General features: G+C 42.2%; 2 protein-coding genes across 2 annotated transcripts; both read left to right on the top strand.

The window, feature by feature from the left end:
• Positions 1 to 20,991: 20,991 nt before the first annotated feature.
• LOC308302963 (uncharacterized protein) lies at positions 20,992 to 23,406 on the top strand (the record flags this gene model as incomplete). Its single annotated transcript, XM_080747282.1, has 5 exons — positions 20,992 to 21,215; positions 21,532 to 21,666; positions 22,471 to 22,548; positions 22,641 to 22,842; positions 23,203 to 23,406. The coding sequence occupies exons 1-5, from the start codon at positions 21,043 to 21,045 to the stop codon at positions 23,404 to 23,406; spliced, it is 792 nt and encodes a 263-aa protein (XP_080603408.1). The 5' UTR covers positions 20,992 to 21,042.
• A 7,200-nt stretch (positions 23,407 to 30,606) lies between these two features.
• On the top strand, positions 30,607 to 50,302 carry LOC308302853 (uncharacterized protein; the record flags this gene model as incomplete). Its single annotated transcript, XM_080747171.1, has 4 exons — positions 30,607 to 31,223; positions 43,556 to 43,672; positions 44,700 to 45,394; positions 50,198 to 50,302. The coding sequence occupies exons 1-4, from the start codon at positions 31,085 to 31,087 to the stop codon at positions 50,300 to 50,302; spliced, it is 1,056 nt and encodes a 351-aa protein (XP_080603297.1). The 5' UTR covers positions 30,607 to 31,084.
• Positions 50,303 to 72,089: the final 21,787 nt, after the last annotated feature.

Here is a 72,089-nt window from a genome sequence, read left to right as displayed (position 1 = left end):
CAATAACCATGTCATAAATGTTACAATAAGTGTACAGTTCCTTAATTACTAATCATGTGTAAATGTTAATTACTAATTATGTTTAAATGTTACAACTAATAAGACGCCTCAGGGCAACATGCAACCTCGTCCTTTGGGGGCGAGGTTGCGCCAATACTTGGCCATCTGGCCAGTGATGTATATAGGACCAGTTACCCGTATATGATAGATAGTGCACAATAGTTAACAGTGTGATGTCAGGACATGCTCTCCATATATAGGCATAAAACGGACAAGGACGTCCTGTAATTAATTTGCAAGTGTGACTCGTGATGACATCAGCGATCCCCATATATGGACATGAAAGGGACATCAAGCCAGAGCATGATGTCAGAGCTGCAAACCCATTCTGTTAAGAGTGGTTCCCCTGACACCACAGTGACATCAGAGCATGATGTCAGAGTGACAAACCCATATACCCCAGACAAACCCATAGAACCACAGACAAACCCATAGAACCACTGTGTCAGGCGTGACATACAGACAGAGATACGCGGTCATAGTAAACTTGTGACCTACAGTCGCAATAAACAGTTTCTTGCCCATCATGAGAAAAGATTTATGCATGTCATAAATGTTACAATAAACAAACAGTTTCTTACTCATCATGCGAAAAGCTCCTGGATGGAGATGAGGTGCTGGCAGGTTGATTTAAGGTCCTGATTGGGTCCACAGGCAGAGGCAGAGATGGGCTAAGAGATGGAGCCTGTTGCTGCTCTGAAAGAATTGCCTGAAAAACAAGGAATAACTATGTGGGTAAACAGGGCGGTAGTAATACAGTAATAGAGACTTAGAAACTTAGAATTGAGTTATAGCCCTCTAGGAATTTAGTTGATTAACCATTTACCTTCACTTCATCTGTAGAAAACCACTTCACATAAAGCATGCATGGCCCGTTAACATGGTCTTCAATTTGTCCAATGAGTGTACTAAGTAGAGGCGTCCTCGTTAATACAGGCTGGAGGGAAAACACTTCACTGGCCACATCCACTGAGCCTGCAAAGGCAACTAGGTCCTGTGGGATGAAAGCAGATAATATATTTATATGTAGCACATTCTGCGGGTACCAACTCGCAAACAACATTTCTCTGCTTGTACCAGTAAAAGTCAATGACAAATAAAACGTTGATTATAAATGTAAAATAATCATGGATGGATTGGCAAAACAGATCCTCGTCCGGATTAGATTACACAAAATACCTGGAATGGTTGAGAGGGCAGGAATCTCCTAGTTTTGCAGGTCCCATCCGGGTATTTAATCCTGTAAGAGACTCCACCTTCAGGCTCGGTCATGGACTGTATTTTCAGCCTTCTCTCTTCTATGGCCTGGAACAGAATAAAGGATACAAGAACAAAGCCTTGAACAACATAGCCAACAGGGACAAAACTCAATTAAGTGCCAATCTGCAGTGTAACCATTAACCAAGAATATCTCTGTCTGAAGTAGCCAAAAACAACCAGTTAATGACAAAGTCAGAGACAGTAGATATGAAGTTTTAAACCTCTAGGGCAGAAGTTTGTTTTACACTCACTGTATGCACAGTACAAAAAAAGAAAAGAAAAAAAGAAACAAGAAATAATCACATTTTCAACTCACATCTCTTCTCTGTTGCTCCACAAGCAACTGCTCTCTTTGCTCCCTCTCCTATGCATGATTTAGACATGGGCATTATATTTTATAACACAATTAAAACATTTTTCATCATGTCATCATAGTTAAATAGTACCTCAACTCTTGTGTGATATACATTAGACATATTTAATAGTACTAACCCTCTCTCTGTCTATCTGGAGAGACTGTTGATACTCCTCATCTTGCTGCCATCTCAGCTCTCTCCAAGCTTCCAAATCCTGTTCAAAATAATATTTTTAATGTGTTTACATGAGTTTACATCAGCATTTTTAATATGAATGAGCATGAATGAACTTTTACCCTCTGTCTCCTCCTCCTGTCCTCTGCTGCACCTCCTGCCTCCTCTCCCGCAGGAAGCTCCTCAGTCTCTCCCCCTCCGTGTGACTCTCCTGTGGTGTCAGGGGTTCGAGAAGGAGGTGATTGGTCAACACTCACAGATTTTGCCCTAAAATCATGCAAATCCTACACAGTATGTCTACACTCATGTCATCAACATGGATCTGTCACATTTAGTGCCACCATCAGGCTGATTTTTTTTAACACATTTTAGGACAATTTCTACATCTTAACAGTTTTAATGTATGATGTGTGATGTGTGTGTGTGCGTGTGTGTGTGTGTGTGTGTGTGTGTGTGTGTGTGTGTGTTCACAACATGTTGCCTATCTGTGTGTGCGTGCGTGCGTGCGTGCGTGCGTGCGTGCGTGCGCGCGCGCGTGTGTGTGTGTGTGTGTGTGTGTGTGTTCACAACATGTTGCCTATCTGTGTGTGTGCGTGCGTGCGTGTGTGTGTGTGAGTGTGAGTGTGTGTGTGTGTGTGTGTGTGTGTGTGTTCACAACATGTTGCCTATCTGTGTGCGTGCGTGCGTGTGTGTGTGCGTGCGTGCGTGCGTGCGTGCGTGCGTGTGTGTGTGTGTGTGTGTGTGTGTGTGTACAGTACCAGGTGTTGAGGTGCTGGGCTGTGCTGTGGTGCTGGGCTGAGCTGCGTAGCTGGACTGTGCTGTGGTGCTGGGCTGAGCTGTACTGGGCTGTGGCGGGGGAGGAAATATAAACAAGATTACCAGTAAGACTCCCTAATCGGGAGATAAGTGTCCGTCAGGTCACAGTATACACAAACTTGTGACGTGACGTGACGTGACGTGACGTGACGTGACGTGACGTGACGTGAAAGACAAACTGACGGACGGACGGTCTGACAGACAGCCAGTGGAGGTTATGATAGTAAATGCGACCTAACGGTCGCAACAACATTCTTTAAATTATTATTTTATAGTATAAACAATATACACCATTGACTCATTTAGCCTATAGTCAACCACATGACTCATTGACTTTTTCAAAGGCCTATGGTGGCGAGAACAATGCAGGCCTATGACACTCGTTAAAGAGATCAAAAAGCCTATGGATGATTTGTCAGCAGATTCAAACAATCAGCAGATAAACAGTAAAAGTAGTAAAATAGTCATTTTGCAGAACTGCAAGCATATTGAAAATATATAAAAAGAAAAATATAATGATATACTGTTAGTCTGTACCTTTCTTTTTAGGTATACTGCAGATCTTCTGAACTCTGCGGTCGTTCTGATGACTGCTGGAGTGACAGCAGTCAGATTCACAGAATGGATACTTCTGTTTCTGTCCACTCTGCAGATTTCAAACGGCATGTCTCCCAATGCCGGAAAGTTCAGCCTCAACAAGGCAGCGAATGCTGGTTCGTCCAAGGACGAAGGCATTCTTACTGTTTGAATTGCCCCTGTTGAAGACAAAAACAAATCCATTATGTTAAAATAATGCCTGTAAAACGCCAATGCCAAATGGTTCATTTGGTTCATTTTATGCTCTTAAGAGTTATTACATTGTAATTGCACATTGTAATTGTATTGTTTTTAAAGTAACCCCAAGAGTCTACTACTCATTTTAAAATTCAGCAAATCACATTTGACTTTTAGAATATTTCTGTGTATGAGAACAAAACGGATCTTACTCCTTGGCATTAAACTGGGCAAATAAACATCAGACAGAATCACAGATCCTCGTGGAGTAAGGCCAGCCTTAAGGTTATCTGGGGGGCCGGACGAGGGGCTCTTTGCCTTCGCGCTCTCTGTCTGATGACCCCAGGTGGCTGTGCTTGAAACATCCTGAGTCTGGATGGGGAGAGTAAAAATGCAGTGTTGTAAAAAGTACTCACATTTTATACTTAAGTAAAAGTATCAATACATCAATATAGAAAAAGTCCAGAATTCAAAATGTACTTGAGTAAAAGTATGAAAGCATTGGCATAAAAATGTACTTAAAGTGCCAATGGTATAGTACAAAATGTTTGAAAATAGCAGATCTACAAGCTCACAACGCATCGCATCGCGACGCGTTGTGAGCTTGTAGATCGGCTATTTTCAAATAGCCAAGGGATAAAATAAGGCTAAAGTGGTTAATATATGTTTTTTATATATTATCATGTATAACAGCAAAGTAACTAGTAGCTAAGGTTTTCAAAAAATGTAGCGAAGTAAAAGTACAATATTTGGATCCGATATGTAGTGGAGTAGAAGTAAAAGTATTAGAAATTGGAAATACTCAAGTAAAGTACAAATACCTCAAAATTGTACTTAAGTACAGTACTTAAGTAAAAGTACTTAGTTACTTTACACCATTGTAAAAATGGCAACTTGAACTTTCTCTAAATATTTAAACCCAATATAATGTAAACTTACAACAATCAAATCAATCAAACATGTAACAAAAAAGTGTATAAAACCAATATTTATATAAATTATGTATTTTGAAAGCATGGTGTGACCCCTTTAATAAAAAAAAACGAATGTGGAAACTCTGTGGTCAAAAAATGTGATTCTGTTCACTTTTCCTTTTCGGGAATTGAACCTCCGCCACAAGGCAAAAAGCCTTGCAGTCCACTGGCCTCACCACTACACCAGCCTGCCACTGGCCCACAACAGAGAAAAAGCAATGACACAGCAAACTTATTTGGGCGGAGCCAAGTAAATTGTGGCGGTAAAGTTATAGCGTGATTATACCATCATATCATGGGATTGGCTAATGGCTATGATGCAGTTACCAGGCAGTTTCCATGGCCTCTGTCTTTCAATGTAATATGAGATACATAAATATCAAATAGCCAAGAACTACAGTATAGGCTTAATATATCAGCAGGTCTTTGACACTTGGCTTACTTATCACATAAAAAGTGTGAAATCCCCATAAAGAAAAAACAGGAACAGGAGACATGGTCAAATAACAGGAGACTTCTTTCAAAAAATGAGTTTTGGCAGATATGGTGGGGAAGAGTCACAGCCCCATGCAGCCTTGAAGTGTCAAGCATCTAATCTCTCTCTCTCTCTCTCTCATTCAATAGGGATAATCTTTGGAGTAATGTTAAGATATTGGACCCTAGTGTGTGATGCCCGGTTTCGAAGTCTGGGTAGGGAGGTCCGAATCACTTCCATTACACTAGTCTACACTTTAAAATGTCATAGCCGTGCCTTTGATATTAGACTACTATTTAGTCTTGGGCACACCACTATGACTGTCATTCAATGTTATATGAGTTATGAAGTATTTATTTGGTTGAGTATACCTTCAACTTTCTTGGAGTAAGTTGTACCAGTGAACTGTAACCTACTGTCATGAAACTGCTCCTTTTCCTATGCAAACTTTTAATAGTCTTCAATCAATCAATTTCGCGGGCTTTAGAGAACAAAGGACTCTCGCATTCCACTGGGCCGTCATCCTCTCTCAATCACACTTATGTGTTACGGGCTTATTACGGGGATTAAACCATTTTTATATCCCAACCCATTATCACCTACCTGTCAACCATTGAGTTGTTTTCTTGGTGCTGTTCTTCTTCAGGCATATTGTTGAAAATATTAATAAATCTGCTTGCAAGATTGTTCAGGCTTGAAGAAGACCGACTTTCCATTTTTCGCCGGAGAAGAACCAACCGCGGGAAATGTATTTGGGTGGAGCTAAGTAAGTTGGGCGTAAATGTTATAGTGTGATTATAGCATATATATCATGGGATTGGTTGTGATGCAGTTACTAGGCAGTTTCTATGCCCATGGCAACCTGTCACTTTTGCATACAGGTTGCACTTGCAAGATGACTTTTCCTCCATCCTCCACGCCCCCACCCCACTTTTTCTACCATTGTATTTGATGTTATGCCAACCCTAAATTATAAAAGTAACTAGTTACTAGTTACTTTACTTTAAAAAATATATATATAATAAAAACGAAGCATTCTGGAAAAAGTCATAAATGACCTTATACAGAGAAAAGACAATTCCCTGTTATTGTAGCAATCATGATTATGAAATGTAGTGGAACAGTAATGCTAGATATGTTTAGAAATGTTGACAGGCATATATTCATTGTAGCCTTCTTCAAACCAAGTTGTGCACTTGTTGTAGTGCTGTGTAACACTGACTAGTTCTCTGAAGGCAACTAAAAGGTTGAGATGAAGCATCACTGATCAAGCATGTATCACCTGTCAACCAATAACCCGGACACCTTTCTTCCAATCTGATTAAAATAAACCTCAAGGTTTTGGATTAAGTGTTTACATTTGGTGAGATCAATCTGATCTTTTTTTTGATAGGCCTACGGTGGTAAAAAGATCTAGACCACCCCTCTGCATCTGATTAGAATTTAAATCTGGTTGGTTTTGATCTGATTTCGTTGGTGTATACATGGAGAATTTTAATCAGATTTATTTTAAATGTTGTTTTAACCCGATTAAAATTGTCCATGTAAACAGAGCTATTGATGGGTTCCCAGATTGCATAAAGTGTGGTTCCTGTGGAATTAAGCCTTGGCTTTCTAGGATCTCCTTTTCGTAGAACTTGTACCAGTTATCTGTTCTGTCATTAAACTGTACTTTTTTCTAATTCAAACTTCTAATACATATATCAATCAATCATTTATAGGAAGATTGATGACCTTTGTCCCAGTCCCTTTAAACATGCTGTTTTTTCAGTTACAGTCGAAACGTTGGTTAATTAAATACATATAGGCCTGTGGCTGAAGAGCTGTGCAGCCTCCTTCTTTTCAAATATTTAAGTGATTAACCTTGCATCATTATACATAAAACCTCATCATTATTCACAGACGTCGGTAGGCTATTAAATAGCCTACTTCATGGTCATGGTATCATTTAGGCTCATGACTCACAAACCACATGTAGGCTACTGGGTCTGCCCATAAAATGTCTAAACCATAGGAGGGAGCAAAGAACAGTTGGTACTCGAGCAACACAGAATGATATGAGTTGAACATTTTTGTTGGAAATCTCTGGCCTTTCCAAATAGTAAGGGAAAGTTAGCCAAGTGCTGGACCAATCTGGGAACTAAATCTTTACCAATAGCTTTCTTTGGAGTAGGTTTTGAATTCATGAAAACTATTCAAGAACATGTGGGTAAGCACACATCATGACGCACAGGATAACAAGATGCAATCTGACAAGGAACACTCAAACATAGGGTTTAAAACATAGGGACTAACAGGACACAGGTGAACTCGAATGACATGATTGGTTGAGCCTTAGCCAATTAGGCATATTTTATGGCCAAGGAGTCATTTTCACTGATAACTAATGGTTGGAATGGATTCAGCAGCCCAAAAATAGGCCTTGTAACATTCACACAATATACAAATGCAGAATATCATGACATCATCACTATCAGACTCATAGGACATTGACTCACCTAGCCTATAGTTAACCAACTGACTCATTGACTTTTTCAAAGGTCAAATTAAACAGAAATTAATTTTCATTTTAAAACCTTTTTACCTTTTTTTTACAGATTGGTGTAAAAAAAAAAAAGTAGACCAATCACTGCCGTACTCACACTGCCACATAGAGCGAATCACAAAGCAAAGCTCCTTATAGGCAATGTTGGCACATAAACCTCTTGTTAGGACATCACTGGTGGTCTGCAGGTACTACTACTAGGTAGAGTCGTGGTTATCAGAATGTTTAGCAGCCTTCCTTTAGAATAGTAAATAGCTTCTTCAGACATATTGTTTAGTAAAGCATTACATATTCTTTCTAGATTGTGACAGAATGGGCAAAGACCAAAAAGAAAAACATATTTTTTTCCAGACAGGCACTTTTATTCTGGGGGTCCCTGGCACAAAACAGTTTCAATTGCTATTGTTTATTTGTAGAATCGGATTCCACAGGTCTTAATTAAGTATTCAATCAATCAACCTTTCTTTTTATGTATATTGCAGATCTTCGGAACTCTGCGGTCATTCTGATGACTGCTGGAGTCACAGCCGTAAGATTCACAGGATGGATACGTCTGTTTCTATCCACTCTGCAAATTTCAAATGGCATATCTCCCAACAGTGGAAAGTTCAGCCTCAATAATGCAGTGAATCCCTGTTGAAGACAAAAACAAATCCATTCTGTTAAACTAATGCGGGCATGCACTACTAGCACATTAAATTCAATACTATATCAGTGGTTTTCAAACAGTGGTCCCTGAGGGAGTTCCAGGAGGTCAACCCCCCCCCGTTTCCAGATTAATGGCCCTGGTTATCTGTCACATTTTAAATAATGTTGTGTACCTCCTGTCCGGTGAGTGTGTTCTCCATGGCAGAGGCACAGTGCAGCTGCATGGTGGGCAGGTTTGGCAGGGAGTCAGACAGAGTGAGAGTAGACAGACGCAGCGGACCCAGGGAGATACGACCCGTCTGCTTCAGATAGCGCACCAGTGTACTGCAGAGGACCACAATTACACCAGTAAGACTCCCTAATCGGGAGATAAGCGACCGTAGGTGGCTTATCTCCACAAATAGGGCAAAAATTTGTTTTTCCCAAATCTTCCTGATCCATGTTGATGACATGAGTGTAGACATGCTGTGTAGTGATATTCGTGATTTTAGGGCAAAAACTGTAGGAGCAGTGTCCAAAAATGTGTTTTAAAAATCGGCCTGAAGGTGGCGCTAGAATAGGGCCATGTGAGAAATGAGGGGTGGGGTCTCCGCGTTGCCTTGGCGGACGAATAGGTACCGGCCCCGGCTCTCCCGGACGCTCCAAGCCCGAGTTACGGCATTTTATGTGCGCTGCAGTGGCAGGGGGTCCTCCACTGGGGGCGCCACCACTTTTGCATCCGTTCTGGAGCACCAGGAGTCGGTGGTCCCCGGGAATTCCCCGTGAGCAGCCCCGTTGGGGTGGTCATTTGGTCATTTTTGCACATTTGGTCATTTTTTACATCTGGGGGTCCCCCAGGGACCTGGGGGTCCCTGGGGCTCCGGGGGTCCTTGGAGGTTGTAGTTTGGCAGGCAAGGAGTGTGTGTGTAAAATCTGGCATGGATCGGGTCAACGGGTGCGGAGATATAAGCAGGGAAAAAGTGTGACGTGTGACGTGTGAGCACATTTGGACGGCTCCGGGGGTCCTTGGAGGTTGTAGTTTGGCAGTCAAGGAGTGTGTGTGCAAAATTTGGCATGGATGGGAGCAACGGTTGTGGAGATATGAGCAGGGCAAAAGTGTGACGGACTCACTGACTGACTGACTGACTGACTGACGCACAGACAGCCCGTGGAGGTTTTGGTAGTAAATGCGACCTACGGTCGCAATTAAACAAGACTACAGTCTACAGGCAGGAAAAGCAACATGGCCAGGGAAGCTGGCCATTTGTGGAACTGGAAAAAAGGGATTGGAACCATTTGGTTACCATTTGGTAATTTGAGACGATATTAGATTCACTCTGATGTGTGTTCTGCTCTTGCTGGTGATTGGCTGTCGTCATGGCACTGACAGAGCAGCGAATGAGCTGGACCGCGATGGCCGTCTGATGCTCTGACGGATCTGGACTCAACACTGATGGCAGCAACTGCTTTTGATCTGACATGCACAAACATATGGTTAAAGAAACACTTAAAGGGGAAGACCACCCATTTACAATATTGAACTATGTCATTAATATACCTTAGAGGAGTTGTGAGGAAATAATAAAAAAGTTCCCCCTCTTCTGTGTTGCCTAAAACTGGAGGATTGATTTTGGGGTTTGTATTGTAAAGTACAATGTGTGATGTCATCAAGTTGTACATTACAATACAAACCCCAAAGTCAATCTTCCAGTTCTAGGCAACACAGAAGAGGGGGAATTTTTATTTCTATTTCCTCACAATTCCTCTAAGTTATATTAATGACATAGTTCAATATTGAAAATGGGTGGTCTTCCCCTGTAATGACGCAATCTATACTATAATTTTGCGAATGTCTGAGTGAGTGAGTGAGTGAGTGAGTGAGTGAGTGAGTGTCTGTCTGTCTGTCTGTCTGTCTGTCTGTCTGAAACAGCGTTTCTCCTCAGTGGCTGGAGCAATTGATCTGAAATCGCATCACCATTAGCATATGAACACACCTAACATAACTGTGAAGCCCGTTTGTCACTTTCACAAATCATATACTGTATATTAGCATTTTTATGGTGTATCTACTATCTATTCTGCATCTAGCATGAGGCACATCTATTCTGCATCTAGCATGAGGCAACATGTTTAACCAGCTCTCTCTGTGTGTGTGTGTGTGTGTGTGTGTGTGTGTGTGTGTGTGTGTGTGTGTGTGTGTGTGTGTGTGTGTGTGTGTGTGTGTGTGTGTGCAGGCAGGCGGGTGTGTGCGCAGGCGGGTGGGCGGGTGGGCGGGCGGGCTGGGGGGGGGGGGTAGCCATTAAACGAAACGGGTATTTCTTACATTGATGCTCCTACATATTATCATGCAAGCACCAGTTAAAGTTACTTTCCATCCCTCATATACTGTATGCACAGTGCACATCCCATAACCCACACACTGCACATCATTTTGGAGCTCATATCTTTGAACGGGTAAGACAAAAAGGGGATTCCAAAAACACATAGTAACTGGGAACTACAACTAAAGCCCAAGTGACATAACATTTTTGAATAAGTGTTTGGTTGTAGTGAAGTGGTGGTTTGACACACAACTTCAAATCAGGAGCAAAGTTATATACCAGTAAGACATGACGGACAAACTGACTGACTGACAAAGGGACTGACAATGGTAACTTGCGAGGTACACCGTACCCAGCTTGTCTTTGGTGGTGGAGGAGTTGAGCAGGCCGTAGTCATCTCCGGATCTCCGCGCCGCCGGTAGTCATTGGTGAAGCTAGCGTCATATCCAGGATAGTACTTACACTGGTCATCACAGCCTTCTCTCCTGAGAAGAAAGAGACAAATGCACTGGCTTAAATAAATAACTAGAAAAAGTGTTTATCAGAGGACAGGTCTCCACCAGTCATAAAGCTCAGACTTTCTACTCAGCTCAAGGAATATGAATCCCACTATTTCAGCAGGATTCAGTATCTTATAGCAGGATTATAACCCACTTGACGTCAAAATCTGACGGGGCAAATAGGGGCATGAGGGACAAAAATGTCCAGGTAACGAACAACATTATAATGGAAAACCATATTTAGAACCACATCACGTAAAAATCTCAGGGGGCGAAAACGTACTCTCCAGTCTCCACCCTCACTTCCTGGTGGAGACAATAAAGACGTACAATAGAATTATACATAAACATTTCCAAACTGCGTCCCTATCCTGAGCAAAAACAAAACAAGTAAATGAAGACTGTCCTGTGTCCTGTTTCTCTACACTGTGACAATCAATAAAGGTAAGAAAAGCCAGCCAAAAAGAAAACTAACAGGTCAATTTGGTTACACTTGAACAGTCTCAGAGTTAAGAATAGAAAATATAGAATACATACATGAATAGAAAGATCACACTCTACACAGCGGAAATATCATCAGATTACTTCACCAAAGTCTCATAAGCTCTATGTGTTTGTACCTTGTACTGGTAGTGTAGCACTGGTAGGACAAGTCATCTGCTGCTGCTTGTAGTAGGGTAGTAGAGGGCCCGGAGGGTAAGCAGCAGTAAAGTGATTCCCTACAGCAGGCCCTTGTGCAGGAGGGTGGCTGGCATTGGAGGAACATGACCTTGTCCATGCATTGCAAGCTCCTGCATTGATTGAGACAACTTGGGGGGATCGCTGGAAGATGAGGGGTGTTTGAAGCCGATGGGGTGTGCGCAGGTTCAGGTGCCTGTGGGGTCGAAGACGACAATGTGGTCTGGCTAACGCTAGGGGATTCCCCTTCAGGTCTCATCCCTTGCTGAGCATCTTTGGTGACCTGCAGGTAATATCCAGGTGCATTACTAGTCTGTGGTGATTACTAGTCTGTGGGACTGATGGCCAGAGCCTTGGTTTTGGTTCTGTGGTTGGTGCATAGAGAAATCAAACAGTTCATAATTTGATGGTTGACTTGGAGCTTGGAGGTATGCAGCCGCAGGAGGAGCCTGTGAATTGACGGGAAGCGGCAGAGGAAATGTGATTTCGGATTTAACTCCTGGTTAAATCAGAAAAAAACAGGTTTAATGGCTCTGATCAGAGGCAGATGAACTTAAGTTGAACTGGTGGTGGGCATGGCTGGGGAGTATTGGTACCCTGTCGTGTGAGGGTGGTCTAACAGATGAAGTGGTCTCCAAAGCTGTGGTTGAGCAAAGCTGCTAGGCGGAATCACGCTGTAATTGAACACTGGTGGAGCAATCAGAAAAGTAAGGTGGAGTGACTCCAGTAGAGATACATAGCCCAGGTGAGAGCCCCTTCACTCAAAATTGGTGGGTTCTCTAGGTTCTCCGAGTGGTTCTGGGATGTTGACTGGGCTCTCTGTGGCGGGTGGAGGTCCAGAGGGACATTCTTTGGTGGCCTGAACTCTATCTTAAATAGGTCTGAGTCTTGAAATGGGAATTATACTGCTGGCGTGTAGTTTGATCAGACCATTGACAGCTGGGGGACCTTTCAGGGTTCTGAGGGGGGGGGGGGGGGGGGGGAAGGTCGATGAGGATGTGTGTGGTGGTTACATCTGTGGCTGGGGATGAGTCTTGTGACTAGAAAGATTAGTCTTTCTAGTCGACAAAATGAACACTGCCTAATGCCTACATGTAGGCACTACATTACTTATGGGTAATGTAGTGCCAAGAACCCAAGCACCTCCTGGAGAATGTCAACCCCAAGGCTGTCCCTGTTGCCCCCTAACGGGTCGATCTGCTGTAGCAATTGCTGATGTTCCTCACTCATTGTGAACTGGATATCTGGAACAGCCACCAGTGTTTGGTGAAACTCAGGGTTAGGAGCCCCTTCTGTTGATGGTGGGTCATTGTCGTGACTATCGTCACCTGTAAATATTGTCTGGATGGCCGTTAATCCACGTCTTTGCATTTCCAGGCATCCCCTCACAAAGATCTGGTTGGGTGACTGGTACTGTGCTGTTCTAAGTGTGTGATTGTTCCACTGACCTGCAAATCGTTGTAAATCTCTGTTAATCCTTGGCAGGTACACATAATGCAGAGCCCACACGTGTTTTTCATTTGTGACATCAATGGTATGATCAACCTCCAGCAGGGTAAACAAAGAGTGGTACACATTTACCAGGCCTCTCCAAAGATCTGCCCACAATCTTTCGATACGTTGATTATGGGTACTTCTGCCTCTCATTGCACTTCCACGACCATGACCTCTGAAGAGCTCCATGAACAAACAAACTGCATTGTTCTCGCCACCATGGTCGCAGCGCACTCTAGACGGTGTCCCGTACAAGGAAACAGCACTCTCAAACTGTTCCATTACAGTCGCACTTCTGTTGTTGTTTGAAGCCCTCATAAAAACAAGAAGTCTGCTAAAGCTGTCAATCCCTCCATGAACCACAATTCTCCATCTACAGGTAAGATAGACATGAAATAGCAGATTAAAGTCAGTTGCAGAACTTATTTGAAACATGGTGAGATTGTCCACAACTGACCACTAGAAAAAACTACCTGGCAATAATAATAATAATAACAATAGCTTGGATTTATATAGCGCCTTTCATGAACCCAAACTTTACAGCAAAACAATGAACAACCAACAGACAGCCTCTTTTAAGGTTAACTTGATAGGCATAAAAGTGTTGGAGTGTGATGAATCTCCATTGGGAGAGAGTTCCATTGGGTAATAGATGTTACATGGATCATTTGTGGCAAAGTAGTTTGGAGTTGAGTTTTGACCAAGTGCACACATCTCTCTTTGAAATGTAAGCATCATGACTGAACCTTAGCTTAAAATACAATACATTGACTCACCCTGCGATGCAAGAATATTGTTGTTCCTTTATATAACATTTATCCTGAACAAGAATCAATAACAGGGGACTGGGGTGGCTGGCTTTTACACTGTGAACGGTGAGCATTCACATCGCTTTGAATTTATTTATATTTTTCAAATATTTGTATAAATGTTGCATTGATTATAATTACATCTAACGATGCTTCTCCTCCATTCACGTTTGGTGAATGTAGCCTTGGCCAGGAAAATTTGATGTCTTCAGGCGGTAACCATCGATCATCAGGTGTTTCGACCCGTGAACCCTCCGCTACACCCTCCTGATGGCCGGGTCGGCAGTGGTGGCCAAATCACTGCCCATCTCCTCCTCCTGGCCAAGGCTAAACTAGTCTAGACATTTGTCGTGATTTCCTTTGGTGGAAAACAACACACTGATAATAAGCCAACGTGCATGGAGCCTACCTAGACGCGAAAGCATGCCATGGGCTTAGGGTCGATTCACACTCTTATAAAGAGCCTAACTTATTTCGGTTTGGCACTGTCCAAACCCAAATAGGGTTTCCCCTCCCGGTTCGGGAGAGCATCAACCGACTAAACTCGGCTCCTCTGTGCTGCCGAAATGTTGTGACCTCCCGACTTAATTTCGGTGCTCAGCGGTGTCTCATTACTTCTAGTTATGAATCGACCCTAAGTCTCTTTACTAACGTAGGATGGGAGGTGCTTGGCAAAGAGTCCATTGAAACAAGCCCTGGGCTTTTTTGTGTTATCCAATTAACATTTGTTATAACTGAATTGCTGTACAGTTAATAAATCATTGAATGTGTTGTAACAACTAATGCTAAACGAATCGTGTTTTTCATCAATGGTTACATTTACAAATCTAAAAACAAACCAAAAAGAAAAAAGAAAAAAAAAGAAAAAACACTTACCGGATAAGCTTGTGATTTCCGTCAATGTGCCACAGAGAATTTGGGCCTGCCACACGATACACCCTTCTCTGCAGTCGATGAGACATTGCTCTGGAAGCAGCTCCCTCAGGGTCTATCCTCAGCATGCTGTCACGCACTCTTTGTCTCTGGATCCTGATGCCTTCACCCATTAGTCTGGCTCTGACTGCATTAGGTCCAAGTTCTGCGTTGGGACCCACCAAGTCTCTGATTGTTTCATCAAGGTCTTCATTTGATATCCTTGAGTATCTGCCCCTAAAAGAGTTATTAAATTCCCTGTACATGGATAAAATAAACACAAACACACAATAGTATGTATGTAACAAATAAAATTGCCACAGAGTCTACTACATGCATAATCTGAGGCAAAACAATGTTTTAATATATCATGTTCAAAACAAGTGACAGATAAGAGATAGACAATTACTTGTGCTACATTGAACAGTTTATATCCCATATGTTTATTTCACTTGCTGTTAATACTGTGGCTATTAACTATTCACATAAGTAACAGTGTTTGAACATTACAGTTTCAATATAACTATAAAATACGTAGTCATTATGACTGACTCAGTCAAAACAATGGAAGAAAACACAAAAAATGTAAACCATTGAATGCTTACATATAATCTTCTATATTGTATTTTTAACTTATAAAAAAATATGTTAGTTGTGAAAGGAACCCCATCATACTTGCGCCTGTACTTCACTGTGCGGAGAGAAACACCAAGTATGTCTCCAATCTGCCGTGCAGTGAAATTCATGGACTCAAGGAATTGGAGTTGTTCTGTGGTGATGGCCCGACGTGGTCGTCCACCACGACCAGTCCTGACAGTTGGAGCCCTATACCTGTAATCTACCCCTGTGAAAGGGACAATAAAATATAATGGTCAGAAGGAGCATGCATATCAAACAACAATTTGACGCCGGGAAAAGGGATAATCTGTGAGCGAAATAAGGTCTGCATCACTGAACACTGAATGTAACCAATGTATTCGCTCCAATACTATAACATACACGTTTGGTATATTGACAGTACAATGGCAGTGGTTTGACATGCATTTGAACCTACAAGGTTCAAATGCATATAATAATCCCTAGGTTCCCTAGGGATTATCCTTCGGGGAAGGAGTCGGGGCGATGTAGGGGCCGTGGGAGTTGTCTCCCTAGGGGAGGTTATGGGTTGTGTGCCCCCTGTTTTGTCCTTCCTGGTGGTGGCAAAGTCCCCTTTGCGGTTTTGAGTAGTGGGCGGGGGATGGCCACGACTAGGGGTTTTGGAGGGGTGGAGCCCCGTGGGTTGGATTTGTGGGTGTGGCCGTTTGGGGGGAGGAGGAAGGAGATGGGTCTTAGAGGTGGAGGCAACGGGGTCAGCGGCCTGGACCTGGAGGGTGGGTCCTACCGACTCCCGTGTGTCTCGACTGGTGGACGGGCGAGAGTCCTCATTGTTGATAGGGGAACGTGCCCTCTTAGGGGTCCCAATTGGGGTTTTGAAGGAACCCTGTTGCGGGCGTGGTATTCCCGGGGGAGGGGGGATTTGAGTCCCGGGTTGTGTGCACTCCGGTGCAGTAGGGTTTCCGATTGGGGTTCTGGAGGGCCCCTGTTGTGGGTGTGGTAGGCCCGGGGGAGGGGGGAGTCGAGGCGCGGGTTGTGTGCCCTCCGGTGTGATCCGGCATCCCAGACTGGGTAACAGTGCCTCCACCCTTCCTATGACTCCCGAACTGAGTCCGTCCATTAAGGAGTGGTCTGCCTGTGAGCAAGCCCCTCTCCAGGTGGCGGAGGGGATGCTCTGCTGGAGCTCTCTTAGAGCCTGTGAGGTTTCCTGTATACGTTCGTCCAGGTGCTCTGCGATAAGGACGTGGCCCCATCGGAGCCACTCCTCTGCCCCCTCCGTGAGTCTTCGTTGTATTTGGGGACTGGGGTTCTCAAGTGTGAGAATTGCCTTAAGCAAGAGGACTTTGTTTGAATGCCCTTCTGGGAGAATGTTTCCTCTGCAAACTTCCTTGGCTTCTAGAAGAAGTTGGGAGTCTTGTAAGAGGTCCTGGAGGAGGCGGGCTATTGTTGGATGCCCTGGGGTCTCCGGGGGGACGTCCATTTTAGAGACTGGGTTTCCAGGTCGTAGGTATAATCGATATTGTTGGGTGGGAGGTCCCTTCTTGATGAGGTCCTCTGAGCGAGATCCAAGGAATCAAAGGGAACGCCCAACACACACAAAAGCAGAGTCAGGAAGGGGACGAGTGAAGTATCATCAACCTTTCAAGTGCTGTCAAATGCGCCAGCACATGATGGCTTGGTGTTTCATGCGCAGATTGCGCACCTGCAGGCTCACTGATTATCATTTAACAAAATGCCATCTGAGTGAGTCCACTCGCCAGCGAGAGATCAAGTTATCAAGGTAAGAAGTTCAAAATTAAGCGAATACCCGTAACCCTTTTGTCAAGATAGTCTTTTATGAGGATCAAGCTAAATCGTTATTTAATAGTTGTTAGCTTGAAATGGACATAATAACCATGAAATAATTGTTTTGCACCGATGTGCTTGGTTGGGGGCCTCCCAGCCTTATGAAAAACGCCATTAAAGTTGTATAGCTCATGCTGCTCATAGGCAGCTGGTTAGTGCAAAGACACAAACGAAATGAACACACATGGAGTGAAAGAATGCTTCTGTTGGCTTTGTCAGGAGTTTAACTACATCATGTTCATCATGAAGAATGTTGAGAACCACTGCCATAAACTTTATGACGTTTTTCAAATTATTTAGCTGAGTGGTTCGCCACTTTACCATTGAGAGTGTGTTCACTACACATGGAACCAACAATCACCTGTCTGTGAAAGGCAGTGTTCTGGCACCCATAAGAAGAATAATTGCCATGATTGTGTCCGCTATCCTGTAAACCCGTGGGGTTTAACCTTTTTCGTTTCATGGCCCATTATTTATTCTAAAATGGGCTTGCAACTTGGGCACAAAGTGATGTGTTTTGAGCGTGTAGACCTGCTATTCTCATTAGTCTAGGACCCCTGCCGGGGTCCACCCTATGTTCCCCAGGTTCTATGTTTCCCAGGTTCTATGTTCCCCACTTTAATACCCCCCAAAAAGGTTCTATGTTCCCCAGGTTCTGTGTTCCCCCCCCCCCCCCCCCAGATGTGGGACATCTGGGCACTAAGAACATGTAGGCAATCCTAATTTAGGTGCCCAGTTGCCCAGTTACCCAGATGTCTCCACCCCTAAGTGCCCACTTGTCCAAATGCCCACATGTCCCTATTGTCCAGATGTCCAGGTGCCCACTCGTCCAGATTCCCAGTCATAACAAAAGTATGGTGTCCAGATGTCCATAATGCCCCCTGTCCCACTAGTATTTGTAATTTCTCCCCATTATTCTATGTTTTGAGTTATTAACAATTAGAAATGAATGTTTCTCATGCATTTTAGGCTAAGTGGGGAAGATGGAACCTTTTTTTTTAAGTTGAGCGGGGAACATAGAACCTTTTTTGTTGAGGTAAGTTGGGGAAGATGGGACCCTTTTTGGCTAAGTGGGGAACATAGAACCTGGGGAACAGAGGTACGGTCCCTCCCTGTCAAACATGTAATCTCTCTTTTGGGCCTCAAGCTAAAAAGGTTGGAAACCACTCATGCAAAGAATAAAATATCTTCCATCCTTTCAGGCGAGCCCTCTGCAGTTCTAACTGCTGAAGAAGCTGTTATCCTCCTACTCCAGGGAAATGCAGTAGTAGTGGGTTCAGAAATGACTGCATTCGTGCCTTCCAGGACTGTGTCCGCCTGTGTTCCACCGACATTGTGGAAGAGGACACAATCTTGTCCGTCATGTCAAGGTAATGTATTATATATATTTGTTCAACTGATGACTGCCAGTGAAGGAGATCCCCTATCTTTTTTACTTTTAGTCTAGTTCCGTGCAGCTTCACAACAAGCAGGACACGACGACAACTGTGCTCTGTTGATTTATTTTTTTGCAGGTTTTTATCAGGCTTGCTTTACTAGCATGGGTAGAATTTCAGCCTTAAAATGCCAAATGTAGGTGTACAGATTTGATCATGACTGAAGCAAAGTTAACTATGGGGCACGGTGGTGCAGTGGTTAGCACTTCGCCTCACAGCTAGAAGGTCCTGGGTCCGATTCCCGCCGGGGGGGCGCTGGGGGCGTGTTCCTCCACCTGCGTCATCAGCACCCACACCCTAGGTGGGGTTGGCAATAGGGCCTTTCTGTGGTGAGTTTGCATGTTCTCCCCGTGTCTCCTTGGGCATAGGCCCTCACACAAAAACATGCAGTAGTCCTGGTTTCTATACTACCTCCTCCCTTTAGCCAGCCGGGTGCTCCCCAATGTCCCCTGGCACGGCAGGGGGAGAGCGGAAACCAGGACTACAGGTTAGGTAGTCACCGGGTGAGAAAAATGGGTTGCAAAAAAAAACAAAAAAAAAACAAAAAAAAACTACTATTGTGCACTATCTATCATATACGGGTAACTGGTCCTATATACATTACTGGCCAGATGGCCAAGTATTGGCGCAACCTCGCCCCCAAAGGACGAGGTTGCATGTTGCCCTAAGGCGTCTTATTAGTAGTAACATTTAAACATAATTAGTAATTAACATTTACACATGATTAGTAATTATAAGGAACTGTACACTTATTGTAACATTTATGACATGGTTATTGTATCTTAAATTGTATTGTATTGTATTTATTGTATTTTAAATATATATATATATATATATATATATATATATACTAGAATAAAAAAAAAGGAATACAATTCTTATAATCTTGTTTATACTTCTTTCCTTCCTCACTACAGCCCAGGATTTGTACCAAACAGTCCAGTGTATGTGCCATCTAGTCCATCTGTGGCCTCAGTGGACTCAGTAAGTAACTGGATGTTCTCATAATCTTTATCTCTGAAAAATAAACATAATGTGGAGTAATATACTCATGATGTAGTGATTTATTATTATAATAATAATTATTATTACCCTTATTATTTTCCTTTGTTAATTTCAGAATGCACATCTCTGACATCCTGCGCACCCTGCTGGATAATTGCATGTTAGAGGTCACAGGTCCGGGAAACCTGATCAATGTCACTCGTGACCAAATCTTTGGGTGTGCAACACGCGCATTTAAAAGACGTGTCTTTGAACCACTGAAGAGGTTGAGTGTGGTCTTCCTGGACAATGGAGGTGTCGGTGAGGGGGCCATCGATGAAGGGGGACCTACCAGGGAGTTGATGAAGGCCGGATAGGCCGAAACGTGTGTTTTTGCCCGCTGTTAATAAAATTATTGGGAGCTGAGAGACTGTGTGGATTCATTCTCCTCTTCTTCAGTTTTTAAAGATAGGGTCATATTTTAGGGTCATAATGTGTCTTTTCCTGTGTTGCCATGAGTGTTTTGAATGACTGTGTTATATATATATATATATATATATATACATATATATATATATATATATATTAATTGCCCTGCCACAGTGGTGCATTGAAAGCCATTTAAATGTACATAGGCCTACATCACCAATGTTTACAATACCTTATTCTTCAGGGAAATTCTACCCCAAGGGGGTCCCCCTGTTAGATGGGTTAGGAACCAAATGGACCCTTATGGGTGTGTAAAACAGAGTTGAATTAACGTTACTTTTTAGGCTTACTATGTGGGTCCCAGATATGTAAATGCCAAGGGGGTCCATGGTCTTATAATGATGGATGTACAATTGTGTGTCCTTGAAATTAAATGGGGGTCCACAGGCTAATAAGTGTCAGTTTGGGGGTCCTTGGTCAAGTGCAACTAACACAGACTCTTGGCACTGTTTACCTCAATTCCACTTTCCAAGGGTGAAAACATTAAATAGTAGCTCATTTAGCCTATATGTATTGACTGAGAGCATTGAACAAAATGTGGAAACACTGCCACCAAGTGTTCCTTTTGTCCTGGCTTAATCATTGGTCAATTTTGGCCTGTATCCGTCTTGACGGCGCATTTTACGGCGTGTGCACGCTATTTACGTCGTGTGCACGCTATTTACGCCGTGTTGACGGGACGCCCTGTCCGCGCGACGCCGAGTCAGAGTTTTTGCACCTTTGGCCTTCCATAGTCGTCGTCCTGGTAACACGCCAAGGAGACGGTGCCACATCTGTAAACATCTGTAAACTATCATATATATTTAAATATTCCGAAGAGCTTCCTGATGGATAGATTACACTTTGGAGCAAAAAGGGACATTCGGGTTAGTTTTATAAACGCTATATTCAGTAACGTTATATTATTTTATTCTGTGTAATGTTCATACAGATTACACCAGGCACAAAAGTGTGTTCAACGCACTTCAGCCCTGAGTGTTTTGAGGCTGTGAAGACACGCGGACGCGGCTCACGCCTGCTTCCAGACAGTGTCCCCCATCAGTTTGCATGGACAAAACCCATCCGTGTCAGGAGAAGTATCACCAGAGTTTAGTAAGTGAATATTATAATAATATCTTGGGAGATACCGGTATTAGTAAAAAAGGCATGTTTAAATACTGTATGTGTGAGCATTGATTAGGGTTTGTTTATACACTCTTTGGGTTTGTTTATATACTCCTGTGTGTGTGTGTGTGTGTGTGTGTGTGTGTGTGTGTGTGTGTGTGTGTGTGTGTGTGTGTGTGTGTGTGTGTGTGTGTGTGTCTAATGCCTCTTTAACTGTGACTGGCTACTGGTGGTAGCCTATTATATTTTACCTGTGTAGCATTGTGTATTTATGTGTTGTGTTTTTTGTCGATCTATCCATCAGTAAGGAGCGTGCTTGTGGAGAGACTCAGGATGAGAGACAAGAGGAGACTAACAAGGAGAATCTCTGTTCACCAGCTGTTTCTATGGGCCAAACAGACCTGCGTCAGGAGATGTGTCAAAGTGTACTAAGAGTGGAGTAAGTCAGTGGTCTTCTACTATTTTCATTTCAAGGTCCATTATTTATTTGGCATTTGAGCCACAGACCACCATTAGATTATATTTAGTCTCTCAGACAACTATTTAGTTGTCTTTAGATAATATTATGTTCACAATTAATGTTGGTACCATAGGAGAGATACTGTAGTAACAAAATGTTTTCCACGTTCTCTAAATTCTGTAGACTTTTTGTAAATTAATACTGACGCTTAACAATAATTAACTCTTGAGAGTGTACACTCACAAGAGTTAAACATATATTAGGGTCCATTTGGTTACCAACTCCATAATTTAGCTGGGGACCATCTGGAACCCCCTCAAGGACCACTGGTGGAAAACCACTGGAGTAAGTGAATGTTAATGAGTAGGCTAGTATCAATACATTAGTAATAGCCATGTTTGTGCCTTCATACATATGTCAGTGAGTAAGCTGTGCTTTTTCACAATGATATGTAAGACTCCAAGGTACACGCTTAGTACTTAGGACACTTGGACAACACTGCAGTAGCAGAATGTAAAGCATTGGTGATAAATAAAATGTATTTCACTTATATATATTTTTGGCCTTTTGCCTTTATTGATTACAGTAGTCTGACAGGAAATGGGGAGAGAGAGTAGGGGATCGGGAGTCCAACCCAAGACACACTGTCCGTCATTATCAGCCTTGGTGCCAGGACCACTGCCCTTGCCATCCGGGCCACCTATTATGTTATGTGCCCAATATCTGAAAATCAAACGGTTTGAAATACTGTGAGCATTAATGGGGGTTTGTTTATTTACACAGTGAGGAGCTTTCTGGGGGAGAGACAACACATGAGAGACAGGAGGCTGACAAGGAGAACGAGAATCTCATTCCAGCAGCGTAAGGAACTTTCAGATAGAATATTCACGTCTGCTTTTTACCTGATATGGTCACTGCATTTGAGTTGATGTTTTCTGATTTGTATCCTATAGTGGAGAGACGGATGTTCAGCCTGCAGCCCATCCTGACCATGACTATGCTCAGTCCCCTCTGCCGTTAGAAGAGCAGCTGGACGCAGCGCGGCAGGAGATTGAGCGCCTCACCCAGGAGAACACATTGCTTAAGGCCTCCCGCTTTGGTCTGCAAAGATTCCAGAATGATCCTAAGCTTTTGAATTTCTACACTGGATTTCAGGTAAGCATTAGAAAACTAGAGGTTGTTTCTGTTGTTTAATGTTAATACATTTTACCGCTCATTGTGTAATATAATGGAACGGTGAGGTTACCTTATAAGACCTTTTAGGGTTTCCTACCTCACCCGCACAACATTTATACCCTCTCTTTAGAAAGATATTTGCACATACTGTGCAAACATTAATATCTGATGTGCAAATCAATAAAAAAGATGCAGAGTTTGGGGTAAAATAATGCTCATTGAATAATGATCTAATATTTCAGAACCTCAGTGCATCACAAGTATGATACACTTGAACTTGGCTTTATACTGTGGTAAAGAATCACTGCATCTGTGTCTTTTTCTTTCTTTCTTTTGTAGGATTATGACGTGTTAAAAGCAGTTTTCTTGTCCCTGGAGCCCACTGCACAGAGCATGCTGAGGTGGAACCAGGCTAATAAGCTGAAGCAGGACCAGGACATGCAGATGGGCTTTCGGACAGAGTGCGTGTCCTTGATTGACCAGTTTTTTCTTTTCCTTTGCCGTGTAAAAGAAGGGGCATTTGAGGAATCACTGGCAGAGTGATTCCTTTCGTTTCAATGTGTCTCAGTCAACAGTTAGTAGAGTTTTAATAACTTGGACAAATTACCTATTTTTTATGTTTGGTTCATTAAATGTATGGCTCCACAGAACTGCTGTAAATAAACTAATGCCAGAGTGCTTTAAAGACAACTTTCCTAGAACAAGGGTTATCTTGGATTGTACGGAAATCTACATAGAGGGCCAGCTCTAAAGTAATAAACTCTGAAATGTATTCCAACTACAAGGGGAGAACAACCTTAAAGGGGTTAATAGGAGTGAGCCCCTCTGGACAAATTACATTTGTCAGCAATCTTTATGAGGGCTCAATTTCTGACAAGGAAATAACCAGACAGTCTGGAATATTGTCACTGCTTGAACCGGGAGACGAGGTAATGGCCGATAAGGGGTTTCTCATAAATGATCTGTTGTCACCTATTAAAGTGGGACTTGTTATGCCAGCGTTTCTCAGACAAAAGGGGCAACTCACCAAGGAGGAGGTCACCACCACTCAAAAAATTGCCAGGTTGAGAATACATGTTGAACGAGCCATAGGGAGAATCAAGCAGTACCATATATTTGATGGAGTTCTTCCTCTCACACTCTTGGGGAGCATAAACCAGCTATGGTATGTGTGCGCCATGCTGACAGATTTCCAGGGCCCACTCTTTTAAAATCCGATTTAAAAATGACCTTGTTTTTCTGGATAAATTAAACAGCCTCTGTAGCAGCTGGAAACAAAATTTTCTTGACATGATTTTATTTATATATAAAAAGAGAAAGACCCTTATATGGAGCAGAATTAAACATGTTCCTTTGCTAATAATTGAGACATTGACATAATTGTGAAGCCCCGTACGAAATGAAAAAAATGAATGACTTCATGATTTCAAAAGAATATTTATTTTCTAATAGGAAAGGTGTTATGAGGTCAGTGAGGAATGGATAATGGTGAGGATGTCGTCAGTGATGTGATCGGTGTCAAACTGAATCTAGTGGTGTAAAGTAAATAAGCACGTTCTCTGAGGTACTTGAGGCATTTACAATTTCTCAGTATTTACAATTTTTTGCACTTTACCTCAACCCAACATCTCAGGGGCAAATATTGTTTTTGTACCACTACAATGACTTGTAAACATTTACTTTGTAGATTTTGATTAAAACAAAAATAAAAAAAACATTACGGGCTTCTGCCATATACATTTGACACTTATACGCTTTTACACTTCAAAACCTGACTAAATGAAGCAGACCCCCCCCCCCCCCCCCCACTACATATTGTAATAAATAGGGGACTTTAAGTCCGAAGGTTCATTAGCCAGAAGGTTCATTAGTCCAAATTTAGTTTGGGTTACTGAGGTTAGGCATAGTATTCTAAACTAATTCGGACTAATGAACCTTCGGACCAATGCCATGGCACCGATAAATAATGTTGCATATTAAACCGTGTCAAAGATTTCATAGACTTCATATCAGTATGTTGGATTCCTTCCTGTTAATGTGCATTTTCCCCATTTTACCACTTAATCTGTTGACCTTTTACTCCATACTTTGTCTGCTCTTATCCCCCTCAACACCAAACTATTTCCTGAAAATAGCAATGTACAAGCGTGTGTTTTGAACTTGTGGATCTGCTATTTTTTAGCAAATGTTCTGCTCAGAATAGTAATGCTATGGTTCAAGCGGTTGATATATATACAAAATGAAAAGTTCCTTTGACACAATGATTTCGAAGACCCCTGTAGTAACTCTGACGACCCCCCCAGACTCCTTGTTGTAGACCCCTGTCCTACCACTAAAATGATTTGAAAACAAAACTTACTCACTTCAGCCATATACATTGTGAACACATGTACAGTATACCTTTTTACACTTGAGAACATGAAAAATGGGACATTTCTGCATAATGAGTACTTTCTACTTTAGGTATTTTAAGTACATTTTGATTTCAATAATTTTACAAAGTTCTGTGCTCATCTCAACCCCACTACATCCTAGGTGTCTTCAATGTTTTCAGGCCAAGGGCCCCTTGGCTTAGACAGAGATGAAGCAGAGACCCCCCACTACATATTGTAAGAAATGTTGCAGATTAAACCGTTTCAAAGACTACATATCAGTAGTATGTTGGATTCCTGTTAATGCAGGGGTATTCAACGTTTTCAGGCTAAGGACCCCTTAGTTGAGAGATGAAGCAGGGACCCCCACAACCTGTTCATAGATTCCATATAGTTTAATTGTTTGACAGCACAATTATCAATGTACAGTATATGTTGGATTCATGTGAATTTGTGTTTTCAGATATTTAACCACTTGAACCGTCAAAAACTTAATAAACTTGACCTTTCACTCTGTAATTAATCTGCTCTTTTGCCCCTCTACACCAAAGCTCTTTGCGGTGCGAGGCGCTGTGAGTTTGTAGATCTGCCATTTTTGGCTAAAGTTCTCGCTAGGATCTAAAAAAGGAGAAAAAAATGTTTCTATCACACAAAGATTTGGAGGACCCCCTGTAGTAACTCTGATGACCCCCTGTTGAAGACCCCTGTGTTAATGTGTATTTTCCCCATTTAAACACTTAATCTCTTAGTAAGCTTGACCTTTCACTCCATACTTTGTCTGCTCTTTTCCCCCTCAACACCAAACAATGCTGAAAATAGCCAATGTACAACCTTTAAGGCATAAGTGATGCTATGGTCCAAGCAGTTAATGTAAAAAGAAAACTGAAACATCCCTATCACACAATGATTCTGGACCCCATGTGGTAACTCTGAGGACCCCTTGTTGAAGACCCCTGTCCTAGAGGCAAATAAAACATAAAAGTTACTTTGTAGATTTTGACAAAACTTAGATGACACTTGTATACCTTGACAAAACTTAGATGACACTTGTATACCTTTTCATCACTTGTAACAGAGTTTTTTCCATTGCAGTATTCATCCATTACTGCAATGTTAAATAGACGAACAATGTGACTACTTTTTTCGTCTTGTTAAATATACTGGCCAGGGGTGCCTGCTGGCTAACTGGTACAAGCGCAGTCAGTCTACTGTCCTATCAGTTAAATCATAGAAGGCCAAAAACAAATCTTAAAAAAGAAAGAAAAACTACTGGCCACGTGTAGGGAGGAAATAATCAAAAAAGAACATATCAAGCGTGGTTTTAATGGCCTCCCACAATGTGGGGTCGAAGCAGACCCTCTCCAGATGGTAATCCTCCTTACACATGACAAACAGGTCACACCACTCCAATCCCGTCAATCCCAGTTGTCCCATGATTTGGTAGTGATATTCATGATTGTGATTTAAAAAATATTTTCCATCCTTTTCAGTAAGGTATGGGCAGCTCCTGTAGCTGTCTTTATTAGGGCATTTGATTTCTAAAAGACCATGGCAGGGGTCAGCATTAAGGTCTGTGACTCTCCTGTCAGGTGAACAGCCAAGATGGGGGGCATTTGGATTTAACACAAACCCACTGGGGTAAATCTGGTGTCCTGTCACCTCAGAGTACATCACTGCTGCCTCCGGTTCTAGCAGGAGTCCTCTCTTCATCTCGGCTGTCTGGATGGACTTCTGTCTGCTCAGTGCGGAAGCAAGAACTTCAAAGTTGGATCGCCTGGAACAAACCCGCTTGAAGTTGGATGACGTAATGCGTTCAGCTCTTACGTCACGCCACAGTTTACAGCTACTCTGGTCTCTTGTTTCCTCCTCAAGCTGCAGAGCTTCGTCATGAGAGACCTTGAGTCCAGAGTAGAGTTCAGACAGGTCCTTCAGAAGCAGAATGAGAATCAACTGTCAGATCACATGTTTACAGGTGTAAAAGAGTGGGTGAAAACGTTTGTGCAAGCTACATTGTCTTGAATGTTTCCTGAGATAAATAGGCCAAAATGAAAAGAGGCTTTAGAAATATAATAATATAATAACAAGAATGGTATCTACATATTTACACCTAGCATGTCATACCTTGCTCAGTACAGTCGAGTAGTTGCATGGTTGCACGGGAAGAGGGAGAGGAACAGAGAGAACATCCGCAGAGAGGACAGGGGCGTACAGAGACTGGTACGTGAGCGCAGAACCATGAGGCACGTTCCCGTGCTCAGTAGGCACATATTTAATGTGTTCTTTGTTGGATTCCAACAATGTCACCATCTGGCACTTTCCTGCTGTGGCTTTAAGGTTAAACAAAAGAGAATCGGCAAAAGAAACACTGGATTGATCAAAACGAGGTAAGGGGATGGGACAATAAATTTTTGGTTCAACGCCATAATCCGAAATCTTTGTTTGTTTAGGTTTTAACTTATTAATGGAGAGGAAATTGGCTGGCTTGGGTTTAAGTCCTAATTGTCGTGAGGGGATGTGCCAGGTCTGGGGCAACGAAGTTTGACTTTTGGTTTTGGGGACTGTTTTGAGTTCTAATTTCTTGTAGTGGGCAAGGGTGAAGAGGAGGCCGACGAGATGGGAGCAGTGACCGAGACCAGCTCTGCAGGTACAGCTGGTCTGCTGAATCCAGTCAGCTTCACTTGATAATTCGACCTGAGAAGAGAAAAGAAAAACTGTTACATGAATGGTTAAATACAGTACAATGGCCTAACCTTTATTTTAACATTTAGATCAGTGGTTCTCAAATTGGATTCCAGGGACTCGATCTGTGGGTTCCTTTAGGGGGGGTCTAAATTGACCCATACAAGTCTGTAACTCTGATGGCGTACAAAGGGAACCACATGAACCGGTTAGGGTTCATGTGGTTCCACCTTTTAATTTGAAAGTTTGAGAAACACCGATTTAGACCATGCAGACAAAATTTCTCTCTCTCAGTGGTTTTCAACCAAGGGTTTGGGGACCACCATTGTTTAGGGGGTTCCAGGTGGTCCACAGCCAAATGATGGATAGTGGGGAACCAAACTGACCTGTTAATTATGTAAATGTAGAATGTACATAGAACCAAATGGACCCGTAGGCGTACGCTTCATTCATTTACACTCGTAAGAGTTAAATTATTGTTAAACATGCATTACACAATGGATTACATTTGCATTACTTAATCTCTTCATGCAGTGTAGGTCAAATCTGACCAATTAAAAACTTTCCTGAATCCTGATAGTGTCAAGACATTATGAATGTCTCCACACTAGGCATGTGAACATAATTATGAAAATGCTGATCTCATTTTCACTGAATGTTGTAAGCAACTTTGTTACACTCAGTGGAATCCGACCATATAAAATTAATGGTATAATAAAGTATAAACAGGTTGAAAACCACTGACACAGACCATGCAGAAAACATGCACATAAATAGAAGAATGAAGAGTTGAAGGAGATTTGAAATTTCAAGAGAGCGGAAACATTTATGTAGTAGACAAACTGTAAGGCAAATAGAGTAGTAGCCAATGATTTATGAGATTCAGTTTATTCTTCTTGAAAATTCATTGCCACTTAAGGAAAAAAAGAGAACAGAAAACCTTGTGAAATACATTGACAACTGTACAGTTTTGGACAGTCTAGTTTTGATGTGGATGATCTAATTTATTTAACTGCCCATGTATCACTTGTCAATGCTTGTCCCGTCACCTCTGATGTGGACATATAGTGCACTTTTCTTCTGATGTGGACATAGTGAACTTTTCCCATCTGATGTGGACATATAGTGCACTTTTCTTCTGATGTGGACTTAGTGAACTTTTCTTCTGATGTAGACATAGTGAACTTGTGATGTGGAGTGGACAAACTGGACATAGTAGGTATGAACAAATCTGTCCTGTTTCTTATTATCTAGTTATATTACCTGTACCCTGTAAGGGGGCTCATTTTTACGCATACTAGGGTATGCCTTTGCCCTGACAGTCACAGTAGTGATACTGTCATCATGTACTTTGACTGAAATCACTATGTTAACAAACATGCATATTATGTCACTTGCTTGCAATCTATGTGATATGAACATAACTTGCAGCGTTAGATCAGAAATGCACTAATGAAAGAAACGCGAATTCATCCATTTAACAACAAATAACAACGTCAGTTAGCAGCCACAAGTTGCTCGTATCTACACAGATAACTGACGGCTGCTGTAGCCGGTCTGGAGCAAATTCCTAACAGACCCTCGCTACGCTCTGCGTTGTGTTGTGTTAAAGGACCTACACCATGAATTTTCACTTTTTCTATTTTAAAACCTTTTTTTGGGGTCCCACTGGCACCTTCTATCCTCACAAAGTCCTATTTCTGACCGTTGTGTCTTTCTCTGGTTTTGGGCAGACAGAGATGAAAAGCTTTCCACGGGTTCTCAGAACAGTGCTGTTCTGAGAGTTGACGAGAGTGACGTCACTCTCGGATTCCCGTTTTTTTTTTCAGAGTAAAAAAAAAAAAAAATTCAAAAATTTTTTTTTTTCAAAACTTTTTTTTTTCAAAAAAATGCAATGCAGAGTCAAAAAAAAAATTCAAAAGATTTTTTTTTTCAAAAACTTTTTTTTTCAAACTTTTTTCAAAAAACTTTTTTTTTTCAAAAACTTACTTTTTTTTTCAAAAAACTTTTTTTTCAAAAAACTTTTTTTTTTCAAAAAATTTTTTTTTTCAAAAAACTTTTTCTTTTTCAAAAAACTTCTTTTTTTTCTGGAAAAACCCCACTAGATGCGCCCCTGAGCAAACAGAGGCCATTTTGGTATTGCAGCTGGAGAGCCTCATTATAGTAGAGCTAGAACAAACAAAAAGAATGGTCAGAGTGTTTTTTGAGGGTTAAAACCTGTCTAAGACTCAATTTTGAGCATATATTTATACAAAAAATATAGTTTTAAAAGCATGGTGTAGGCCCTTTAAGATGACGAGGATACTGTGTGCTGCAAATGTCTTCTGTGTGTAGCTAATGCTGCTGCATTATTTTGTTTATTTATATGCAGAAATAAATCATGCTAGTTTCGGCTAACGTGAAACACAGTCTCCTCATCATCTTAACAACGCAGAGCGTAGCGAGGGTCTGCAAGTTAGTTGGCCCAGACAGCTAGGTTAGATTACAAATGAATCGTGTTAGATTAACATGCAAAAATCACAATACAGTAAATTAATGTTAGATTAGAAATGAATTGTATTAGATTAACATGCAAAAATCACAATACACCTAGTAAAATGACGGCGGGGCAAACACTGCATACACTGTAGCTAGTCTACAAACACATAGCCTAGTTGCAACTTGCAACCTAATTTACCTTGAATATCGTGGATGTACCCTTCAATCCAGTTACTGTAGCCCTTCTTTTGGATCCTTTTGGGGATGTTGACACATTCGTCTGCCCATTTGTCAATTTGGTCAAAAGAAATTGCTGGAACAGAACTAATGTTTGCCGACCATCGCTCCATGTTTACAAACTTTTCCAGTCTCAGACCACGCTCTGATCAAAGCGCTTGCTACTCCAGGACGTGACGTAAATCCAATATGGCCGCGGTGTGAATATGGTCTATTGCTCGTCATGGGAATCTATGGATGCTGTAGACTCCTTCCCCAGCAGGGGGCGATAACCCTCCAGGTCACTAGTCTTTACAACTGACGTCATGTGACCCAGATGTCCAATGCATTGTTTACGTTAGGAGCTGGGTTGCAAACCACCGAGAGCTAAAGTTCAGCTAACGGTGAATAACGGTAGCTTCAGGTTGTAATGAATGGTTCTAACGGGAGTTTAATCAGATTGTTATATTGTTAACATGACGTCACTGCAAACGCTGAAGGGTTTGATCAGCCAGCGGCTGTGCGTCGCTGCTGAGGAGATCTTTATCCTGGTGGAGAGGATTCTGACTGAATATGAGGAGCTGCACACTGGCGGAGCAAGTCAAAACTGGGCCGGTAAGCAAGCCACGATGATCCGCGATCATCCGCCGACGGCTGCCTTTGTGCCATATACAATAAGACTGCGACCCAAAACAGTTACAGACCACTATCTGACTGGACATAGCCTATGTATAGGCCTACACACAATAGTATAGTAGCACAGTTTTTATACACGACTGAGCTGCTCAGTCTAAGTACAAGCGCATAGCTCTGGTCCATGCAGAGCGTCAGCTGCACTGACCCACTGCACAGCCAGGGTGTTACAAGTCATGTTTCCATAAACATATTCGAATTTGGGAAGAGAATGATCAGAAATGCGCATTAAGACAAAGCGAATTTAGCCTGTTTCCATTTGTGGGTGTCATTCGAAATAGCGACGGTCGCATGAGCCGACTCAGCGTGGTCCAGCTGAAGCGTTGCCCACCTCCGTGCCCACCACTGGTTCTGTCGGAGGTTGTCTGTCTTTGCACAACAGTCTGTAAAGAGCCACAGCTGGCAGCCTGGCACGTTGTGAAAAACGGGAGGAATGTAGGCTACACACGGTCTGTGTCACTCCGTGTGTAACAACCGGTTTGTACAGAGGGACAGGGTCGATGCTGAATGTGGCGTTTTAGAAAATCCATCGTCCTCAAAAGCCAGTGACCTTGCAGTCATCCTAGCGGGGTCAGGGGCAGCGCCACTGGGTAGTGGCTTTAGTTTTGAAGAGTCCGGAGCGTTGTCATCCTTGTTTCGACTTCCTTCACTTTAAAAGCGACTAACAAGAAAAGAAAATCACACCCGTGTGAACTGAGCGGTGGTTTACCCCCCCCCCTTCCCCCCTGTGTGTGTGTGTGTGTGTGTGTGTGTGCGTGTGTGTGTGTGCCTGGTCTGGCCTGGCCTGAACAACAGCGCCCCTCCCTTAACATGTGTGGTCATAAAAGGTACTGCAGGCCTGCAGGCTACATACAGACACGCACACACACACACACGCATACACACACGGCCACGTATAGGAGACGGTGTAACCACTGCTCAAAAATAGATTGATGGTTATGTTGTATGTCTGTTTCTAACTATGTAGGCTATGCAGCTTATTGTTAATTGCGACCGTAGTTTGCAGTTTAGTATGTGAACGGTTAAAGCTGGTCCGAATGTCCGTATCTCTGTCTCTAACGCCTGACACTGTGTTTCTATGGGTGTGTCGCTCTAACATCATGCTCTGACATCACTGTGATGTCTAGGGAACCACTTTCACCAGAATAGGATTGCCGCTCTGACATCACGCTCTGGCTTCACTGTGATGTCACACTAACAGAATCCCTTTTATGCCCATAAATGGAGTCCCCTGATGCCATCAATATTAAGCATATCTAACAGGACTTCATATGGGAATGCCCATATATGGAGGCCACATACCACACTAACGGCTGGTTCTACAGACAGGGATCTCCATGTATGGGCATACAAGGGTATGATGTCAGATGTCATAGACATCGTAGGACTTTCACATAACGAATAACTGAGTAAGCATGTTTGGGCTCTCACAGCATATCTCCATACAGTACATGCAGTAGTGCTTTGGGGGCCGGACGCGACCGGACGCCGCGTGGCCGGAAATATTTCCCCACATGCACGCGCACGGACGGCACCGACCGGTGCACGACCGTGTAAACGTGTGCATAGTGCATACCCCCCCGCGAAAGCCGCGACAACCCCCCACCCCGCGAATCCGCGATAACTACAAAGCAATACTTTAATCAGTGGCTACTGGCTACTACTATGCATAACAGGTTTCTAGTGGTGAATGTGTGAGCGTCCTCAAGCCTCTATTCATATGGATATATAGCCTACTTAGGTTTCCAGCTGTGATTGCATGTGCATGTGTCGATGTGTGTGTGTCCTCATCCATTACTGTGGTATTTAGTGTTTGAGATTCGTTCAAGGCAAACTTTCTCTATCCTACTGCAGCGCTGTATTTTCTAAATGAATTTAAAGAAAGTAGGACATAAAATCTTAAGTAACAATGCAAATGTAATTAAGACTAGGCACCAGAAAACTATTGTTTTCCCACCATTAGATCTGCTGACATCCTTTCTGTCTAAATAGCCTCTAGAGGCGCGTGCACGCGCGTGCACGTGACGTCAATAAATGACCGTCCGCCCGGAAAAAAAAAATCCCAAAGCACCACTGAGTACATGGATCTCCATATATGGGTACCAGGGGTCTCCATATATGGGTAACTGGTCCGGCATGGTGAGAGAGACAGACAGAGGAGAGACAGTCTTGCCCTTTCTCCACGTCCTTTATAATCTTATATTACATCTAACTGCAGCCAGCAGCGGTAGGTAGACACGACCAAATGCAGCACTCCAATTGGCTAGGACTGATCACGTGGCACATGCAGCACTCCAATTGGCTATAACGTCCGCCCAGTCCAGGGGATCTTAACGTCCGCCCAGCCCATGGATCTGTAACTCTACACCAGCACATATAACAAGCCTGCAAGCTGATCACGTGGCACACAGAGTTTCTAACCGGAAGTGCGTCCGGCGGTCAAATATGTCCGACCGGAAACGTGCGCTGCGGCACAATAGTTCCGCCACAATAGTTCCCCCCCCCCCCAATTTTTTTTTTTTTTTTTACTTTATTTTATTTTATTTTTTTAACTAGATGGGAGCGGCCCGAAGGGCCGCGACCCTCTAGTTAGTGTACAAAATGAACCAAATGGGTCCATAAGGGTGGCCACTTTTAAAACCAATTTAAATTCAACTAGGCTTTAGAAAAGTCGGTCTAGGTCAGGGGTTCCCAAACCTTTTTGTCTCAGGGCACCCCATACATATATTTTTTTTAATCCGAGGCACCCCTACATTCACTCCCAGCACCTTATATTTATAGCATATTGTCGATGTCGGGTGGAAATCTTTTATTTCCAAAACCGTTCGTTGTGTATTTATCATCTATAAAATATACTAAAGTAATGAAAACAGCCAATCTACAAGCACACAACGCCTCGCATCGCGAGGCGATGCGAGGCGTTGTGTGCTTGTAGATCGGCTGTTTTCACTATTGTCCGACAGTCTTGTATGATGAAGCAGGGCTTTGCTTTAACAAAAGACGCACACATTTGAAACTTGGAGATACGAGGTTTCTGCCCGACACTGGCGATATTTTAGTGATTATGTTGCGAGGAAAACTTTGAGATAATAGCCATTTTGGTTAAAACTTTGTACTTCAAGTTTAAAATGATACTAAATATTTGTTTCAAGTAATAAAAAAATTCAAATAAATTCCAAATATTATCAAATGATCTCACGGCACCCCTGGACTGCCGTCGTGGCACCCCAGGGTGCCCCGTCACCCACTTTGAAAACCCCTGGTCTAGGTCACACCTGAGGGGGTCTGTCCTTCTTGCTGCAATAGCTGAATTGATCAATGTACAGGATGACTTTAGTTCTTCACCTTTTCATACTCTAATTTCATGGATGTATGTTTCTATAGAAAGCTATGTATTGTCACTTTTTCAATAGTTAAAGTATTATATATTGGTTAAAGCGTAACTTTATGTTTTAGCTAACGTTAGAAAAATGGGTTCCAGTCCTCACAGTTATAGGTTCAACAATGTCAATATAGAACAACTAGAGAAATGTAGGCCTGGGAAGGGAACCTGGTTCACTGGCAACCAGGGAACCAGATTTTTGTCCAGTCTATTTTCAGCGAACGTAATTAGCTTGAACAGTAGGGGACACTTATCAGTTTATTATCTTAGCCCACAATACAAATTATATTTCTGTCTGGAAGGGTATACCATTTTTGCCAACCAATTATTTTTGTGAGAAAAAAGTCAACAAGATAAATAATATCTACCTGTTGATCTTGGAGCTTGAACATTTCATTCAATGTATCTACGACCTGTCCAGTTCTCGATGCTTCTTCCCTAAATATGGCCCTCAAGCGGGGAGTGTGACGATCCAGCTCGCCATAGGACCTGTTGGGCAGGTTCTGGTTCGTTACCTGCTGGAACTCAGCATAGACCTATAAGAAAAAAAGTAAAAAAAAGAAAACAGAGCAAAAATGTTCAGATGCTTGGTAGATATTTCTTGTGTCGGCCATATCCCTAGAGTTCAGATTAGGGATGGGACTAGGGATGGGTATCGTCTGCGATACTTTTAATGGTATCGATTGCATGACGTCGATACTATTGGGTATCGGTTCACGTGAAAACGAACGATACCTCGTTTCGATACTCTGGAACGCACCACTGGCCGGTTGCATCTGTAACAGTTGGGCTACTGAGAGTTTAATGACTGCTTTAGTAGGTTACACTCGTTACTGTGGAAAATAGCCGACAATAGCCTATAATGTTTATTATTATGATGATTATCCAACGTCTATACTCTCCGCTCCACCACACTGTGTGATCATCATCATCACCTGCTGCAGTAGAGCAGTTAAACTTAAATAAAAAGTATCGAAAATGGTATCGAAAAGGGTATCGTATCGATTCCCAGGTATCGAAAAAGGTATCGTATCGATTCAAAGGTGAACGATACCCATCCCTAGATGGGACGATAAGTGATATTATCGTTTATCGTGATAAAAAAACACTCACGATAATCGTCCTCCGTCATACACTGGGATCAATAATCACCTTTCATTTGCTAGGCTGCATATCCGGTACCACTTAAACCCTCTATAATTGGTAAAAGGTACTTATAATATACTGTTCGTACTTGATATACTTACTTTTTTCACTCTCTATCAAATGTCTTTGCCAAAAAATTGCCGATCTACAAGCTCACAACGCGTTGTGTTGCGATGCGTTGTGAGCTTGTAGATTGGCTATTTTTTGGCAAATGTTACTCCCCAGAATAATGGATTTTGATTGTGATATGAAATCTTCATATCATCCCATCCCTCTTTCAGATGAGATTAGATGAGGCTTCGTTCTCCATCCCCTGGATGGGAAAGCAAATCAGGGCAGCTTAATTTCCAAGCTGTAGGATTGTACTGGTTAGCTCTCATTTGTGAATGTGTGTAACCGTATGGGTGTAAAGCAAGCCATCGGCAAAAAAACAGCATGTGCTTACTGAACCTACCTCAGACTCCATTCGGAGAGCAGGCCACTTGTCCATGATCTGTCTCACCGGTGCGTGGGTTAAGGCTGCACAATTAATCGCTTTTAAACCGAAATCGCGATTTGGAAACTGCAATTAGCAAAACGCAACGGTGCATAATAATCGCAAAAGTGATTTCTGTGTGACGGTGGCTCCCCTCCTCCGTCCCCTGCACACATGTGAAACTTATGGTGTGTCTTAGGGTGCATTTTTTTGCCTTGATGAAAGCAAGGCAGCAACATATGGTACTTTCTTCCTTGACAATAATGAGAGGCAGACAATACCATTACTGAAATCTTTCTGAATATAAAAAAGTTGTATTTTGCTAATAAGCAAAATACAAGGGAATCTTTTGAAAATATAACTGAACTGAATCAAACCATTTGCATGATTGCCAATTTGCCTAGTTATTAATAATCAATTTCTTTTTAAACGTATTACTCAATAAATATTCAACGGAAGCTTCGGAAGCTTGACTTAAGGTAGTGAAGTGATTTTATTTGGTTAAAATAATTTATTATATCAACCTTTTAACAAAAAAAACTATCACTTATCCGACCTTAAAATAAATATACAAATATTGTGAATAAAATCGCAATCGCACTATTAGTCTGAACAATCAGATTAGATATTTTCCCAAAATCGCGCAGCCCTAGCGTGGGTAATCACTATGCCCTGCCGCCACAGCAGCGCAAATGTGGTCTGCATCATCTTACAAATGAGGGGTAGGTTTCTCTCAGTCTTCTGAACTTCTTCAACTATGTTCTTCCTCAAAAGCTCAAGACTTGCCTCATCCTATCCTTGGGGACAGTGGCGTAGACAGGATTGGACCACCGACTAGGCCTGCGCCCATCTGGGTGGGCACAGGTGGGCATAGTTGAAAAAGAAATCGGGGATCCTGGTGCAATTTGGGTCGGGTTTCTTTGCATGATTAAATAATCAATCAATGCTTGTTTTTGCCTTCAATTTCATAATACAAATAAAAAAATGAAACCAATCACTCATTCAGTTAATAATACCTACTATGAACAGAAAGAATGGATAGTGTCAGTTCCTTGCGTTAATTCTGCTTCATTGTCTATTCAAAGAAATGATTTGCAATGTGTGGCATGCCATTTGATCATTTTCATTCATTGCACAGAAAATACAGACTTGATTAGAGTAAAATTACATAATTCTCTCTATAATAAGTAACTGTAGATGATAGTTATATCCATCAAAGCTTTATAAAGCCAATCAAAGCTCAGAGCTTCCTTTGAGAATCAAATGTCGGGAAATAGACAGATCTATGATTGAATCCAACTGCGGTGTCTTTCTTCCTACAGATGCAATGCTTGGCGCGGTGCGCCACACCCAAAAATGATTTACAAGGTATTCATTTACCTTTTATTTAATTAATACTTATGCATTAATACTTACTTCTGCCTTCAATTTCCCCATTAGGCCTAAGGTGTATTAACACTAGGTGTCAAGGTGACCCTATGCTTGACCACCGTGTTAAAAATAAAATCAAGCCACTCCCTCAGTTAATATAACTAGTCCTTACCCGTTCAAAGATATGAGCTCCGAAATGATGTGCAGTGTGTGGGTTATGGGAGGCCTAAGGTGTATTAACACTAGGTGTCAAGGTGACCCTATGCTTGACCACCGTGTTAAAAATAAAATCAAGCCACTCCTTCAGTTAATATAATAAAAGCTACATAGTAAGATACTTCATAGATTCTTTCTAAATCTAAAGAGCAATCAATGACAACAGCTTTTTTTTTAATCTTATAGTGGCTTGTCACTTTATATAGCATACAGTACGTTTTAAATGTTAATGTGAGGCATCTTATCTTTCCACCGCCCTCCTTTCTCTTCAACCACATTTTCATGTTCTGTGTTGACAGAAAACTTGACAAACTGGTTGTCCAGTCGACATATGTCATTCCACTAGTACAAAGAGGGCGGTTGCAGTCGCCAGCTTGTCACTGTCTGTCACTAAAAGAGTGTCTCCTTGAATCAAATATGAATGAGGCTGGTTTGAGACCAGGGTGAATTAATTATGACCTAGTAAGAGTGACTCTTGTATGAACAGTGATCAACTAAGGACTTTGCGGATGTCCTCAATAGAATGAGATCCCCTTCCACATACCTGCCATTGTTCCCTATTGTGTCGGAACAGAATCAGGTAGGCCTACAGGTATATCTTGACATATTTCCTGGTGGGGGATGATGACAGTCTTTGTTGCCGTGGTATGGATACGTGTGCTAACAGGTGTTTCTGGGATACGTCACGTGTCAATGAGTAACCGGTGTGGTAGTTGTGTACATTGAGCCGCCTGTTTGTTCACTCTCTCTACTTGTCCCTGCCCTCTCTTGTCTGCCCGTTGGGACTCCACAGAGAGAGGGAGAAAGAGAATAGGAGGAGCATAGGAGGACTGCAGGTTTTTTTTTTCTTTTATACTTTATTGTGTCAAAACATGCACATCATAACATTCTTCAAAACTATTAACATGTTATGTCCTTTTTTTGTTTTTAAGGACATTTTGACACATTTTTATGTATTTTCTTTTTCTTTTTTTTCCCCCCACCACCACATAGAGCAAAGAAAAAAAAATCCACGACGGCTTTATGGCAGAAATACTGTTTTTATTAGGCTGTGATAGCCTACAAGTTAACACACCAAATGCAAACTGCCGTGGTGTGGCCTATACTTAGCCACCCTTTAGGCCTACATTGTTATGAAATGTATAACAGTATACAGTATATCAACCAAACGAACAAAAAAATATAGAGCAGAAAACTCCAGATTCAGGAAAAGGCTGCTCAAGGGTGCACAGAGGACGCGGTCGCTAAATCACCGACCGCGTTGCTAAATCACCGACCGCGCCGCTAAAGCGAGCGACCGGGTCGCTAAATCGACCGACTGGGGCGCAAAATCTTCCGACCGGGTCACTAGATGTACCAACCGGGTCGCTAAATCTACCGACCTAAAACTGCAGGCAGGTCGGTAGATTTAGCGACCGGGTCGGTCGATTTAGCGGCGCGGTCGGTGATTTAGCGACCCGGTCGCTCGATTTAGCGACCCGGTCGCTGAAAACTACCGACCACGTCGCGACCCGGTTGTAGGTCGCTAAATGATCTCGCTCCTACTGAGTACCTGCTCTCTCTGGCTCTGGAAGCTAAACATGTTTTTTGCAAGCAATCCTAAGATGTCATGGTCCCTTCTCAAGTTCAAAAGCTTTCCAGTTTTTTTTTTCATATTCTGTACCATTCTGTATTCAAGTACCAGTTCAACATCAAATGAAAACTTGGGAATTGGAAATGGACCTGTTGGCCACCGTTGCACATGTTCTGGGGATGAGCTATCCGACAGTATTTCAGGAGATGCAACAGAAATGGAATCTTTTGACAGTACGATGTGTACACCAGCTTTTTGTCCTCAATTTGAACTAGTTCAGTACGGTTTCCATCAAAGCCTGGGTCTCCATATTCTAAGCTGAAGTCAAGGTCTAACTGTAGTTGTTCTTTTATGATCCGAATCTGTGTATCTACAGAGGCTGGCCGTGAGTTGAGCTTTCATTTCCGTACCCGTAGAAGCATCGGTTGAGGGTCTGCCACCGCACTAAATAATAAGAAAAACATTTAAGAGGTTAAAGGAATACTTTGCTATTAACACGCATATCCACATTCATAGTGCAGTGTCTGTAGCGGTTCAGAGTAAACCTCTTCTTGAGAGATTCACCACTTATCTGATCAACTTTACAGTCTACAATGCACTTTCTTGGCTTCTAAGCAATACAACCACCAAATGTGAAGTTGATCAGACAAGCATTTCACAACATGCATGTGCCTGTCTAGAGCAGACTGGTCTGATTCTAGAAAACCACTCATCTAAACTTCTGACAGTGTTAAGTCGATGAGACGAACACTTCGAGATATGTACTTTTTTTGACGATTGAATGTACTTGTTACATTGGTAATGTAGTTACATTCCTTGTATGGGCACACCGCTAGTCTCGTGTTTTTTTTAAATGCCTTCTCAAATGATCCAGATTCAGAAAAAGGCTGCTCAAGGGTGCACAGAGGACACTTGAATGACACATGCTCCTGACCCTGACCTGTACTAGTACTGCTAATTTCAGCATTGTGGTTGCGACAAATTAAATCCAAGAGTCTTAAATGTGCACATGCAATCCCCATACAAGCATGGCAGTGGACTGACTCCTGAATATTGACTGTGCTGCAGCCTATAATTGTGGGCTCGCCTGGAAGGCGAGCACACGTATGTTATCTTCATTATTTATTTGTTTATTTATATATGTGTATCTCCTCAAAACTTTGGCGCGATTCATCTCTTAAACGCTTACACCTTTCAACACCATTCAAATTTTTATGTGTTCAGCTTACTGAGGACACGTGTGCTTGTATTTTTGGTTTTGAAATGTTTTGTAGTATAAATATAAAAAAATAAAAATGTTTAACTTTAAGCACCCAATGCATTTCCAATGGGATTAGTGAGTGAGGCAGAGGAAAGAGACCCATGTTTATGTTAAGTCACTGTGGCTGCAATATTCACACTTCAGATATGCTATTTATATCATTGCGTTCACACAGGTCTGCTCTCTGATTTGATCCAAATATCTAAGCTGTGTGATGTATAAAACTATAGTTATAGTTAAAACTATAAATAAATGTCCCTCTCCACTCTACTGATTACACAGCTGTGATCAAGAATCAAGTCCGGGCGATGGGATGTAAATCCCATAGCCATATATCCTAGAGCCCGCAGGGACAGTCAGCCATATTAGTGGTTGTTGTTGGTTGTCAGGGAGATATCAAAACCAATGCATTTCCAAGTCAGATCCACAAACACAATAAAAGCCATGCTCCACTCCTCAGTCTGGAGTGGCCACATAGAAGAACGCCTTGGTTATAGACATAGTGGAGGACAGATGTGATCTGGGATTGTTAGCCTACAGTATATGCACTCAATATACTCCACTACAGTTGGAGTCCATTTGACAGTTGCTGGTTCCCAAACACAGAATCAAAAATGTAGATCTAGAACACATAGAATATGTACAGTACAGTAAGGTTCAGTAGAGTACAGTAAAAGTACAGTAAGGTTCAGTAGAGTACAGTAAAGTACAGTAAGGTACAGAAAGGTACAGTACAGAAAGGTACAGTAGAGTCCAGTACAGTAAGGTACAGTAAAGTACAATACAGTACAGTAAGGTACAGTAGAGTACAGTAAAGTACAGTACAGTAAGGTACAGTACGGCACAGTAGAGTACAGTACAGTATAGTACAGTAAGGTACAGTAGAGTACAGTAAAGTACAGTACAGTAAGGTACAGTACAGTAAGGTACAGTAGAGTACAGTAAAGTACAGTAAGGTACAGTACAGTAGAGTAGAGTAAAGTACAGTACAGTAAGGTACAGTAAGTTACAGTAGAGTACAGTAGAGTACACACACACAGGTCCCTCATCTTTCTTCCCAGGCTTTAAACAGCCATAACTTCAGTTCCCAACATGCTACTGGTCTCGAACTTTTGTTGTTTGTTTACCCGTCCACATTATATTTTAATTTTATTTTGATTTAATTGTCCATACCGTTAAAGGACCAGGTCACCTCTGGGACAACCAGATCTTATTTTATTGTTGTGTGGGACACGATCAACACAATCCTGTAATTTCTTGTGTTCAATCTGTGTTTTTAGATATTTTAGTATTTCAGCATGCTACAACTGGTCATATGATGCTTTGTAGCATGATATTGCATCATCTCATGCATCATATGATGCAAAATGCATCATATGACCAGTTGTAGCATACTGAAATACTAAAATATCTAAAAACACAGATTGAACACAAAAAATAACTCAACATTGTGTTGATCGTGTCCCACACAACAATAAAATAAGATCTGGTTGTCCCAAAGGTGACCTGGTCTTTTAAGTTCATGTAATAACACTGCTTGTCTACATTGTATTTGCATTACCATTTTACGTCAGTAAAATGAAAGAGAGCATTGCCTGGGAACTTGACACTTTTACTATTATTGTTTTGGGTTGGAAGCGAGCCCACACTGTTTCGAAGGAACAGTATTTCTAGTGTTTGAATAATATTGTGCTCGGACAGTAAAGGGCACTGAACCACCGGCATTGACCTGGAAAAAACTAAACAAAAACATGTTTCCGTGCTTAGCAAGGGGGGCGGGCTGTCTCCACATTGCCAATACTGTGTATGGTGTCATGTTACAAGCTGACCACATGTCAGTCAGTCATCAGTGGAAATAATTCACATCCCACGACCAGCCGCTGCACGTCTTCTCTAACTTTATTGAATAGGTCAGGCAGGTATAGCTGTCTTTGAAATGTACCTTCTATCTGGCAGCTCATACTGTGGATCCAATTTGGCCACCACGTCTTTCTTTTCCAGTGTGTGGAAAGACACTATTCCCTTCGGCACTGGCTCTTGAGTTTGGGCCTTTGTCGAGTAGGTTAGCGGGTGGTTCTTTTTTAGATGAGTTTTCAAGTTGGACCATCTTTTTTGGTCCGTGCTGAACCCGTGCCGGACAGTTTAACTATCAGTAACCTCAGTAAAACTATGCCTAAACCTAACCCGTCGAAAAAGCGAGATTTCCCCATTCTAATGTGCAGTGCATGCAGCTTGCCTGCTTGTTATGATTATTATGAATACTAAGCCACACTGTGGATTGTGAAAATGTTATTATTAAATAATATAAATTATATACGTCTGACTGCAGTGACTTGCTGCTGGCTGCACACTCATCCTGCAAGTTTCTGCATCTGGAAAACAGCCGATCTGCAGGCTCAAACGCATCGCGGATGTGAGGCGTTGTGAGCTTGTAGATCACTTTTGGCACGGACCACGCTGTGATGATGAAGTAGCCTATAAGCCAGTATTTACTTGGTAATGTGTGTGTTGGACAGACGAGGCTTGCACAGACAGTGCACTGCACACAACCGTCGCAAAATAAACATATTATTATGACAATTAATTATGAAAATGCGTCTGGCCCGGGCCCGGCCCGAACCCTCGGGTTCCGACCGGCCCGTGGGTTTTCGGTCAGGTATCCCAGCTCTAGTGCACAATGTACATGTGTATGCACTATCAAATGCGTGCAGTGGCGCACATGTCACGTGACAGGCGGTTAAGACCTGATAAACGTCTTCCTAGTGTTTAGCATAATGTGTAGATTAGCTTAACCTTATTAGTAAAGTCCTTGTTCTATTCATCATTCCAGATCAGTGTATGGAGTCCAGTCTGCAGGTGAAGATCAGTTCTCCAGCCAGGAATGTTTCTATTAAACAGGAACCTGAAGACCACCTTAAACAGGAACCGGAAGACCACACGCATCTCAGTAAGTTTCTAACACTTTCTTTTTGTTCTTTCATTGGAGAAAAATTAGGCCGGTAGCTGCTGAAGGTACTGGCTCACTTTCTCCAATGAAATTATCTGTTATCGATATGAATCGATACCCGATTCATCGATTTTAGCAATCACAACGTGACTACATTGATGCATGTATCACCGAATCTATCTAAATGTACGATGAATCGGGACGGATGCTTTGGTTGTAAAATAATTAATGGGTTCACTGAAGCTTTGCATTCAAATTCAGTGTGTACTAGCCTGCTGCAGAAGACTCAATGATATAACACGTTTTTACTTTAAAAGTAATAGGGTCCACTTCTCATTCAGCTCATCTCGCATCTTCTATAAGAGTGCTGCAACGTATCAAACAACAGCCACATTATTTTCAGCAGAGCGCAGTCAGCCCACCTTCAAATTTAATTTTTAGAACAGGGGTCTTCAACGTTTTCAGGCCAACGACCCCTTAGTTGAGAGAGAGAGAGAGAGAGAGAGAGAGATGAAGCAGGGACCCCCCACTACCCATAGTTTCATCGTTTGACGGCAAATCATCAGTGTATTTTGGATCCATGTACATTTGTGTTTCCAGATATTTAACCACTTGAACCGTCAATACTTAATAAAGTTGACATTTCACTCTGTACTTAGGCTCCTCTTTTTAAGTCTCTACACCAAACCTCTTTGCCGAAAATAGCCGATCTACAAGTTCACAACGCCTCGCAGCGTGAGGCATTGTGAGCTTGTAGATCTGCAAATTTTTGGCTAAAGTTCTCAGATTATGGACGTTAGGGTTCAAGTGGTTGATATAAAACACAAACAAACATTTGGAGGACCCCCTGTAGTAACTCTGAGGACCCCCTAGGGGTCCAGGACCCCCTGTTGAAGACCTCTGTTTTAGAAGATGTGATTAAAGAGTAATCTGTTGGTACTTTTTCCAGCCACTACTCTGCACTGAGGTACTGCAGTGGACGTAGAAGATTCAAAACGTTTAGTCTCATTGTATTTTTACGCCCTAGACTTCCTGCACATCCCTGTGTGTAAAGCGCAGGTTTCACCTGAAGAAGAGTGGAGCTCCAGTCTGGTCCAGGAGGAACCACAGCCTCCACAGATTAAAGCTGAGCAGGAGGAGCTACTACAAAGACCAGAAGAGGCTGGTGGGTCCACATTGACATTGCTAGCAGTCAAAAGTGAAGATGATGATGATGAAAACAGAGAGACAGAGGCTGTAGCCAGCACCTCAACTGAACACATGAAAACACAAGCTAATGTAGAGGACTGTGGGGCATCACAACCAACTAGTGATGGCCAGCTTCTCTCTTCGCACTGTTCTGAATCGGACACTGAAGACAGTGATGAGAGGGAGGAGACTAGGGGAGATCAGTCAACTTTAAATACACTGAAATCACACATGGCACAACATGTGGGAGGACAGTGCAAGCTGTCCCTCGACCTCCTGAAATCATCAAAACAATCTCACTCCAAGAAGGGTCACACAGGGAAGAAAAGTTTTAGTTCTACAGCGTGTGGCAAAATGTTTAATCAAAAGGCTCAGCTGAAGACTCACACAATGGTCCACACAGGGGAAAAGCCCCATGCTTGTAATGTTTGTGGTAAAGGCTTCATTAGAACAAATGATCTAAAAAGGCACATGAGGACTCATACAGGCGAAAAGCCCTTTTCTTGTACAGTATGTGATAAAGGCTTTGCTGACGTGGGTTATCTAAAAACACACATGAGGACTCACACAGGGGAAAAGCCCTATACTTGTACAGTATGTGGTAAAGGCTATGGTCAAAGTGGTGTTCTAAAAGCACACATGAGAACTCATACAGGTGAAAAGCCATTTTTATGTACAGTCTGTGGTAAAGGCTTTGCTCAAGGGGGCTATCTAAAAACACACATGAGGTCTCATACAGGTGAAAAGCCCCTTTCTTGTACAGTTTGTGGCAAAGGCTTTATTACCTCAAGTGATCTAAAAATACACATGAGGACTCATACAGGCGAAAAGCCGTTTTCTTGTACAATATGTGGCAAAGGCTTTATTAGAACAAGTGATCTAAAAAGACACGTGAGGACTCATACAGATGGAAAGCCTTTGAAGTAGACACACAGAGACACATTATGATAATTCAGTCTAAACCAGGATGACAATGACAAGGATAATTAAACCAAGGAATAACATAATCTGGCAATGGCAACATGATTGAATAAAATAAACATCACACATTATTTGTTTATGGATTTTAGTGTAATATTGTGTATGGATCTTCATTTCGATTCAACACGATGCACACATCTGATTTATTTGTATTATCTTGCATTATTTGTAGAACAATATGAGCATCGGTTTCTGTGCACATTTGCCATGATTAAAAAAATCAAAATAGCAATTACATAATCTGACACTATCAACATGACTGAATAAAATAAACATGATTAGTTTATTGTGAATGGTTTTTTTTTAATCTTGTGTACTTATCTTATCTTATTTTCTATTTGACGTGCTGGAAATGCAAAGCGACTTGCAATAAGCAAGGTCATGCTGTACATCAATATATCAGCCTCGATACATAAGGTGTAGGTAGAGCAAGCACAAATACCTCATTCAATTTAGGCTGATGTCTGACTCTGAAGATGTTTTTTGGTGTGATGGTGAGGACAAAAAGAAGACGACCTACTAGCCTTCGTTTTTCACTGTTATTACATCAATGAAGACTAATTGAACATTAAAATACAACTAATTGTTTAAAAACTGTCATCTCTGCCATTAAAAAACAACAACACTGTATATTTAGTGTAAATTTGTTTATTGCTTATTTATATGGTAATTTCAGGATGAAATTATAAGAAAAATGGGGGGGGGGGGGGGGGTTACGAGGCATCTAGCTTTCTGTGTGCCATATAGGGAGCTCTCGTGAGAACAGTTGCGTCAAGGCTGTGTGGAATGTCAGTACCGAACACATAATGTCTGCAATTGGTATCTAATGCTAACAAATGTTTTTATCTGTGTACACGTGTTCAGAACGGTTTGGTACCTATTTTTAGCCTTGCATTGTTGAGTTGATCTTAAAAGTAGATTAATGTGTCACTACCGAAACTGTCACCACCGAAACACAATAACACAATAATGTAATGTTTCGGTAGTGACATTATGGTTCCTCGCTTCCCCTTCACTTGGTTTCAAGGATAATTGCAAATTCTACCACTTTTTGTGGTCACATGTTCAGGTACTGGATTCCGATGGCTTAAAACAGTGGTAAATCAGTCAACCTTCAGTTGGCTCATGGACCCTGCCCACTGTTGTATTCTGAAACAATTAATTGTTTCAGAATTGTTGTTCACAACCCTGAAACAGTGGTAAATCTGCCAACAACCCACTCCCTCTCATAGTCTAGTGGAATTTCTGAAAAATGTGATTGTAAGAGGCATTTTGGGGTAAAAGTTGGGAACCAGTCTATTTTACACAATTCAAGAGTGCTGAATCTGAAAGAAATAGTTCCCAAGCAAAATTTTGAGTTTTTGACCTTCTAAATTTGCATAACAAAATAGCTGCCGAATTGTCAATTTCAAACTATTTCTTCAAGGGATATTTCACTTTCAAAAAACCTTTAGTAATTTTATCGTCTAATCAAGCTTTTGGGAACACCCAGGACAGTGTTTGAGTTGTTTGAGTCAGTTTAGATTTAGATATTTGATATTCATTTTATCAGACACGCCCCCTTCCTATACAAACCCATTGTAACTTCAAACTCCATTTTAACCATGATAGATTTAATGAAAACACCCGTCCTTTTTTCTGGTGACTCACGTGAGCAGGTTGTGTTTTGTCAATAACATTTTTCATTTATTTTTAATAATTTCTTAATTGTATTTAATTTTTTTCATTTTCCCAAATAATTATAGAAAATAAACTAAAAAGGTTATCGAAAGAACACTGCCTGTTCGTCTATTAGAAGGGCATCAGGAGTCACCAGAAAAAAGGATGGGTGTTTTCATTGAATCTATCATGGCTAAAATGTTTTATTTTTATTTAAAGTTGTACTATGTAACTTTTTTTATAAAACAAATCTTAAAATTCTCCTAACTATTAAATCACAAAAGTTTTAGAAGATCCGCGCCGTGAATTTCAGCCTGTAAAGCCTTCTCTATATGTAAACTGAGATCCTTGCCGTGGACCGGATCTCGCGCCAAAATTGCGTCATCACACTACCGGCCAATCACAGCGAGGGTTATACAACTGCCGGCCAATCACAGCGCATCTTGAAGTGGGGTCGCTATGGCAGCCATATTTGTTGTCGCCCGTTTGTACCATCCCTTCTCTAGGTAATTTCGCCTACCAGGCAGGGTGAAGGAGTCCGTATCTCTGGAATTACTGAACGCACAGGAACAAGGGACCCCTTAAAAGATAGATCTCAGCGAGGTGGAGGCAGACGCGGGGGTCTGAAGGTACGAAAAACGGACGAAAGACGCGGACGCGACCGCGGTTTGCTATAGGGCTAATGACCACTAGTTGGGCAACTTACACAGTATGGCTTTAAAAGGGATATTTCACTTAAATACAAAAACATTTTAACCATGATAGATTCAATGAAAACACCCATCCTTTTTTCTGGTGACTCCTGGCGCCCTCCTAATACACAAACAGGCAGTGTTTTTTCGATAACCTTTTTAGTTTCTTTTTAATAATTATTTGGGAAAATGAAAATAAATAAATACAAAAAATAAATTATTAAAAATAAATGAAAGGAGTTATCGAAAGAACACGACCTGCCCACATATTAGGAGGGCGTCAGAAGTCACCAGAAAAAAGGACGGGTGTTTTCATTAAATCTATCATGGTTAAAATGGAGTTTGAAGTTACAATGGGTTTGTATAGGAAGGGGGCGTGTCTGATAAAATGAATATCAAATATCTAAATCTAAACTGAATCAAGCAACTCAAAAACTGTCCTGGGTGTTCGCAAAACCCTGATTATATGATAAAATGATGAAAAGTTTTTTGAAAGAGAAATATTGCTTGAATATATAGTTGAAAATGTACAATTAGGCAGCCACTTTGTTATGCAAATTAGAAGGTAAAAAACACAAAATGTTGATTGGGAACCAGGTTTTTCAGATTCTTCACCCTTGAATTATGTAAAATGGCCTTGTTCCCCACTTTTACCCCCAAATGCCTCTAACCTGCTTATAGAAGGCCTTTTTTCAGAATTTCCGCCTGACTATCATGGTAAATGGCTTACGTCTTGTTTGTCATTCCAAATAAATAGATATGGATAATGAGACCAGTTGTCTTTTATAATGAATTACTGTTATTCTATTGATCCTCTGTTTGTATTTCACACAGTATTTTTAATACTGTGTGCAGCTCAAAGAGTTAAGGGTATTGTGCTATATATACTGTATTGTTACGGTAGTGACCATATAGTATTAATTTAATGCTATGGTCACTACTGCAACAATACAGTCACTACCGAAACAGTAAGGTCACTACCAAAACACCAGTTGTTTTATCAAAAATAAAGGATGATGAATTATCAACTATTATTTTATGATAATGATTGGTTAGGTGTATGTGTAATTTCAACTATCATTGAAGGTGCAATCAAAATAATCCATTACATTGTACAAAGAATATAGTTTTGAATTTGATGAATCTTAAAAATTCAACATTACAAAATATGTTAAAATGTTAATTTAAATGTACTTAATTATGGAAATCACCTACATTATTTGTTTTTAAATAACCTGTTCATGGGGGAATAGATGAACATGAATAGATTAATATAATTATCTTAATTCTGAAGGTAATTTCATCTGTAGTTTCCGTAGTGACACATTTTGGGAGAGGAAATATATCCCAAAAACCTATGAGAATGCAATATGAAGATTTACTGTGCTTTTACTAAATATGTGTTCCTTAGAACTGGTGCTACATGAAGTTATTCCAAAATAGCATACACATTTCACACAATTCCCAACTCTGAATTTGAACCAATTTGGTAGAATGCCCCTACTATTAACATTAACATTGTCAACATTTCTTTGACCCCTTCAGAATGAGATGACAAGGAACAAGGAATCCTGACAATTATACTAGTATAAAACATTTTGACGGTGCTGGTGGGCCATTTATAGTAAACATTTTCATTGGCCCACAGTTGGCCTAGACATAAACATTAAGAAAGAAATATATGCGTTTAAGACATTTTACTAATTGCAATCTGCACACCACCTTACCAGAATATAAAAGTAAACATATTTACTCAATGTGTCACAGTATGCAGTTATGCAGTAATTTAACAGTCCACCGAATGCCACCAAGCACACATGCATGCACATTGCTATTTTCACAAAATAATTTGAAACCTCGTTTTGAGTTTCCAGAATCGCCTGTAAAGTACCCATTTAGTAACTGGTCAGTCCTAATAGGTAATAGTTTTGCACATTGAACATAGAAGTGTTGACAGTCACTATTTTTCTGCTCCTAGACATGCTGCACATGGTTTTGTGTACAGAGGAGAGTCCCAGTCTGCTCCAGGAGGAACCAGAGCCTCCACACAGTAAAGAGGAACATGCAGAGATACTTCAAAGACCAGCGGAGCCTGATCGATCAATGTTGACATTACTAGCAGTGAAAAGTGAAGTTGGTGAAGACATCTCTTCACACTGCTCTGAAGTTGACCTCAAATCTGACAGTGAAGTCACTGAAGACAGTGATGATTGGGGGGAGACAAGTGGAGGTGTCCACACTGGAGAAAAACCTTTCCAGTGTAAATTCTGTAACAAGAGTTTCAGCATTTCATCTAACCTAAAGAGACACGAGCGTATTCACACTGGAGAAAAACCTTTTCACTGTGAACATTGTGAACAGAGTTTCAGACAGTCAGGTGACCTGACAAGACACCAGCGTGTCCACACTGGAGAAAAACCTTTCAGGTGTAAACTGTGTAACAGGAGTTTCAGCCGTCCATTTCACCTGAAGAGACACCAAGAGTCATGTGGCCTGAAGAAACATGAGCGTATCCACACTGGAGAAAAACCCTTCCAGTGTAAACTGTGCAACAAGAGTTTCAGCCGCCCATCTCACCTGACGAGACACCAACTTGTCCATAATGGGCAAAAACCTGTCCACTTTACATCGTGACATTAGTTTGCAGTGAGTCATGTAACCTAAAGAAACACCAGCTTATCCCACGTGCTTCGAATGTTATCATCCGATAGCATCAGAGATTATCAATTCTTATGAGCCGATTGTATGGAGCTAGTAAGGCCATGCTTTGCAGACTGAAGCGCTTATCAGCCGATTTTATGGACATGCTCAGCAGACTGAAGTGCTGCGCTTCATAAGTAATGCACATTCTAGTGGCTAAAGAAAAAAACGGTTTCCCAGCCACCCGACGCTACTGCTCACGCCACAGAAACCGCGACGGAGGCACGCCGTCTGAAGCGACCTTGAGCCCCGCAAGACACCGCCGAGCGAGCGTGTCGGCGTGTCGAGCGGTGGGAAGGTCGCATGAGCCGACTCAGCGGCGTTACCGAGTTATGTGCCGTTATGGACAGAATAGTAAATATTAGTCCCCCAGTATCCACATTGTCAAAGATAACACAACAAAGGGGGTTTCTGCCAGCTGCTCGGTAGCTCAGCAAGTGGCTACTATCACCATGGCCCCGTGTTGGCCTTCCACTCAGGGTAGATAACTATTCGAGTCAACATGTGTCGGCGCATGTGCACTAACACTCTGACCGACTCGGTCTACAGAGCATGGCCCTACTAGCTCCATAGAATCGGCTACATAAGAAGTGTTCTACCACTTTTTGTGGTCACATGTTCAGATACTGGATTCTGATTGGCTTAAAACAGTGGTAAATCAGTCAACAACCTTGAGTTGGCTCATGGACCCCGCCCACTGTTGTGTTGCAGTTGATTGTAACTAAATAACCTTGCAAGTTACAACTGTATTTTCTTTCATTTGTATGGTAGAATGGTAAATGGTAAATGGTGCATTTATATAGCGCTTTTATCCAAAGCGCTTTACAATGTGCATTACATTCACCCATTCACACACACATTCATACACCGGTGGCGGTGGAAACCATGCAAGGCACCAACCAGCTCACCGGGAGCAACTTGGGGTTCAGTGTCTTGCCCAAGGACACTTCGACATGTAGACAGGAGAAGCTGGGATTTGAACCGCTGACCCATGGAGCATTGGCCAACCCACTCTACCTCCTTAGAAGTGGTAGAAAAGCAATTTACCATTCAAGGGTCGTGGGTTGTTGGCTGATTTACCACTGTTTCAGGGTTGTTTGGCTTCGCCTTGTGCCACAACCCTGAAATAGTGGTAAATCAGCCTACAACCCACTCCCTCTCATGGTAAATGGCTTACATAATCTCCGATGATATCTGTTGATAACGATCGAAGCGGGTGCTTATCCACACTGGAAAAAAACCTTTCCATTGTAAACATTGTGACAACAGTTTCAGTGTGTAAGTATTCTAAAAACACATGAGCGTATCCACACAGGCTAAGCACAGAAGCCTAAACTGGAAACATAACATGGACAAATATGGAACGAGAGCAAAGCATATTCCTCCCAAGCACCACTGCAAGATAAAAAACAAGGGAGTGTTAGGTTTGTGCAAGCTAGTAACATTGACTTTAAAGTTCACCAGCCTAGCTCCATCCCCTGAATCGCTAGCCACACCCATTAAGACAATATGTTCAGGCGATTCGGAGTGAAACGAAATGAACATTCAGGCTGAGTGTCAGGATAGCGGCTTACCCCAAAATGACTCACTTTCTATAAATTACAGCAAACACGTAACCTTTTGGGTGAATAACTCCTTCAATCACTGTTTGGATCTTTTAAGGCATTGAACATTGTAAACAGAGTTTCAGCCAGTCATGTTCTATGAAAAAAACACCAGCCTATTCACACCATGGGGACACATTTCTCACTATAAATGAGCTCACTGGCAGGATCACTTGCTATGTTGGATGGGAGGAGGATAAAACACCACTTATGGATATTTTCGACTTCCTCAAGCTGTTGTAAACAGTAACCATTTATGTTGATCCTTTTATTTCTTTTTTTTCCTTCTTATTATTTATTTATTTACTAAAGGATGCCATCACACACAGTCCAGAGTGCGACAATAAGGACTGCCCACTTGTCCAGGGGCATGTTTATGTGTATTGCTTTGCACACACAAAATGTTGAAATGTACCAACAAAAAAAAAGGAAATTACAAAAAGTATTTGAAGTGTGCAAAGAAAACACTGGACTATCTCTCAGCCTGAGCAGCGCTCTAGACCAGTGGTTCTCAAATTGTTTTGGCTCGGGTCACTTTTGTAAATAACTTTTCCATCCAGGATTGATTTTGGGGTTTGTATTATAAAATACAACTTTTATGACATCACACATTGTACTTTACAATACAAACCACCAAATCAATCCTCCAGTTCTAGGCAACACAGAAGAGGGGGAACTTTTTTTCTATTTCCACACAACTCCTCTAAGATATATTAATGACATAGTTCAATATTGAAAATGGGTGGTCTTCCCCTTTAATGATACATAGACGGCAATCTAATCTTCCCCCATTGATAGATCACCAGTAAAACTGAAGAGAATATTTGTTTCCATTAGGACATTGTTTTCCATCATACATGGCATTTAACCTCTTAAACCCCAGCATTCCTATTATAGGTGCAAAATTCACCAAATATAGACGATCAACAAGCTCACAGCTTGTAGATCTGCCATTTCTGTTGAAGAGACTTGGTGTAATGTAGGCTGAAAAAGAGTAAAAGTCATGTCCCTTTTTTTACATTATGCATAGAGGGTCTAAAGCCTCTATTAGAGTCGGTACCGCGGTGAAGAGCATCCACCGCGGTGTAGTCTTTTTGAGTCATAAAACTACAACGTTACGTCATTCCTCGTGGTGAAGAGCTTTCCACCGCGAGTCCCGACACATCTCTCTGTTTTTACTTTCAGACAGATGGGCTCTTCACCCCGTTCACTGATTGGTCAATCTAGACCAGTCAGTCACGGTGAATAGGACTCCACCGTGACGGACTATGATGGCCTTCACTTATTTTCTGACTTGAGGTGGAAAGCTTTCCACCTCAAATTTGCGGTGGATAGCTCTTCACCGCAGACTCTGATAGAGGCTTTAGTGGTTAAACTGAAATTACATTGATAAAAGTATTCTGAAAGTATGTCTGAGATCATAAACCACATGGGACTGACACAGTATGTCTATATGTGGGCATTCCAAGTTACGGGCACAACATTGATGACATCATGGATCTCCATATATTATTGTCATAAAAGGGACAAGGACAGAATGGTTAGCACTGCTCAAATAGGTACAAGTAGATACAAGGATATTTGCAAGTGTGACTCGCCTCAAGGCAACCACACTTGCAATTTCCAATTCCATATTTCTAGTTCTTTTTGCATTATTATTGTGTAATTGTGCAACTGTACTTTTTTTGTGCAAACTTTAAATAAAGTATTCAATCAATCCATTTCATGTTTTTTTTCTTATTATAATATACACTGGTTAACTGAGGAGGGATACATGTATTATTAAATATGACTATTACACCAAATGTAATATAGGAGTGTGAATTAAAGATGTTTTATCAGGAAGGTGAAACAAACTATGATGTCTTAACATTACTCTTTATTTGGGATGTGGAACATTTTAGATTGTAGGCACAATTAGGAAGGCGGGGGGGGGGGGGGGGGGGTATGGATTTTTAGTTGTTGCAGTAATAGGCCTAAGTCACATAAGCGGCGTTTCCATAAAGCCACTTTTTGCGCATTAACGGCTTATTCGCAAAATGTTTTTATGGAAACACTTCAAAATGCGAATAAACTTCCATTATCCGCAAAAAAAGTTATCCGCTTGGAGGAGGAGGATTTTGATCCTTTATCGAATAAACTAAATGCGCATAAGTGAATGGAAACGGGTCAGGCAATAAATGCGAATAGATTATGACGTTCTAGGTCCATTTCCCCTGCCGCTTTACGTCCATGGTATAGCGTTAGCCCACAAAACAAACCGGTTGTTTGTTACACACGGAGTGACATGGACCGTGTGCAAATTCCTCCCGTTTTCACCTCCCGGAGTCAAGCCATCGGTGGCGAACCCTTCCTCATCACACGGTGTTGCGTTCCCAATCTACAAGTTCCAGCAGCTCGCATCCACGTTTCCGCGCCGCGATGCTGCAGGATGCAGTCTGCCCGGAGGACTCAACCGGGCGGCGGGGCGGCCGCCTCGGCTCGGGGACGCCCCGATCGGGGCGCCCCGGCCGGGGTCGCTTGCTCTGTGCTCCCGCCGGCCGCACTTTCTCCGCGGCGGTGCGTTGCGACCGGCTCTGGGTCGGGATGCGTGTGCAGCGAGTCACAGCAGTGCCCTCACGTCTCTCGGTCTGAAAAAATCAGCCTCATGATCCCATCCCAGCTCTGTGCACTGTGCAAGCCCGCGGGAAGTGTTTACAGCACGTTGGTTAGACGGACCCAGGCAGGATCTCCCCAGGATTTCACCAGTTTAATGGAAACGGGCTAAATTCGCTTTGTCTTAATGCGTATTTCTGATACTTCGCTTCCCTAATGCGATTAAGTTTATGGAAACGCCACTATAGCCTATTATTACCCGGCTTGGTTGAATGCTTGATTCTGATTGGTCGAGCGCTGAAATCAGCGGTGAATTATGAGCGTATAATGACCGCTCCGCTCTATAATTCACCGCTGCCTAATCAAAGGCTCAGAGCAGCTGCTGTATTCAGGCTGCACTGCGTGGATTTCGTGCCGTATCCAACATGTCAGCAATGTAAACAAACACACAGCGACATTTACAACCAAACGTTGCTCTGAAGAATGTCTTTAAAAACATTTGAGGCGAGAAATAGACGACGCAGTAACAGAAATGGATTCTATTTGATCAGCACTTCCTTGTTTTCCAAGGCGACCGTGTTGCGCTCGGGGGGACGCACTTTCAGCCGTCTGTAAACAAGGAAACACTTTGTTTTGATTTTAGTTTTGAGTCAAATTATCAATTGTATGTATTAGCCGGGTAATAAGTGCTTCGGGCTGATAATTATTACCCCGTTGTGTCCATATAAGCCATAATGACCGCGCAGCAAGACCTTATCGCATACTTAAAGCTATACTGTGTAAGTTGCTCAACTTGTGGTCAGTAGCTCTATAGCAAACCTCGGTCGTGTCCGCGTCTTTCGGCCGTTTTTCGGTTCTCACACCCCCGCGTCTGCCTCCACCTCGCCGAGATCTATCTTTTGAGGGGTCCCTGGTTGCTGTGCGTTCAGCCATTCCGGAGATACACTCCTTCAATATGCTTCACCGTGCACCCGAGTATAGAGACACACGGGAGACTACAAATATGGCCGCCCTAGCGACCCCACTCCAAGATGCGCTGTGATTGGCCGGCAGTGTATAACCCTCGCTGTGATTGGCCAGTAGTGTGATGACGCAATTTTTCCGCGAAAACCGGTCCCCGGTAGGGATAATAGAAAACATATAAAGAGAAGGCTTTAGAAGCTGAAAATAACGGAGTGGGGGTTCTAAAACTTTAGCGATTTAACAGTTAGGACAGTTTTAAGATTTGTTTTATAAAAAAAGTTACATGGTATAACTTTAATGTCTTTAATGAGTTATGGCCCGCCTTCTTTTTGACCGTCAAATCACATTCCTCCCATGGCTTGATTGATTGATTTGATCTAAGACTGTATTTATTTGCATAGGAAAGGGTACAGTTTCATGACGGTACAGCTCACTGGTACAAGGTCAAGGAGATCCTAGAAAAGACTAAGCTTAGCCTTAGGAAACCATTGAAGTATCTCATATAACATTGAAAAACAGACGGATAGAACACAGAAGGCTACTATGCAGTAGATCTTTAACCTAGCCCTTAAAACTAAACTCCAAACAGCCCAAAATAAACTAATTAGGGTCCTGCTTAACCTTCCCTATCAGACTCACCTCACCGCTACTCACCAGTTAAGAGTGGAGAGTGGCTCAGAGTAGATGACAGAGTACAGCAACTTGCAATGGGCCTGGTGTACAAGATACACTACACCACTATGATACCCAAGTACCTGTCAAAATACTTAATAAACGTTAAGGATGTCCATAATTACAACACCAGAGGCAGCGCCACAGATCACTTTCAACCCAGAGTCAAAACCAACAAAGGGTCAAACTCGTTCTTCTGCTATAGCCTACCACCAAAATGTGGAAAGCCTTACAGAAGGCCATAAAGGAGTGTGGATCACTAGCATCCTTTAAAATTGCCCTGAAAAACCACCTACAGCCAGCCCTACCCTCCCCTGCCCCTTCTCTATATACTTTCTGTTTGTTTAGACTTACTGTTTTCTTTCTTTTTTTTGTTCTTTCATTTTATTTTCCTTACATATCTACTGCATAGTACTGTGTTCTATTCGTCTGTCATTCAATGTTATATGAGATACTTTAATGGTTTACTGTGGAAATAAGCTTAGTCTTTTCATGGATCTCCTTTTAGTAGACCTTGTACCAGTGAACTGTACCGTCATGAAACTGTACCTTTTCCTATGCAAACTTCTAATAAATTCTTCAATCAATCAATCAATCAATCAATCAATCAATCAATCAATCAACTAAATCTGCAACATGTAGGCCTATCGACTCGCCTCATTCGTCATGGGAATCTGTGGATGCTGTAGACTCCTTCCCCAGCAGGGGGCGATAAGCGTCAAATCCCCTCCAGGTCACTCGTCTTTACAACTAACGTCACGTTGTTGACCCGGAAGCTCCTTCCTTTCCTTTCTCCTTTGCGTTGTTTACGTTGGCAGCTGGGTTGCAAAGCACCGAAAGCTAAAGCTCAGCTAACGGTGAATAACGGTAGTTTCGGGTTGTAATTAACGGTTCTAACGGGAGTTTAATTACATTGTTATATTGTTAACATGACGTCACTGCAAACGCTGAAGGGTTTGATCAGCCAGCGGCTGTGCGTCGCTGCTGAGGAGATCTTTATCCTGGTGGAGAGGATTCTGACTGAATATGAGGAGCTGCACCTCTGTTCTAAACAACAACCACAATATGAGGAGTTTCAGCTCTGTTCTAAACAACAACAACAACAAACTGAACTACAACCACACTCTGCAGGTTGGTACAAATCAGATGTATATTTTAGTGTGCAGTCACCAGCACTTTCACCTAAAACATATTCGCCTAAACGCATTTTGTCCTTTCGCCTGGCATTTTCGCCGTGGAGGAGAATCTTTTCACCTACCCTGTCTGGCCCATTCACCGCCGTTGAACTTGAAGAGTCATTTCGCCTACCCTTAATTCTGCTGTCAGACTGTCCATGTTTGCATATCATCCCTTTGTCATTTAAATATTATGTGACAGTGGTGTTACCTGTCAAACGGTGACCATTAAACACGGCTATCCTATGAACGCCATAGTAATCACATCAATACTTAGCTCTGGTCCATAGCGTTAGTGGAGTTCTCCCTAACGCTATGTTCCTCTAGCTCCGTATTTCTTGGCAAAACCGGAAAACCCCGCCGTCTGGTCCGAAAATAACAAAAACTGTTTCGCCCCTCACCAAACCAAAGGTATCAGTGGACGGTTGAAAGCTTATTCTACTTAGTGGACGTGGTCTTAGCCCCCCACCACACCATTAAAATACATTTCTAGGGCGAAATGAAAATATTCCACCGGATGGAGACTCCATTTCTTCTTGTTTTTTTTTTACTATTTGTCGTCGCCATCACGGCGCCACTACTGCCGCGCAGGTCAGAGGACCGAAATGCACCGCATTAACAGAGCATTAATCTCGTTGGGTGTTATTCAGCTCTGCGACGTTGGGAGCGCTGTTTCGTAAAAACCAGGAAAAGTGTCTCCGTCAGGTGGATTATTTTTCATTTTGCCCTAGAAATGTATTTTAATCGTGTGGTGGGGGGCCCATACCTCGTCCACTAAGTAGAGTAAGCTTTCAACTGTCCACTGATACCTTTGGTTTGGTGAGGGGCGAAACAGTTTTTGTTATTTTCGGACCAGACGGCGGGGCTTCCCGATTTTGCCAAGAAATACGGAGGTAGAGGAACATAGCGTTAGGGAGAACTCCACTAACGCTATGGACCAAAGCTAATCAATACTGATGTCTGTCTGTCTGTGCGTAGGGCGTGGCAGCCCGGCCACTGCGCTGCACCGCATGTCATCATTGTTGCCTAGTTAAAGACACCTGATTTAACATTTGAAGGGCAATTAAGGCAAATTGGATAAAAAAAAAAAAAAAAAAGACGGACCCTAGAACATTTAAAAAGTGCACAGGACTCCAGAACGAAAATAGCAAGACTAGAAAAGAAAATTTCTAAGAAATTTTAAGTGTGCCTGCAGCTCGCTAAGTCTGTGCAACCTTGTGTAGCGGTTGGTGTTAGCATTAGCGTTACATTTTTTAACATTTGCATTTTTTGCATAAGCTTTAACATTATGGTTCTTCATATGACACGACCCACATGTCTGTACGACAAACGGTTCACGAGATAAACGGTCACTTCCTGTTTGGAGAGGGGCACTTCCTGTTTGGCGAAATAGGCCACAATTAAGGTTAAGGACTCTTAATCAAGTCATATGGCTCCACCCACGCGTCTGTACGACAAACGGTTCACGAGATAAAGGGTCACTTCCTGTTTGGTGAGGGGCACTTCCTGTTTGGCGAAATAGGCCCCAATTAAGGTTAAGGACTCTTAATCAAGTCATTTGATGCCACCCACGCGTCTGTACGACAAACAATTCACGAGATATAGGGTCACTTCCTGTTTGGTGAGGGGCACTTCCTGTTTGGCGAAATAGGCCCCAATTAAGGCTAAGGACTCTTAATCAAGTCATTTGACGCCACCCACGCGTATGTAAGACAAACGGTTCACGAGATAAAGGGTCACTTCCTGTTTGGTGAGGGGCGCTTCCTGTTTGGCGAAATAGGCCCCAATTAAGGTTAAGGACTCTTAATCTTGTCATTTGACGCAACCCGCGCGTCTGTACGACAAACGGTTCACGAGATCAAGGGTCACTTCCTGTTTGGTGAGGGGCACTTCCTGTTTGGCGAAATAGGCCCCAATTAAGGTTAAGGACTCTTAATCTTGTCATTTGACGCAACCCGTGCGTCTGTACGACAAACGGTTCACGAGATCAAGGGTCACTTCCTGTTTGGTGAGGGGCACTTCCTGTTTGGCGAAATAGGCCCCAATTAAGGTTAAGGACTCTTAATCAAGTCATTTGATGCCATCCACGCGTCTGTACGACAAACGGTTCATGAGGTAAAGGGTCACTTCCTGTTTGGTGAAGCGCACTTCCTGTTTGGCGAAATAGGCCCCAATTAAGGTTAAGGACTCTTAATCAAGTCATTTCATGCCATCCACGCATCTGTACGACAAACGGTTTATGAGATGTAGAGGCACTTCCTGTTTGGCGAAGGGCACTTCCTGTTACAGAGGTGGCGGGGCTTAATCAATTACAGCTCATCCCTATTGGCCGGAAAAAGACCAAAGTTGTGTGTGCATTTTAAAGTTTAAATCACGTTGCTAGGCGAAAGTATGGCAGAGTTATGTGGCGCAAAAGTTTCTGTTTTTTTTTTCGGAGTCCCCCATTCAAAGTCAATGGGGGTTTTTGCGCGTAGTTTTTTACGAATTACGTTGCCATGGTAACGTGGATCGGAAAGAAAAGTAATAGCACACCATTCCTGGCCGAGCCGCACATTTTGATGTATATATTGCGGGGGTGGCGTAAATCTTGCGGCAGTTATTACGTGCCGAAATTTCCCCCATTCTAAGTCAATGGGGTTTTTGGGCGTCGTTTTTTGCGAATTACATCGCCATGGTAACGCGGATCGGAAAGAAAAGTACTAGCAACCTATTCCCGGCCGAGCCGCACGTTTTGATGTATATATTGCGTGGGTGGCGTAAATTGTGCGGCAGTTATTACGTGCAGAAATTTGCAAGAACATTACTGACTTACTTACTGACTTACTTAAGTATGGCGGATTACAATAAGTGTTTTGCCATTGCATTGCATGGCAGGCACACTTAACTCTCCTACTGCCAGATTATTTATTTATTTATTGGGTCTGGTGCCATCAAAAAGCGGCTTACCTTTGCGACGTTATAGTAGATAGACAGACATTTATTTATTTATTATTATTATTTTTTTTTCTGGTCCGAAAATAACAAAAACTGTTTCGCCCCTCACCAAACCAAAGGTATCAGTGGACGGTTGAAAGCTTATTCTACTTAGTGGACGTGGTCTTAGCCCCCCACCACACCATTAAAATACATTTCTAGGGCGAAATGAAAATATTCCACCGGATGGAGACTCCATTTCTTCTTGTTTTTTTTTACTATTTGTCGTCGCCATCACGGCGCCACTACTGCCGCGCAGGTCAGAGGACCGAAATGCACCGCATTAACAGAGCATTAATCTCGTTGGGTGTTATTCAGCTCTGCGACGTTGGGAGCGCTGTTTCGTAAAAACCAGGAAAAGTGTCTCCGTCAGGTGGATTATTTTTCATTTTGCCCTAGAAATGTATTTTAATCGTGTGGTGGGGGGCCCATACCTCGTCCACTAAGTAGAGTAAGCTTTCAACTGTCCACTGATACCTTTGGTTTGGTGAGGGGCGAAACAGTTTTTGTTATTTTCGGACCAGACGGCGGGGCTTCCCGATTTTGCCAAGAAATACGGAGGTAGAGGAACATAGCGTTAGGGAGAACTCCACTAACGCTATGGACCAAAGCTAATCAATACTGATGTCTGTCTGTCTGTGCGTAGGGCGTGGCAGCCCGGCCACTGCACTGCACCGCATGTCATCATTGTTGCCTAGTTAAAGACACCTGATTTAACATTTGAAGGGCAATTAAGGCAAATTGGATAAAAAAAAAAAAGAAAAAGACGGACCCTAGAACATTTAAAAAGTGCACAGGACTCCAGAACGAAAATAGCAAGACTAGAAAAGAAAATTTCTAAGAAATTTTAAGTGTGCCTGCAGCTCGCTAAGTCTGTGCAACCTTGTGTAGCGGTTGGTGTTAGCATTAGCGTTACATTTTTTAACATTTGCATTTTTTGCATAAGCTTTAACATTATGGTTCTTCATATGACACGACCCACATGTCTGTACGACAAACGGTTCACGAGATAAACGGTCACTTCCTGTTTGGAGAGGGGCACTTCCTGTTTGGCGAAATAGGCCACAATTAAGGTTAAGGACTCTTAATCAAGTCATATGGCTCCACCCACGCGTCTGTACGACAAACGGTTCACGAGATAAAGGGTCACTTCCTGTTTGGTGAGGGGCACTTCCTGTTTGGCGAAATAGGCCCCAATTAAGGTTAAGGACTCTTAATCAAGTCATTTGATGCCACCCACGCGTCTGTACGACAAACAATTCACGAGATATAGGGTCACTTCCTGTTTGGTGAGGGGCACTTCCTGTTTGGCGAAATAGGCCCCAATTAAGGCTAAGGACTCTTAATCAAGTCATTTGACGCCACCCACGCGTATGTAAGACAAACGGTTCACGAGATAAAGGGGATCAATGCCAACCGGGATCAATGCCAATAACTAGGAAAGAAAATTTCTAAGAAATTTTAAGTGTGCCTGCAGCTCGCTAAGTCTGTTCAACCTTGTGTAGCGGTTGGTGTTAGCATTAGCGTTAATTTTTTTAACATTAACATTTTTTGCATAAGCTTTAACATTATGGTTCTTCATACACCCACATGTCTGTACGACAAACGGTGCACGAGATAAACGGTCACTTCCTGTTTGGAGAGGGGCAGTTCCTGTTTGGTGAAATAGGCCACAATTAAGGTTAAGGACTCTTAATCAAGTCATTTGGCTCCACCCACGCGTCTATACGACAAACGGTTCACGAGATAAAGGGTCACTTCCTGTTTGGTGAGGGGCACTTCCTGTTTGGCGAAATAGGCCCCAATTAAGGTTAAGGACTCTTAATCAAGTCATTTGATGCCACCCACGCGTCTGTACGACAAACAATTCACGAGATATAGGGTCACTTCCTGTTTGGTGAGGGGCACTTCCTGTTTGGCGAAATAGGCCCCAATTAAGGTTAAGGACTCTTAATCAAGTCATTTAACGTCACCCACGCGTATGTACGACAAACGGTTCACGAGAAAAAGGGTCACTTCCTGTTTGGTGAGGGGCACTTCCTGTTTGGCGAAATAGGCCCCAATTAAGGTTAAGGACTCTTAGTCTTGTCATTTGACGCAACCCGCGCGTCCGTACGACAAACGGTTCACGAGATCAAGGGTCACTTCCTGTTTGGTGAGGGGCACTTCCTGTTTGGCGAAATAGGCCCCAATTAAGGTTAAGGACTCTTAATCTTGTCATTTGACGCAACCCGCGCGTCCGTACGACAAACGGTTCACGAGATCAAGGGTCACTTCCTGTTTGGTGAGGGTCACTTCCTGTTTGGCGAAATAGGCCCCAATTAAGGTTAAGGACTCTTAATCTTGTCATTTGACGCAACCCGCGCGTCCGTACGACAAACGGTTCACGAGATCAAGGGTCACTTCCTGTTTGGTGAGGGGCACTTCCTGTTTGGCAAAATAGGCCCCAATTAAGGTTAAGGAATCTTAATCAAGTCATTTGATCCCATCCACGCGTCTGTACGACAAACGGTTCACGAGGTAAAGGGTCACTTCCTGTTTGGTGAGGGGCACTTCCTGTTTGGCGAAATAGGCCCCAATTAAGGTCAAGGACTCCTAATCAAGTCATATGAAACCATCCACGCATCTGTACGACAAACGATTCATGAGATGTAGAGGCACTTCCTGTTTGGCGAAGGGCACTTCCTGTTACAGAGGGGGCGGGGCTTAATCAATTACAGCTCATCCCTATTGGCCGGAAAAAGACCAAAGTTGTGTGTGCATTTTAAAGTTTAAATCACGTTGCTAGGCAAAAGTATGGCAGGGTTATGTGGCCACAAAGTTTCTTCCCCCATTCAAAGTCAATGGGGTTTTTGGGTGTCGTTTTTTTTGCGAATTACGTCGCCATGGTAACGCGGATCGGAAAGAAAAGTAATAGCAACCTATTCCCGGCCGAGCCGCACGTTTTCATGTATACAATGGCGTAAATTGTGCGGCAGTTATTACGAGCAGAAATTTGCAAGAACATGACTTACTTAAGTATGGCGGATTACAATAAGTGTTTTGCCATTGCATTGCATGGCAGGCACACTTAATAATTGTCCCCCTCCCTGTAGTGTCTGCTAATAATGTAGTAGTAATAATAATAGCATATGTTTCTTCTTATTGGCTTCTTCCGTATGAGATTCATATAATTCCCAAACACAACACAAGGGGTCAAGTGAATCTAACAGTTTATTAAGTGTGCCTGCCATGCAATGCAATGGCAAAACACTTATTGTAATCCGCCATACTTAAGTCAGTAAGTAAGTCAGTCAGTCAGTAATGTTCTTGCAAATTTCTGCACGTAATAACTGCCGCACAATTTACGCCACCCACGCAATATATACATCAAAACGTGCGGCTTGGCCGCGAATAGGTTGCTATTACTTTTCTTTCCGATCCGCGTTACCATGGCGACGTAATTCGCAAAAAACGACGCCCAAAAACCCCCATTGACTTTGAATGGGGGTTTTGGCGCCACATAACTCTGCCATACTTTTGCCTAGCAACGTGATTTAAACTTTAAAATGCACACACAACTTTGGTCTTTTTCCGGCCAATAAGGATGAGCTGTAATTGATTAAGCCCCGCCCCCTCTGTAACAGGAAGTGCCCTTCGTCAAACAGGAAGTGCCTCTACATCTCATGAACTGTTTGTCGTACAGATGCGTGGATGGTTTCATATGACTTGATTAAGAGTCCTTGACCTTAATTGGGGCCTATTTCGCCAAACAGGAAGTGCCCCTCACCAAACAGGAAGTGACCCTTTACCTCGTGAACCGTTTGTCGTACAGATGCGTGGATGGCATCAAATGACTTCATTAAGAGTCCTTAACCTTAATGGGGCCTATTTCGCCAAACAGGAAGTGCCCCTCACCAAACAGGAAGTGACCCTTGATCTCGTGAACCGTTTGTCGTACAGACGCGCGGGTTGCGTCAAATGACAAGATTAAGAGTCCTTAACCTTAATTGGGGCCTATTTCGCCAAACAGGAAGTGCCCCTCACCAAACAGGAAGTGACCCTTGATCTCGTGAACCGTTTGTCGTACAGACGCGCGGGTTGCGTCAAATGACAAGATTAAGAGTCCTTAACCTTAATTGGGGCCTATTTCACCAAACAGGAAGTGACCCTTGATCTCGTGAACCGTTTGTCGTACAGACGCGTGGGTTGCGTCAAATGACAAGATTAACAGTCCTTAACATTAATTGGGGCCTATTTCACCAAACAGGAAGTGTCCCTCACCAGACAGGAAGTGACCCTTTATCTCCCGAACCGTTTGTCGTGCAGACGCGTGGGTGGTGTGAAATATCTTGATTAAGAGTCCTTAACCTTAATTGGGGCCTATTTCGCCAAACAGGAAGTGCCCCTCACCAAACAGGAAGTGACCCTTTTTCTCGTGAACCGTTTGTCGTACTTACGCGTGGGTGGCGTCAAATGACTTGATTAAGAGTCATTAACCTTAATTGGGGCCTATTTCGCCAAACAGGAAGTGCCCCTCACCAAACAGGAAGTGGCCCTATATCTCGTGAATTGTTTGTCGTACAGACGCGTGGGTGGCATCAAATGACTTGATTAAGTGTCCTAACCTTAATTGGGGCCTATTTCGCCAAACAGGAAGTGCCCCTCTCCAAACAGGAAGTGACCCTTTATCTCGTGAACCGTTTGTCGTACAGACGCGTGGGTGGAGCCATATGACTTGATTAAGAGTCCTTAACCTTAATTGTGGCCTATTTCACCAAACAGTAACTGCCCCTCTCCAAACTGGAAGTGACCGTTTATCTCGTGAACCGTTTGTCGTACAGACATGTGGGTGGTGTCATTTGAAGAACCATAATGTTAAAGCTTATGCAAAAAATGCTAATGTTAAAAAATGCAACGCTAATGCTAACACCAACCGCTACACAAGGTTGCACAGACTTAGCGAGCTGCAGGCACACTTAAAATTTCGTAGAAATTTTCTTTTCTAGTTTGACATCTATTATTTACATCACATAATATTTCTTTTTTATGCCTGTTGACAGGCAAGGTTGATTCTATAGGCTATTTTGGTGTAGCATATAGCTTATATATTTAGGCTAATATGCATATATACAGGGTTCCCACGGTCATGAAATTCCTGGAAATATTTTTAAATTGGAAAAATGTTTTTCCAGTACTGGAAAAGTTTTGGAATTGATAGCAGATCTACATGCTTTGGAAAATAGCCGATCTACATGCTCACAACGCCTCGCAACGCGAGGCGTTGTGAGCATGTAGATCGGTTATTTTCACAATAAAACCGTGTTATACAAAATTCCTCTACTCTTAGTGCTCACATATGATTATTTCGGGGGTCACGGCCTGAAAAGGTTGAGAACCACTGGCATACACAACCTGTCTTTGGGAGTAAGCGACTCGTTATTGAGCTGAATTATTGTTATTTAGTCCTGGAAATCGGGTTAAATATTCTGGAAGAGTTTTGGAAAAGTTTGGGAAATTAATTGGTAAAGATGTGTGGGAACCCTGTATATATTTTGTATATTAGCCTAATGTTAAAACGATATACAATACTGTTCATTACTGCACCAAAGAAATGTCATCTCCATGGTATTTATACATTTGTACTTGAATTAATGAATTATTTGGACGCACCTGATTCCAATAGATTTGATCTGTATTGATGTGATTACTATGGAGTGCATAGGATAGCCGTGTGTAATGGTCACCATTTGACAGGTAACACTACTGTCACAGTCACTATAATATTTAAATGACAAAGGGATAATATGCAAACATGGACAGTCTGACATCATAATTGATGGTAGGAGAAATGGCTCTTCAACAGTGGTGAATCGGCCAGACAGGGCAGGTGAAAAAGACTCTCTCCTACACGCCGAAAATGCCAAGTGAAAGGACCACACGTGTTTAGGCAAATCTGCCTGACACCCACCTCTGTTCCAAACAACAACACACAGAACTACAATCACACTCTGCAGGTTGGTACAAATAAGATGTATATTTTAGCGAATTTCAACATTTTCAATCTACGGGAGTCTTCTTAGCATTCATCCTGCCAGTTAGCCGCAAATTGCAACATTAGATTTGTTTTAAAATCTGATGAATCTTGGGTTGCAATACCTCCCATGGGGATTCAACACTTATTGTTTTTTTCCTCAACATGATTGTATCATCAAACTCACCAATATTGCGCTCTATGGAAAGCTTTAATTATTCTCTTTCTATCTGCAAAGTGTTTGTTTCAGAGAAATCAGAAAAAAGTTATACAAAAACATGGCCAGCTCACGTATTAGGACGGTAGTATGAGTCACCAGAAGAAATTAGGACTGTCTTCAACTCAGGATTTATCAAGTCGACTTTCAGTCACGGGGGTTAATCCGACGCGTTGACGAATCGTTTATGTAAAAAAAAAAAAAAAAAGTGGTGCTCTAAGCCTTTAAACCACGTCAACATAATACAATAAAACAGTAATATGAACATTGTTTTAAGCCTTTACAGTGAATTAGATCCATGAACTACCGTGCATATTGAGACATGGTAGCGGTGGACATTATGACGATAAGATTGTGTCCAGCCGTGCGTAATTTAGAATTGTGGAGAAGAGTAGAACAACGGAGGAGAGAATATGCATCTCTTTGACAGCATGTCGTGTATTATTTCCACAAGTTGTATTTTCTCAGAGCACAGCGCTGCTGTATCAAAAGAGCTATGTTGCCGATCTGGTGCGAGATAATAAAAATAAAACAGTTCGCCCTTCGTTCACCTCAGCCTGAGACCACCCCACACCCACGGTAGTGAAAGTGAAAGCGCGTCGCGCTGCTGCTTCTTGGCCAGCTCTAGCTGCAAGTAGAATAACAACACGTCGACATATTTCCTCTCCAAGCGGTTAACTTCAAAATAAGAGCTCCCTGTAATATGATCAAGGCAACTTTCAAGTCACGTGAACTGGTTTTATTTTTAAGTCTAGTACAAGTAGTAGGAAGTATGGACTCAATAAGAATTACATTACAGTCCAGTGCTCTCATACCGCACCACAGTAACTGGTGTTATATAAAGAATTATATATTTTTGACGGCTCGACTCAAACAAGTCGATTCCGGGGGCTTAAAACGACGCGTCGATTCGTCGATTTTTAGAAGACATGCCTAGTTAAAATGAAGTTTGAAGTTACAATGTGTTTGTATAGGAATGGGCCCTGGATGGGGAGTGTCTGATAAAATGAATCTTAAATATCTAAATATTGAACCAAACTATTTAAAAAACTGTCCAGGGTGTTCACAAAAGCCAGATCCGGCCCAGTGTAGCCTATTGAAGCCATCTAACTACCCCACTTCCCTAGTCTATTCTCCCACTGGGCTGGACTTGGGTGTCCTGGGCTGTGCTGGACTGCTGGGCTCTGTTAGGCTGTACGAGGCATTACTACACTATAGCCTATAAATGTTCATGTAAAACTATTGGCCGTGCGCACAGTGGTTAATTTCAAGCACACAGTGACACATGCATGCACATTGCTATTTTAACAGAATAATTTGAAACCTTGTTTTGAGTTTCCAGAATCACCTGTAAAGTACCCATTTAGTAACTGGTCAGTCCTAGTAGGTAATAGTTTTGCACATTGAACATAGAAGTGTTGACAATCACTATTTTTCTGCTCCTAGACATGCTGCACATGGTTTTGTGTACAGAGGAGAGTCCCAGTCTGCTCCAGGAGGAACCAGAGCCTTCACACATTAAAGAGGAACATGCAGAGATACTTCAAAGACCAGCGGAGCCTGATCGATCAATGTTGACATTACTAGCAGTGAAAAGTGAAGTTGGTGAAAATATCTCTTCACACTGCTCTGAAGTTGAACTCAAATCTGACACTGAAGCCACTGACGACAGTGATGATTGGGGGGAGACAAGTGGAGGTGTCAACACTGGAGAAAAACCTTTCCAGTGTAAATTCTGTAACAAGAGTTTCAGCTTTGCATCTAACCTAAAGAGACACCTGCTTATCCACACTGGAGAAAAACCTTTCCACTGTAAACATTGTGAACAGAGTTTCACTCAGTCAGGTGACCTGAAAAGACACCAGGGGGTCCACACTGGAGAAAAACCTTTCCTGTGTAAACTGTGTAACAGGAGTTTCAGCCGTCCATTTCACCTGAGGAGACACCAAGAGTCATGTAACCTAAAGAAACACCCGCGTATCCTCACTGGAGAAAAAACCTTTCCAATTTAAACATTGTGACAACAGTTTCAGTCGGTCAGATGACCTGAAGACGCACCAGGATATCCACACGGGAGAAAAACCTTTCCAATGTAAACACTGTGACAAGAGTTTCAGACAGTTAGGTTCTCTACAGGCACACCAGCATCTCCACACAGGGGAAAAACGCTTCAACTGTCTCTGACAATTGTTCAAGTAACCTGAAGACGCACCAGTGTGTCCACACTGTAGAAAGCCCTTTCCACTGTAAACATTGTGATAAGAGTTGTATTGAGTTAACTTATCGTAAAGGAGTAGTTCACCCCCAAAATGACTTTTTTTCAATTGATTATTCACCCCACGGAGACTTGAATTCATGCTATCCATGAATTCAGTTTTTAGTTTTTGTCACATTCCTAAGCCAATAAAACCCCCATTGATTCTGGGTCCCCTACTGGAATCAATGGGGGTACATTTATTATAATCAAATTATTGGCTTAGGAATGCGACAAAAACACAAAAGATATCCATGAATTCAAGACTTCATGGGGTGAGAGTTTATTGGAAAAAAAATCATTTTGGGGGTGAACTACTCCTTTAAGGCACGTGAGTGTATCCACACTAGAGAAAAAACCCTCCACTGTAAACATTGTGAATAGAGTTTCAGAGAGCCAGGTACCCTGAAAAGGCACCAGCGTGTACAAAACGGATACAAAAAAAAAGAAGAAAAAAAAAGTTAACTTTCCACATAAAACATTGTGACGAGAGTTTCAGTCAGTTATGTTCTCTGAAAAGAAACCAGCCTATTCACACCATGGGCAGAAACCTCTCACTATAAATGAGTCCACTGCCATGATCAAATCAAACACCTGCCATGTTGGATCGGAGTAGGGTTGGGGACAGTGTTGTTTTTGTTGACGAGACGATGACGAAAATGATTTCGTTGACGCCCCTTTTTTTCATGACGATGACGTGACGTTAACGTAACGAGCTAAACATATGTCTGACGAAAATATGACGAGACGAATGTGTGTTTTCGTTGACGTAACGAAGACGAGACGAACATCTGGTCTTCAGACGACGTTAAATAAACATGCATGAAAGCCAGACAATATTATTGTAGTTGTTTCAATGGAGGAGTAGTGGCCAATCATATGGAACGTTCTAGGACGCATATAGCAACAGGCTCTGTGATTGGCTGGGATGTCGGCATGATTACACACGTGTTGTTTGTTGTCGTCAACTTTTCAGAAGTTAGTTGCACACATTACTGCTGGAAATGCTATTACATTTCTATTGGGATATGAAAGCTAATCATCTGATTGAGGAAAGACCTACTGTAGGTCTGCGTCATGCAGCAGCGCCGTCAACATTAATTAATAGATTTGGTCGTCGGAAAAGAAGACACGATATGGATATATTTTACAATCCAGGAAATAATGCAGGCTTACTTACGACGGAGCGGCTGCAATTCCAATCCGGTAAGCTGACGGTCCTTTTAACAAAATGATAGTCCTTACTCCTTTGCCTTGAGTCGATTTGCTGACAAGTTGACAACTGTCCCATCCGTGGTCGCTTTCCTACTAATACTATCGCAACGTTTTCTATAACATCTGGTGCTAAGCTTCAGGCTAATGTTGGCTTTTAAGCAAACGTAAATTAATTGGATTGTTTGTTGCAAACTGTTGATGCAAACTTTGTTTTCGCTGGATCATGGATGTGGAGGTCGCTGTATGCGGAGCTATTATTCCCAAAGGCTAAGTTAGTGACGTAGTGGTTGTTTGTTTCCGGTTAGTGGCCGCCGACGATGCGTATGACCGTGACGTCACTCGTAAATCCTTGGAACTCGGGGACGGTTCTCAGTACCGTGTGTGTGTGTGTGTGTGTGTGTGTGTGTGTGTGTGTGTGTGTGTGTGTGTGTACTCTGTAGTGTGAAAGTGCAAGTGGCCAGTTCAGTGATACCATACCAAAAAAGATGCATAGTATTCTTATATTATATTATTATGATATTGCCTCCTGTGTGAACTGTGCATATAAATAGGATGGGGCAGGTGTAATATACACTTGTTATTAGCCCATATACCGGTACATATTGCTTGAATCATGAATTCAATTGCACCTGTCAACTTTGATTATTTCCAATGTCTATTAAATACTTAATGTATTTATTTAAAGACACATTTTTCTTTTTGACTAAAACTATTGACTAAAACTGGACTAAAACCTTTGTGTGGGTTCGTCGACTAAAACTTGACTAAAACCTTTTGAGTTCTAGTCGACTAAAACTAGACTAAAACTATCAAGGATATAAATGACTAAAATCTGACTAAAACTAATAAGCATTTCGTCAAAAAGACTAAGACTAAGACTAAATCTAAAATGCCCGCCAAAAACAACACTGGTTGGGGACGGTAACCGCCGTACTGCTGTACCGCGGTATATCGAGGCCTACCGCCAAAGAAATTGTCTATTTTTTATTGAAAACAAGCGAGTTTTAAAACAGGGGAGAAGCGAGGACCGCATGCGCTCCATGCCGCTCTGCTCTGGGCCGTGTACCACAAAGGGCAGCAGCAGCCTCGAGCATTAAATATTAAGCCACACTGTGGCTTGTGAAAGTGTTTAAATAGTAAGCTATGTCGATTATAAAATAATACAAATAATAACGTGCGCTGCGCTGCGCTGCGCTGGAAGTCTGACTGCAAGTTTCTGCGCCATGGAAAATAGCAGATCTACAAGCTCACAACGTGTCGCGGATGCGAGGCGTTGTGAGCTTGCAGATCAGCCACATTTTGTCACAGAACACGCCGTAATGAAGAAGTATAAGCCAGGATTTACTTGAGTGATGTGATGTGTTTTGAACGGACGGACGGACGAGGCTGGCACAGTGCACTGCGACTCCACACAACAGCGCCGAAAAATAAACATCCAATGCAAGGGACAGTAGTGGAACAAGAGCTAGGAGCTCCATTTAGCGGCACGCCACTTCCAAACCGCTACAGCGCGTTT

Source organism: Nannobrachium achirus, assembly GCF_963921795.1.
Source record: "Nannobrachium achirus genome assembly, chromosome: 1".
Classification (NCBI taxonomy): Eukaryota; Metazoa; Chordata; class Actinopteri; order Myctophiformes; family Myctophidae; genus Nannobrachium; species Nannobrachium achirus.
This window is presented reverse-complemented; position numbering and strand designations above follow the sequence as displayed.